At 39.8% G+C, this 63151-nt stretch overlaps 5 protein-coding genes and 2 long non-coding RNA genes across 9 annotated transcripts; 2 read left to right on the top strand and 5 right to left on the bottom strand.

The window, feature by feature from the left end:
* Window positions 1–7052: 7052 nt before the first annotated feature.
* LOC122757223 lies at window positions 7053–7504 on the bottom strand. Its single transcript, XR_006357173.1, has 2 exons — window positions 7356–7504; window positions 7053–7194 (listed from the first exon to the last, which is right to left on the bottom strand). It is a non-coding gene; the product is annotated as an uncharacterized LOC122757223 (long non-coding RNA).
* Window positions 7505–22424: 14920 nt separating this feature from the next.
* On the bottom strand, window positions 22425–23724 carry LOC6577073. Its single transcript, XM_002003009.4, has one exon. The coding sequence runs from the start codon at window positions 23584–23586 to the stop codon at window positions 22579–22581; it is 1008 nt and encodes a 335-aa protein (XP_002003045.1). The 5' UTR covers window positions 23587–23724; the 3' UTR covers window positions 22425–22578.
* A 1685-nt stretch (window positions 23725–25409) lies between these two features.
* On the top strand, window positions 25410–26788 carry LOC6577072. Of its 3 annotated transcripts, XM_044008932.1 has the most exons (5): window positions 25411–25538; window positions 25614–25808; window positions 25873–26034; window positions 26090–26189; window positions 26703–26788. In XM_044008932.1, the coding sequence occupies exons 1-5, from the start codon at window positions 25485–25487 to the stop codon at window positions 26771–26773; spliced, it is 582 nt and encodes a 193-aa protein (XP_043864867.1). In that variant the 5' UTR covers window positions 25411–25484; the 3' UTR covers window positions 26774–26788. The 3 variants fall into 3 exon arrangements, with proteins under 3 accessions (XP_015020974.1, XP_043864867.1, XP_002003044.2); XM_015165488.3 differs by lacking the exon at window positions 26703–26788 and having other exon boundaries at window positions 25410–25538; window positions 25589–25808; window positions 26090–26420; XM_002003008.4 differs by lacking the exon at window positions 26703–26788 and having other exon boundaries at window positions 26090–26420.
* A 4975-nt stretch (window positions 26789–31763) lies between these two features.
* LOC6577071 lies at window positions 31764–33806 on the bottom strand. Its single transcript, XM_002003007.3, has one exon. The coding sequence runs from the start codon at window positions 33751–33753 to the stop codon at window positions 31819–31821; it is 1935 nt and encodes a 644-aa protein (XP_002003043.1). The 5' UTR covers window positions 33754–33806; the 3' UTR covers window positions 31764–31818.
* Window positions 33806–36282, bottom strand: LOC6577070 (mitochondrial sodium/calcium exchanger protein). Its single transcript, XM_002003006.4, has 7 exons — window positions 35930–36282; window positions 35647–35864; window positions 35177–35583; window positions 34788–35120; window positions 34358–34720; window positions 34227–34297; window positions 33806–34127 (listed from the first exon to the last, which is right to left on the bottom strand). The coding sequence occupies exons 1-7, from the start codon at window positions 36020–36022 to the stop codon at window positions 33888–33890; spliced, it is 1725 nt and encodes a 574-aa protein (XP_002003042.1). The 5' UTR covers window positions 36023–36282; the 3' UTR covers window positions 33806–33887.
* Window positions 36283–39643: 3361 nt separating this feature from the next.
* Window positions 39644–40483, bottom strand: LOC6577069. The gene has a single exon (XM_002003005.4). The coding sequence runs from the start codon at window positions 40380–40382 to the stop codon at window positions 39759–39761; it is 624 nt and encodes a 207-aa protein (XP_002003041.1). The 5' UTR covers window positions 40383–40483; the 3' UTR covers window positions 39644–39758.
* Window positions 40484–41545: 1062 nt separating this feature from the next.
* LOC116803911 lies at window positions 41546–42105 on the top strand. Its single transcript, XR_004363930.2, has 2 exons — window positions 41546–41748; window positions 41826–42105. It is a non-coding gene; the product is annotated as an uncharacterized LOC116803911 (long non-coding RNA).
* Window positions 42106–63151: the final 21046 nt, after the last annotated feature.

Genomic DNA, 63151 nt, shown 5'->3' with positions numbered 1-63151 from the left:
CCGACTCCTTGCGCTAATCCCTGATGTGTCTGTGACATTTGCACTGACAGTGACAACACTTTGATGGGTACAGCCAGAAGCAGCCACAGCCACGGCCACAGCCACAGCCACGGCCACAGCTACGGCCATAGATCTGGAATCTGTGATGACAATGAGACTGACAATGACGCGACATTTCCATGCGACTTGCCCCCGAGCAGCCTTGGGCTTTGTGCCTCAGCCGTCTCTTGGCTCTGCCAATTACATGAGAGCCCTTTCAAGCGGCGGGCCAGCTCAATCATTGGGGGGTTTGATTCGGCAGCGAGCTCAATTAAGAAGGCGTTTTCGAGCTGCCTTTCTCTGCACTTGGCCAAGTCTCCCACGCCGCAGTCTCTGGTGCTTCGTAAATGTTGGCTAATCGCATTGAGAGATCTTCGGAATGGTTTTATTTTCTTGCCAGCTGCCGTGTGACGGCTTCTGCCATAGCCTGTTGCAAGTCTTCTGTTGCAACAACAGCAACAACAACAACATCAGCTGCAGCAGAAACTTTTGTCACCCGCATTTTGCTGCCGTCGCTTAACAACTGGCAACTGGCGCAACAAATTGCTAAGATCTGCACAGAGCCAGGCACAGGACGTAGGCGTTGCAACAATAACAATAGCAACAACAACAACAACAACTTGCCACAGTCAACACTCGACAGCAGCAAATTCGTCGCTTGTTTTGAAAAATTGTTAACAAATTTGGGAAGCTGTCGCTGTTGGTAGAAAGACAAAACAGGCAACACAACGCGATAGATATCTCTATTTGGAGAGAAATGGCCGAGAACTTGAGTGCTAGGGGAGAACGGCATTCATTTCATATGAATAATATTTACTTGAGCAGGCAAAGAGCAAAGGTTTCTTAACGTGCCTTTGGCATGTGTGAGAGTAAAGTTTAGTTTGTGAAACGAAATGGGAAAGGTTTGCAGGCAAATATGTATTTTGGGACGGCATTATTCTAAAGTTTTATTATTATATTAAAATATTTATACGATTTCTTAGCAAGAAAGCAAAGGTATATAATATAATTTTAAAATATATAATTATACGGTATATAGTATATGGATCCCACAATCTGTACTGGGAGTTAGTTAAATAGAAGAACTCTGATTTTGATATTGATCAATATAGAAAGCTTGTTTTTTAAAGAATAAAAACTAAAAGTCATTAATATGTGTACATATGAAATTATATTAAATTTGTACTATTTTTAGTTTTTTTATATTTATTTTTATTTTAATAAACGAAACTCAATATTATATATTTTTTTTATGTTATTTGCTATAATTAAAATTAATAATAATTTGATGGATATTGATGCAGATATTCACATACACACATTGAAGCAAAAATCTAATTGAGCGATAAATATGAGCTGGACGGACTATCGGAGATCGCATAAATTGGTTTGTAAATGGTCACGAAAATACATAAATTTTCTTTTAACTGGCTGAAATAGCTGTAAATTCCGATTGGAAGTTTTTGCCAAAAAGAAAACTAATCGAGCAGCAATGAGAAAAAAGAGAAGAAAAACATAAATGTTCTGCATGAGCTTTGCCTTTGCATCTTCGCATGGAAGTGTCTTTAGTTTTTTGTGGATCTGCTTTGTTATTTGATGTGTATGTATGCGTGTGTGTGTGTGGGTGTGTGTGTGTCGAAATGGAACATTGACAGGCTAGCCAATAAAATTCAAATGTGTGGCGATTGTCGCAACGCGCGGACTGTCGCTTCATCTTACGAATGTCAAGCGAGGCGAGAGCACAGAAAAAAGAAGCCAAATGCAGAGGGGGGGAGTCTACCAAATGGGAGGGGATATCAAGCGAATGAACTAGAAACGCCAAACAATAAGACAATGCGAGGAGCTGGAGGAGGATATGGAGCGGGTGGAGGAGCAGCAGCGGCTGCGCTGTCACAGCGAGGACATCAGAAGCGAGGATGAAACGAAACTAACACGACAACATGCAAAATATCGCTCGGACAGCTGGGCAGAAAGGGTTGAGTGCGGGCGAATGGATGGGTCGAGCACAGCATTAGGGAACATGAGCCCCACATATCGCAGCGACCCAACGACTGAGCTCCCGCTTCACTCTGCCTCTGCTCCCCCTCCACCAACTCCTCCGTCCCCTCCGTCTCCTTCTCCTTCTACGACTGACATCTTGGCCACATATTTTGCTTGTCGAGCGACGGCGAATGAGGACACAATACTGTCAGCCGAAGGAATGCCCGCACATTCATTTCAATGGAGCCGCTCCCTGCCCCTCGACACATCACATCAGCGGCAGTAGCAGCAGCAGCAGCATCAGTGTCGATTGACCGAAATAGAGAAATTCTATAGTTGACTTCGCGCCACGGACCCAACATCATTTATCAGTCGCCAGTTATTGCCAACTCGTCCAGATTTCTGCATACCACGAACCCTCTGAGCAAAACATCCAAATGTGTCAAAGCTAGCTTCGAGACTTGTCCTGCTCCCCGCCCACCTCACTCCTGCATCAGCGCCCGTGGCGGCTTCCCAATTTTGGCTTTGCCCTTGGCTGATGGCTTGTGATTTTTACTCAGCTGCAATTTGTTATCCATCAGATGGTTTTTCTTTCTTTTAGCCTTGTGTACCAGCAAAAAGAAAATTTATTTATAGCTCAGTTTTGAAGACTATTTATTGAGAAGTATAGTATAGTTCGGGATTTGTGAATTTGAGTATTGCATATTTGTTGTTAGTATATTTGTTAATATATGTGTATTGTTCCAATCTTGAAGACTTTCCTCCATAAATATGAATAGAAACAATAATTAAAGGTGAGCCTGCGTTTACAACATAGATAATGCCAAATGTGTTCCATAATTTCGGACATTTTATCACCGATCGTGATATAGATGTTTTCTTACCGCGATCAGGAATAATTCTGCATTTGGCAACAAATTGGGTGAGTAAACACTTTGTTTGCGTTTATTGTTTCAATGAATGTGTGTAGCTCTGCTGGGCTGCCGTGACTGCAGTTATTGCATATCATCAGCCCACTCATTATCATCATCATCATCATTATTATCGTAATCATAATCATAATAGGCCACCCACCACCAGCCAGGCGCAACCTTGGAGCATTTAGAATCGTAGTGCAAGGCACTTAAACCTTTCAACTCTGGGCCATAATTTGCCATATAGAGGCATATTTATGACATGCGATCCGCACATGGAATAATACTTGACTCATCATTTTATCAACCAGTTCAAAGAGCAGAGAGGAATATATATGGGAGGACTATATATATATATATTTATATTTGTATATATCATGGATATTATTTGGGGGCAGTTGCAGTCACAGCTCGTAACGGGGCACGTAATCAGTCGAAATAAACACTTGCGCCTCTAAAATAGATAAAAATATCTACACTTCAATAAACATGAAAATCAGCGACGCCCAGAGGCAGAAGCAGAGGCAGAGGCAGAGGTGAAGGCAGAGGCAGAGGCAGAGACAGAGGCGAGTGTAAAATGTGTTGAAAATTGCGCAGCAATGCGATCATAAAGCATTCGCCATTAATGACACTACCCGACAGATACATCCCATTGTCAATAAGTTTTACGCGCCGCAGATTGCCGAGCAGGCAGCGCGCGGCCCGTTCCAAAATCAAATTCAAATTTCCCAAACGAGCTGGGCTGGCTGCATATGCATTCAGTTGAATGTGGAGAATGGCGAATGACGTTACAATTCACTGTGCTGAGAGACGCGCCGGACGGACGACGGCATTTGGGAGCTGCTGCTGCGCGAATGATGGCATCCGCCAAGCGAACTGCGAATAGCGAGATGCGCGTCGAGCGACTCGCACAAGATACTCGCACATCCGCGAAATTTATCGACAAACATTTGGACAGGCGACTGGCGACTGGCGGCGGTGGTGGCGGAGGCGTCGACTAGACAAACTGTGCGAGAGGCGCAACAAGCGGAGGCGACACCAAACAGACGAGACGAGCAGCGGCGACGGCCTGGAAGCAGCGATGCGAACTGGCGGATCGTTGCTTCCTTTTCAATTATTAAGTGTTGCCAACTATGCGCGAATGGGCGATAAACGAGTCGACTGTGTGTGTGTGTGTGAATGTGTGGGGCACTCATAATTCGCGACACGTTGCCGCACCTCGACTGTATCTGTGTCTGTGTGTATGTCTGTGTGTGTGTGTGTCTTCAATCTTGTGCAATGGATCTGTAACTGCATCCATGTAGCCATTTATTTCGCATTGCCTGGCAGATAACTGCCAATGGGTTTGTGGCTCTTGTGGCGCCTCCTTGTTGTGCCGCCAACAACAATAACAACAACAACAACAACAGCTGCAGCAACTATATTGCCCCAAGCATTCGCCTCGCCATTTGATAGTTAATTTACGGCACTTATAGGCCTTTAGATGGCCTCTTTCTCTGCTGTTGACGCCAATACACAATTAATATTAACATTCGACTAATATTTGACAATCGAATGTTGTGCTTTAGATAAGCATTCACAGAGCATTTGTTGCTCATATTCCAAGTAAGAGATATATACACTAAATAAATTTAGATGTGTACAAATTAATAAGCTCATAACATAATTAAATAGATAAAAATTTTTTTTTTTACTTTTTACTGAAAACTTTGAGAGCAATTAGTCTGAAGACAAAGAAGCCCTACTTAATTATTATAAAAGTCTTTAGATTTCTTGATTGTTCTTATTGAAATAAGAATCATGTATTCTTATCTATTTATGGCCAAAAATCCATTTCATGCCCCAAATTTGTTTCATTTTGACTTTTCGTGCGTATTCAGAAGTTAGTTGGGCCAGGGCAGGAGCCGAGTGGAGTGGGCTTTCTGTTGGCTTTGATTGGGTAATGTGTACTAATGTAATGGTTTCAAGTTATGAGTTATGCATTGCACAAAGGCTCAAGGACTTCAACAGCAAAGTCCACTCATAAAAGTGCACAAAGACGGCGCACAAATATTGAAATAAAGAAGGATTTGCTAGCCCAAAAAGGATGCAAAACCAAAGGATTAACCTAAATAAATACAAAACAGATGTAAAAATTGTGCCAGCAGCCGAATAAAAAATAAAACGTAGAGAAAAAGAAGCAAAGAGCACAAAAAAGAAAGCTAAAAGAGAAACAGCTTGAAAAGCCCGAGAGCAAATGCCATTTTGAATGAGCTGCTGCTGCTGCTGCTTTAGTTTCGACTTCAGCTGTTTGCTGCCAGGGTTAGGACTCTGACTCTTCATTACTAAGGACAAATGGAGCACGACGTAACCCGGCCAGTGGAGGCGGCTGCTCGGCCGACCGCAATGATCCATCGCCTCTGACGGCCGCCAACGCGGTGAACGGATGACGGAGGAATAAAAATACGGCGGCAAATAAAAAGCAAACGCCAAGTGAAATAATAAAAGACGACAAAGAAACAGAAGAGCAAATGATGAGAAAAACAAATGCGCGCGTAAAGGGATATTCCGGCTAAATGCTGGCTACAAGTGGAGGCGGGGAGAGGGGCATGGCGGCCACTTCATTTTGTCGGCAATGCATGAAGTGTTGAAAAATGATTCCCACAGCATCAGCATCAGCATCAGCGGCAGTGGGAGCAGGAGTCGTGCAGTGCATTTGACTTTTATGCTTACTGAACGCCCACGGGGACTGGCGAGGGCGTTGAAACGAATCCGCTTTTGCACAAAGCGCCGCAGGATTTCAAATAGTTTCCAATGCAACAGACAAAAGCGTTGACCGACCGAGCATGGAAAGTGTTTGCCAGTTGCCAGCGTTAAGTGCAGCGGACACTGCAAAGCTCAGCTGCGTCTTGGCACGGGCTGCTGCTGCTGCTACTTCTCCTGCTGCTCCTGCTGCTGCCCCGTACTTTGGCATCATCATCAGCGCCCAGTCGACGTCATCATCAGCGTTGTCGTAAATTGTTTACTTGATGCCAGCAAAAGTTACTTCAAACAAAGTCATGTGGACACTGAGCAGCACCAGCAGCAGCAACAGCATCCTGGACATCCTGGCATGAGGCGCGTACCAAAGGGAGCTGTGTGCCAGCAGACATCAGACATCCAGGCAGCGAGGCAGCCATCAAGTGCAAAATGTTTTGGTATCGGGCACATAATGTGAGTTCTTTAAAAGTTTTATATGCACATGGCCACACTCACAGACGCCTCCTGCTCGCTTCTAGCCGAGCTTTGGCTCAGCCCCAGCTGCATATATTGCATATTAAAGTAATAATGAGATGAGCCAAAGTGCCAGCTGAGTTCACATTTCTGCCACATCTGGACATCTGGCCAGTTGAGGTAAATGCAAAATTTATGCAATCAGCTGCAGGGGATCAGTAAGTCTATTGAGCCAGGCATATGAACACTTCCCAGTGCCATATCATAGGCCAAACTAGGCCACTTATCATAGAGAAGCATTAAAAAAAATATTAAGTAAAAAACTAGTTTTTCATGTAGAACTTTAAGGCCTATTCTTTTCCTTAAATACTTTTCAATAAAATACTACAGTTTTACAGACAGAGGGGCTCGAGATCATTTTTTATAAGAGATTCTTATTAGCATTAGTATTGAAATCTGTCTAAATAATTAATAATAAATATGTATGTATGTACTATATGTTTTATGCACACAAAAAAAATATAGAGCAAAATAGGTAATAGAAAAAAAATTACAAAATAAATCAAATTCGATGTATATATGTATATATTTTGGAATTCATTTAAATTAGATGTGTATACTATAAATGTATATACATATTTATTTTATACAACTTTTGATATTATCTATTTAACTTGTTGTTTGAGAACAACATTAGATGAAGAGGCTGCCATTAGCATTACTCTTTTACTCTATATCTCCCCCTCTCTCTCTCTCTCTCTCTCTCTCTGTCTCTCTCTCTTTCTCTATGATTTGCATGCGTGTTCGTCTTTACAACCATTCGGCTTGAGCATGCTGAGCCGACGGCCAAAAAATTAACTTAAAATATTTTATTCATATTTACATTTTAACTACCAATGCCAACTTATATAAATAACCTCAGATTCCTTTTCCTGATGTTTAATTTAATTGTGAAAGAGTTAATTTAATACAAATTTATTTATAACACGAGCTCTGTTCAAGCGCAACCAAGGCTAGAAAAAAATAAATGTAATATACGGGGAATTATTTCATGTCAAGTTCTCGTAAGCTGAAATGGAAAAAAAAGTGAAAAAAAAAGATTGGATAAAGGGTTGTCCGTGAGAATGAGGCAGCTCTCTCTGACAGTGACACGGACGTCACTTACAAAAGTGGAAGTCCAACGACCATCTACCTCCAGCCCACGCCCACCGCCCACCGCCCACCGCTCACCTCTCACTTCCCAATGACCAGCAGCTGCATTGCTCTCAAAGTGTCCCTCAGACGTGGCCGTCCCCCCTTCACGTATGTCTCACTCTCTCTCTCTCTCTCGCTCTCTATGTGTGTGTGTGTGCTGGACACTCTATTTGTATTTCCTCTGAAAATTTATTGTAAAACTTAAAAGTTTTGATGGAAAAATGAAATAAATAGTGACATCACTAAAAGTAAAGAAATTATAAAGTGTCACCGGGGATGATAAGTGGGCTACAGCAGCAGCAACAACAACAGCACCAACAACTACAACAACAACGAGTACGTCGGCAACAGCATCAACAGCAGGAGTGACATTGCCAGCAACAACAACCACAACAAGAAGCACGACGACGAGCACAAGTTGAGGCAGGACCGTCAGGACTTTAATAAGGACATTGGACAAGCAACAGAAGCAGCAGCAGCAGCAGCGGCGCTGCCATCAGGACAGCCGGACAGACGCCCGCAGGACAATGCAGTGGCACGTGCAGAGGCCAACGAGCGGGTTGATTTAAACCAAAACACGCAAGCCCCCAGCATATAGAAAATAGCAGAGCAGAACAGAGCTGCCCACCAATTGACGTGATCGTAAGAGCCAAAAAAAAAAAAAATTTTTTTTTTAAATTGCATTTCTGATATTAGCGTGACTTAATGGGGTTATGAGTAAGTGTAATGAATGATTCCGTATTCAATTTAATTTAAAATGTAAGTGATATTTGATATTGAAACATATATGTTATACATACATATATACATTTTCAAATTTTTTATATTTAATAAAGAGAAGTGATTCGAAAAAATACATTGTAAATATACTGAGAATATGAAATACATATATTATTGGAATATATTTAAAAATTACAGAAAATTTTTCAAAATTTATAAGGTTCTCCTAATCATACGGAAGTATATACTATATTATGATTCAATTAACGGGATATATTAATATTATAATTTAGTTAGTTATAATCAAATATAGATATAAAATATAATTTAGTCTTGCTTAATAATATATCAAATTCTAAATTGCTATAACATTATAATATTAAAATTACCAAACATTTTCACTCATGGTATTTAGTTGAAATGGTTTCTATGGGCATTTGTAGTCAGTCTTGCCCATTTGAGGTTGTCCAGTGTTGCATCACACACACTAATACACACACACACTATTGTCGAGCCACTCACATGGGGCAACTCGTGAAAGGCAGCAAATTGACAGGTTCAACGAACAGAACGTCAAAAAACTTAAGAACTATTTAAGTTATCTATATTTTTTCCGCTTGCTCTCTATGTGTGTGTGTTTCTATATTTAAGTTATTTTTTATTTTGCTTTTTTTTTGTCGATTTAATTCCAGCAACATTTCAACTTTCACATATTCTCCGAGGACAAAAAATAAAATGCAGGACATTCACTTAAAGTTCGCCTGTCAGCTGGACGCTTGCCCTCACTTCACTCGGGCGTTTAAGTTTCCATCATTATTTAGCACAAGAAGAGGAGGCAACTACTGCCCCCAGGAGGGACCACGGCTGCTGACCACGACCCAGGCCCGAGCAGCGCCCCAAGGCCCCAAAACGCCTGAACTCCGACAGCGATGGTGCTGCTGGAATATTTGAATACTTTACCCTTCGACTCTTCACACTTTGATGTTGATGTATGTTTTTTTGTTTCTTTTGAATTATACAATATGAAAAATAATAGAAGAAAAATTAATATAAAAATTTAAATTAAATTAGGTATTTAAAACGAAGACTAGATATTTAAAAACTTTATATCTTCGATCGTGTTAAAAAAAAAAAATAGAAAGCAATTAATAGTAGAAAACTTAAAATGTTTTCCATCAAACTCTTCTAGCTCAGCTCATCCTTTCACTCTGTCTCCCTACCACTTTTTCACCTCTTTCAATCTATCTGTCAATGCTTTTGTGTTGCCTGCATAACAAACTTCATGACTAAATTTAGCCCGCACCAATTTAAGACATGTCCACTCGGTTGGCTAGTTGGGGCTCGGTGTGGGCTTTCAGGCAGGTTGACATATCAAAAGTATAAAATATTTTAAAAGAAATGTTTTCGGTGGAAAAGTTTTCAATTACAACATTATAAAGATCGACAAGCTGTCTACGGCAATATGGCTGGACAGGGCACAAAGCACACGCCAGCATACACCGGCCATGTGCCAGAAATTATTATTTATATGCGCTGCGAACGAAATTCCTGTTCGACACACGTCTCTAAGGATTAACAGGAGTGACCACAAAATCATCATCAGCACAAAAAGGCCAAAAGTGTTACGACCAGAGCAGAGACGTTGATGGCCAGCAAAGAGGGTGATAAACAGAGAATGAGAGAGAGAGAGAGAGAGAGAGAGAGAGAGAGAGAGAGAGAGAGAGAGAGAGAGAGAGAGAGAGAGAGAGAGAGAGAGAGAGAGAGGACGAATGGACAGACTTGTGGGCATCGAGCTGGCTGCAACGAAGTTTTGACGTCTGTCCGAACGGAAGCTGTTCGCAGTGAAGTTTTCTAAACTACAGAAATTTTGTATAAAAATGCCCGATGACTCAATTGACGAGATGAGCAGAGGAAAACATGAAAAAATAAAAACAGAATAGCAAAAAAAGTAACAAATATGTAGAAAAATACTCCCAAGACAGGAGCTGGCCGCTGGGTCCTCGACCAGTTGCTAGATCTGTGGAATATGCGCATGTAGCAAAAAATGTGCATCAATTCTGAGAGGAGGTGGGGTGGGCAGCACACTGAACTTTCAGTACGGCGAGGAGTGTCCGAGCTGTCAAAAGCCACTATAAACTTGTGACGTGTCAACCGTCACAACATTCCCCAAATGACCCAACCTCTAATTCCGCCCCATCAGCCCCCTTCCTTGCCGCAGCGAGGACCCCTCGGCTGCATGTGAAACTTTTGAATTTATTTCTCTTCCGCTTTTCATTTTTGTTCCTTTCTTTTGCCGTAAGTATGTAATTTTTTAATAACGGTAAACGGCATGCCATGCATGACAGTTGAGCGAGCGACCCCACTTAGGTGCGGGGGGCCACTAGGTGTTTGCTGTACATAACTGTCAGCTTAAGTGAAAAATGTCATACGCGCGTCCGTTCGAAAGCTTCGTTCTGTCTGGCCTCAAGAGCTCGCCGTGCAGCACCGTACAACAGCGCCCCCTGGCGGCCTCTCAGGCACCGCGAAACTTTGCACATCAAAATCAGACGGCATGTCAACGTCATTTGCCAACTGACCAAAAGAATACGTTAACGTGGATGAGGACGACAGCGTGACGGCAAAGTGGACGAGAAAGACTGACGACTGACTGACGAAAGAGAGAAGAACGAAAGAAGAGAGCCAGACAGAGAGTGAGTGGGAGAGACTTAAAGTTCCATTTTGGTGGCTGGCCAACTGTCATCTGCTGACACTGGGTGTCACAAATCTCTCAGTCAGCTTAATGAGTGCTCACATAATAATTATGATATTATTTTATTCATTATGCCAGCGTATAATATATGTAAGTTTACTGCAGTCTAAGAAGCCTAAGCTAACACTTAAGAGTAAAGAAAATAAAATGGGTGCAAACGACCTAACATGCATATTAACAAACTATGAAATCCAAGTAGGGAGTATATTATTATAAAGAGTTTCTATGTTGGAGAATTTTGAGTATACCTATTTCTTTTATCTCTCTCTTTTTCTCTCTCTCTCTCCCTTTATATTTCTGAAAAGCTTATAAAGATATTCCTGTCTATATTGTATATTTCTCTGTTTCAATTTACATATTCCTGCTTTCAAAACTGTTTCTATGGCTCTATCTCTCTCTCTCGTTCTCTGTTTCTCACTCCCTCTCTCTCTCTCTCTCTCTCTCTCTGTCGATCCTTAATTTTTCATCACTGACCGTGCCTGTTGATCTATCTCTCTCTCTCTCTCTCTGTTTCTTTCTCTCCCTCTTTATCTATACGTTGATCTATCTACATATATATTACTCTCTCTTACTCTCTATCGACCGCTCTCTCAAACATATCTCTCTATTTCTGTGGTAGTCAATCCCTCTCTGTTTCTTACTCTCCCGCTCTCCCTCTTTCTCTTTCTTTCTCTTCTTCACTCTCTCTTACTCTATCATATCGACTCGTTTTTACTTGCTTTTAAAGTGGCATTGTATTGACCGTCGTGAAGTGATTTTGTTGTTGAGCTTTATCAGAAATAAAAACAATTCATTTAATGGATGTGCTTCCCTTTTACTATTTTATAATATATATATATGTATTAGTCGAAATCCATATATGTGAATGTGTGTGTTTTTGTTAGAAAAAGGCCACTGACATTTTACAATCGGACTTATGACTGAGCCTGAGAGACACTTGCACAAATGAACATTTGCAGAAAGACTTCGACTTCGACTGAGTGACAGTCGGCAAGACAGCCGACAATGTTCAGTTTTCACAAATACTCACAACACTAAGATGGCAATACTTGCTACAGACACATGCACTCACACACACACACACGCACACGCACACAGACTCAGTGCTAACTAAACAAACACGTACATACTTGTATGTCAAAAGTATTTCGAGATTTTTAGCTACAAAAACTGCCAATAACAAAACTGGAAGCATCCTCGACGTACATGTGGAACCAAAAACAGCCTCAGCCCGCTCGCATGCCATCAACCCGTTGGCGGATGCAGTTTGGACAAATGACAGCAGACATAGCCTCATCTCGCCTCAGTCCTCGTCCTTCATCCTTCGTCCTTCGTCCTTCGTCGTTCTTCCTCACGCACCACCCACACGGCGACAGGGTAAGACAAGCAAATGATGAACCGGCATAGAGAAGACTTTAGATTTTCATTTCGCCTTTGAGCCTGGAGAGGCGAGGAGGAGCAGGACTAGCTGCTGATGTACAGGAAGTTCATTTTGCGTTAGGACATGGCAGGCTCATCGATGGGAGGCAAGTGAAATGAGCAAAAAACGTCTGGCGGTTGACAACTAACAAACTTTTTTGTCATGTACATAAAATATTTTATTGCATTTGTGATTCTCAAGTGAACAGAACTCGTCGGTCGCACTCGATGCTAGCATAGGTACTCCTTGCAGTCCCTCCAAAATATCTAGCAATCTCTTTGCCCCACTGAATAGTTGACATTTTGAGTATTATTTTAGATTTTTAGTACGCCGTAGATGACACCGAAAGGTATCCAAATGCATCTAATTGGATTGGTTTTTAGGGCCTGGTCTACTGGTCTCGCCAACTACTCAGCCTGTCTGAAATACTTGTAGTGCATTTCACTTATGGCCATTGACTCCTGTTTGGCTGACAATTAAATAATACATAAAAAAAGAAAGAAACTGAGTGGGATTCGAGCTGCGCTGCTCAGATTTGAGATCGTAAAGCGATTTCGGCTTTGTTTTGTAATCTCGCATTGACTCGCCGTCAATCAGACAGCAACTTACGTATGTCTCTGGCAAATCAAACTGTTTTCCTACATTGCAATTACTTGTCTAGCTATCAACCCATCCATCCGACCAGTCAGCCATCCATCCAAACGCTCAACTGTCCAAACTGTCTATTCAACTGGCCATCTAATTGCAGCAGTAGCAGCAGCAGCCAGCTCAACCGGATGGCCAACTCCTACTCTGTGAATGTCCTTTGCTGCTACATCCTTTCAGTTTATGTGTGTGTGTGTCTGTGTTTTGGCTCTTCTCTATCGTCTCTGTCTTTAGTTGTAAATTTTAGTGTTTAGTCCTTTATTATTTTCACATTTTGCAGTCATTTACACTGCTCAGCGGGGATAATGCAGCTGCACTTGCTGAGCTGAACTGAGTGCTCATCGGTCAGAAGTCCGGTTGATGTTGTCCTTCAGCTTTCGTTTACACCAACGGAATTTATTTCGTATATGCTTCAGTTTAACTTGCTGTAAATATATTTCAAATGAAAGCCAGCAGCGCAGACGATGCCAACTCGTGTTAGTATATTAAAAGTGAAATGAGTTGAAAATACGTTAGATATATATTTCTATATAGAATGAATAAGTTAATCAACATAACCATGCCATGTCAGAGCCATTCATTAGTTAGTTTAGTGTAGAATGCCCCAATGTGCGGTCTTTGTCTTCAAATCGCCGGCTATATAGACAGAGCTATCAGTGGCAAAATATTTAAAATTGTAGCTAAACTTATTTGTATGGAATATGTATATGTAGGTATACGTCGAGTAAAGTGGAAACAGATCAGAAAAATTTTCCGTAATCTCGTAATAATTCTAATCGAAAATCATAAATCATAAATATAATCATATATTTATACATATAAAAAATATACACTCTATATATTATTAATACCATCTATTAATATCTTAAGCTAAACTAAATATCGTAATCAAACTAAGCCTTTGAGCAGACCGCGATTAATCTACGGCCTGGGGATTGGCTCGAGGACTAAAGTCCCTTTGTATATTATTAATCTATGACCTGGGCCCATTAAATGAGTGACAAGTTGGACGGCATCATTAGACTGGCATTAATATATCACAGGGCCAAAAGTCAGCCGCGGCCAAACAGGGAATTTTACTGGTATGTCGTAATTGCGGTTATATCTGTGTGTATGTGTGTGTATGTGTGTGGATCAAGCTTGTTGTTTTTTTTTTGTCGCGACGCCCAGCCCATTATTGGCAAAAATTAATTAAATATTTTCCAAATGAATGATTCAACGTAACAATTGGATGGCCAACGCGTCGGCAGGTCAATCCGGAATCGCAGCCAGCACCCAGGTGCAGGGTGGAGTGGAGTGAAGTGGAAGGGGCACAGCACTTATGCACTTCTGCATTTGAATTATGTCAAATCCATTTTGTTTTAATGAAACGTTGATTGTTTCGCAATTAATTTTCTATTGTTTGACAGTAATTATTATTATATTATAATTTATGTATGCAATGTTTTGAAGCACACACACACAAACACGCGCACCTACACACACACGTAGAAGTCCCGCAAATTATTGGTTCGATATGCAAAAACACTTTCTGTCGTTGTTGCCTGTCTCTGCATTGACAATGCGAACGATTTCTGGTCCAATTGCAGGCCGATTTTGATAATGCTTGACATAGCGATAACAGCTATCCATTAAAGGATGACACAAAACGGGGAAAAAAACAGTAAATATCATTTTTTATTTGACGATAGAAAAAATAGAAAAATCTATTTTTACTTGGAAATGTATCAAGATATATACATATATAAATATGTATATTTTAATCATCAGAATAAAAATATTTTATAATACAAATATGTTTCTTTTCTAGGCGAGCTCCCTGGGGTAGCATTCGAATAACTTTTATACTTTAAGTCAAATTAACAACTCGACTTGATGAACACTTTAAGAGCTCGCACGACGACAATTTACTATATCAATTGTTGGCCATTTTCATGGTCTGACTTGATGCATGGACTACGCTCAGCTGGATTTTGGCCACATGAAAGGCTGGCGCTGTGGTTTGGAGAGACGCCATCTTGAGTATGGGCCATAAATCGCTTAGGTTGGCTCGTCTTCGTCAGTTAATTTAAAACATGTCAGACAACTCCGACAACTTTGGACAATTGATTGACGTTTTAAAAGTTTAGCAGAGGAGGCGTCGCCTGCAACAGCAATCACATGTAGACAACAACAAGGCCACAAGAAAAGCAACTGCAACTGGCCATTGGTCTGGCCTCAACTCAACTCGCCTTGCCTCGCCTCGTCTCGTCTCGACTCGACTTGACTGGACTTGACTGGACTGGACTGACTGCTTGACCAGAATATGCAGTGACGTTTTGGAATTGCAAAAAGGCCGAAAGTAATTTATTTATTCTCCATTTGTCTTGACGATGAGCAAACGAGCCAAGTGATGGCCAGCCACGCTTCGATGAATGGCGTTGGCGTTGCCATTACCATTGCCGTTCCCATTCCCATTCCCACTCCCATTCCCACTCCCATTTCCACTCCCATTCCCATTCCCGTTGACCGTCCTACCATATGTATTTTTGGCCAGCTCACACAGAGGATGCACTCGGTTGGGTTTCCAGTTTTGAGTCAGCTTTGACGAGCTGACGGCGACTTGCCGAACCTACTTACAAAATGAATATATTTATTGTAGCTTAAATTAAGCCTATTTTTGGGACTTGCTTTCCCTGCCCTTATCTATCTTTCAGATAGGACAATTATATTCTAAAATGAGATATAAGTATATAATATATATTAAGCCTAAAATATTTTCTAACTGAAATCGAAATAGAGGCCAATTGATTAAAGATTTTTCTATTTTTCTATTTCTAGTTAGAATTGTAGATATTGTGCTTGCTGTATTTTGAAAAAAGAGTTTATCATCCCACTAGTACTAGCTCTTTTATGCCATTCTCTAATAACGCAGACTCCGATAAATGGAATGCCAATTATATTATAATGGAGAAAATACCTATGAATTCTTTTTACCTATGTATATGTATATAGTATATGTTTGCATGTGTGCATGCATGTTTTCTGTAATTTTATATTCATCTCAAATATTTACTCCTACATTCGATTTTCAGCACATTTTCAGTTAGGCTCGTTAGAATCTTCTGTTTTTGGCAATTTAAAATTGCGCCAAAGGCAAACAATAAGCAACTATCTATCCAACTGTCTGTGAATGCAGGCTCCTTTGCCGCTTTCAGCATGCTTCTTAACTAACCATCAAAAGAAATGGTCAGCAACTTTTTATAGAATGAAAAAGGAAAACAAACAAGAAAGCCATCAGCCATCAGCCATCAGCTGTGCATACGTCTGTGACCATGTGTGTGTGTGTGCGTGTATGTGTATGCGTGTGTGTGTGTGTGTGGGCCAAGAGAGCATTTCCAATGCAAGATGACAGCTCATTCGTCAAATCACACAAAGAAAAATTTGAACTCTTCATCAGCTTTTTTGGGTCGTCGTCGCCCTTGTCCTTGTCCTCGCCCCTCTGCCCACCCTCCCTGCCGTTGCTTGCCTTTGTCTATGCACTGAGCGCCATTTCGCCGCTGGCGAGTTGATGTTGACGTTTCAATATTGATGCAATGTGCTCCAACTGCTCGTCCTGGCTGATGCTAGACTCTCTCAGTCTCCCCCTCTCCCACTCCCTCTTTTCCTTTCTATATATAAAACATATTTCATCGGCCATGTCCTGTTTTGCTCGTTGCTTGCCAATTCTTGACTGACATGAAAAATAACAAAACAACAAAAGCGGTCAGTGCCAAAAGGATAACGCAAGTAAACAGCTCGCACAGACAACGTCAGTTTGATGACGCTGACGCTGATGCTGATGCTGATGTTGTATAGGCCCCAAGCCCCAAGTTCCCAAGTTCCAAACTTCAAACGCGCTCCGCCCCACTCAGTGCTCGGTCAACAGAAGCAGCGTAATCCATCGTCGAGCGTCTTGCTCCATGTCCTTGGCGCTGGCAACAGCCAAGTCGCCGCATATGCCGCGCATTGCATTCCCATTCATTGGGTTTCCTCCCCAGTCGCCCCGCCCTTTGGTCCGCTGGCCAATTTTGTGCAGCTGTCTCTTGGCTATCGATGGCTGGATAGACGGGCAGCTCTGCTTCACAAATCTTCCGCAACTTCCAGCTTGCATGTCAGAATTGATGGAGCAGCACATTCTGCGCACTTGCTATCGCTGTTGGACAATCAACTCAATATAGTGAAAAGAGCTTGAATTTTTTAACATATAAGTTCTCGTCGAATTTTTTATATATTTATTTAATATTATTTAGTTGGAGTATATCCAGTAATATCAAGTAATATCTTCAATATCTGAAATTTGTTTAATCTTGGAACTGAATTCGATAATCCATCACTCAGTCTACGAACTCTGACCCCGATGAGTGGCGAGCTTTCAATCAATCCAGAACCAAGAGCTGCAGTAAAACTTCAGATGACAATGGAGCAAGGGAGCTGAATCGAGATAAATTCGCCTCTGGCTAGGGGTATTGTCAAAGGACATCTGAGAGTCTTGGCGTAGGTTATGTGAAAAATGCCGAGGACATTAAAGCAGCTGCTTTCTTCTTCTTCTGCCAAGCGCTCAGGCGTGATATATGAACGGGTTGCGCAGCAACTGGCGCCAGCTGCTCCTCTCACCGCCCCGCTGCTGTCCTGCTGTCCAGCTGTCCCGCTGTCCTATCCAGGCGTCAACAGCTTCTTCTCGTCATCTTGCAGCGGTCAGACGCTGGCCTGACTGACGGTCCGGGCACTGTTAATGGCTTCGGTCCATTATCTCGTCATGTTTGTTACGAAATTTAATTACTCTTATTTATTTTTCAGTTGCCTCGGCTACTGCCCCGGCCTCCGTCTCATCTCGTCTCATCCGCCCTGAAGAGCTGGAGCCCGGCGTCTGCTGTGTTGTGTGTTTTATGATTTTCAACTTCATTCAAAAAATTGTGAACGCAAAAAATTAAATGTGAAAAAAAATTAAATTAAAAACACTTTTTACTGGATGAAGTCCTTGTGCTGATGCTGCTGCCCCTGCTCCTGCTGCTGCCCCTGCTCCTGCTGCTGCTCCTGCTCCTGCTCCTGCTGCTTCGTCGTGTCTCATATTCGCCTGTCCGCCTAATGTTTCGTCAAAAGGACAAATCAGCGCCAGGACAACACAGCGCGCTTGACCTCCCCGTTCAACGTTCCGCTTTGCTAGGGAAGCGCGGTAATGAGTGTCCTTTATTTGTTTTTACCCTAGATAAAACAGAAAAAAAAAATGGAAAAAAAACCTTTAAAAAATAAAAGCGACTCACAATTTGCGCTTGCGATTAATTTTTTAATGTTTTTACTTTGGTTGATTTTTCTCACTCCGCGCAAAGCTTTACAATTTTTTGTTGGTAATAATTAAAGTTAACAGACATATTAATGTCAGTCTCGATTTAAATGAAATCGTGTTGAAAGACTGTGAGAAGACTTTTTGAGATCGACAAGAAATTTTATATGTCTACAAATATATTTGATTTTCTTTCTTTTACTGTATTTTATTTACACAGTGAATAAAGAAATTTTGTATTTTTTCGCATTATTAAAATGAAAATAATAACTCAATATAAGTATAATACTAAGTATAATACAGATTCAAAAATATTCAGAGAGTGCTCAGTAATTTATTAATAATTTATGAAAAAAAAAAAACAAACAATTATTAAATTAAATCGATTTAAAGCTTAAAATAAGTAAAAGTATATCAAATGTGACTTAAATTTGGTTTATATTTAAATCATTTTTACCAAAATAAATTAAACAATTATACTTATATTATATCAATAATAATATATTTTATATATTATACTTATATTATTTTTTGGAATCGGTAAAAGTCTTAAGCAGAACTTTGTGAGCTACTACAATAGTTTTCCATTCCCATTCATTGCAATATCTTGTTAATATAATTCTCTCTATATACACATATACATATATTGCTTTAAGTCTTTGAAGTTAATCGACTTCAAGTGTGTTTAGCAGTGAGAGTCTGCGATGGCTTGATGGCTTTGTCCTGCTTTGGCTGCAGTTCCACAATCGCCAGTTGTTCCACACTCCTTGACGCCTTCAATATGCATCTAAGTGCATGAAGCTCTCCCTTCCTCTAGTTCCTACTCATTCGCCTTTCTTGGCTACACTCTGGGCTTGTCAGTTCCTCAGTATTGCCAACAAAACGTTCGTCATTTGCTTTTGTCTTTCGGTTTGTTTGCACACGCCGTTTCTTGCAGCAATCCTTTGCACTTGCCAGTTGCCACGCCCCCGCCCTATGGCCCCTAGTCCGGCCCAGCCACACCCTCACCTTCGCCGCAGCTCGCCTCAGCCCGTCCCAGCTCAGCTCAGCTCGGCTCAGCTCTGCTCGGCCCCTGCAGCTGTCAGTCAATGTGTCGTGTCACAGTGTCTCTCCATCTGTCTGTCAGTTGCATGTCTCTGTCTATCTACGTGACATCAGCCCAGCGAGTTTTGCTCCTTGCGCAACTGCTTGCAAGCTCAAGCTCGAAGGATGTCGCCTGGCCATGGCGAAGGATGCTGCCAGAAGATGCTGCCGCTCCTGCTCCTGCTGCTGCTGCTGCTGCTGCAGCCGATGGATGGATTTTTGGATTCGCAACTTGCACTTGGATTACAAGTCTGATTTTGATGCGTACATGCTGTACTCGGTCTCTGTGTGTGCGAGTGTGCGAGTGTGCGTGTGTTTGTGTGTGGTTGGGCGGTTGAGCGTGTGGCCCACAAAATATTGCACTGGCTCAGCGAGCTTACTCAAACTACTAAATGGGTCAATATCCACGTTCCCAGCCACACACGCCCACAGACACTCACACCCACACACTTATACAGATATATCTGCTCATTCTACCACCCACAGCCAGCCATATACACACACACACACACACACATTGCTCAAGTTTTCTTATGCTTTTGTCTTTTGTCCTTTTATTATTTTATTCCTGGCCTTGTTTTAATTCACAGCGTCGTCTGCTGGCGTGTCATCCTCTGGCATTCTTGGTAGACTTTGTCGTCCTTTGGCAGCGTCTCCAGCAACATTGTCTCAGACGCATCCTTGGCTAGAATGTTTACACACAGCTACGGATACACACACACATGTGTGTGTGTGTGTGTGTGTGAGTTGTAAGTGACATTTGCAATTTTCAAACTATTGAATGAGTGACAAGTTCTGCAGACACGATTGAAACTGACAGCTACGTACTGCCATGCACAGCTACAGCTTTAGATTTAGCTATAGCTGAGGGGCAGTCCTAGGTCCTTTCTGCACTTTGTACTCCTTACCTAAGCCCCCAGCCCCTCAACTAGACCCGTTCTGCAAACTTTTAAACACTCAGCTTTAACGTTTCGATCGAGTCTAATTGACTTTCACGCATGCAGACGCCTTAATTATTTATTCGACTGCCCAAAACATTAGAGCATTGAATAAGTGTGGGATCTGTTAGGACAGCAGACAGCAAAATAAATTATTAAAATCTCAAATAGCCATTTCTTCATATAAAACCAGCTCTAGTACTTGTTCAATTTTACTGCTATAAATTTTACTAGTTAAACTTCTCTCAGTAGTTGCTTAAGCGTCTCTTAAAGTGCATATTAGATCGTTAAGATAGCAATTAAATGCAACCGACTTACGCTGCAGCTATGTCTTTTATAAGTTGTGCTTGCATTTTATGTGTGGCAGCCAATGCAAAGAGATCACTGTAGTACAGTGTGCCGGCATTGTGGATGCTGCAATGCAGCAATTACTCAGGCTAATGCGTCATTTGCATAATATCAATGCGAATATAACAATGAAATGCCATATTAAATAAAGGCTAAAATGCACTGACTTGTCGCATGTCTAGTTGATGGCATGACTGACAGACGAACAGACTGACTGACTGACTGACTGACTGACTGCCTGCATGACTCACTGCCCATTAACAATTTAATTTGTATTGTCGCAATCGGAGCGGGCTGGCGGGATGCAGAGGTGGAGCTCGCCTTGCCTGGCCGTACGTCAATGTCAACATCAATGTCACATCCATTGAGGGCCAACAGGCAGACGGACATTTTGACAAATAATTGAAACCGCATTTTGTAATGAATTCAGCGCATGGCCCACAGTTAGAGGCCCAGACTAGACTCCAACTCCAACTCCATCTGCAGCTGCAGCTGCAGCTACAGCTACACCTGCGCCTTGTGGAGTCTGTGCAGAGAGACGAGCACACATGCATGCATAAACACTAACACATACATATATCTGCGCTCATGTCCATTTGATCCGGGGTCTGCGTCGCTCTGTCACTTGCCAAGAGATTTATGCTGTATAAATTCAATACTGATAATCGCCAAGATGAGCCAGGCTTATTTTTGGCGCTCTTAAGTGCTGGGAGGTACGTCCATGCCGACGACAACGACAGCGGCAGCGACAACAACGACAACGACAACGACGACGACGACTCAACGATGACTCCGTCACTCACGCATCATCCGCGCCTAAGTCGTTAACTGATGATTTTATTGGCCAGCTGAATTCATCGCACAATGTGTCCGGCTTGGCGCTCTTAAATGTCAATCGTAAATTTGAGTTGAAGCATCGCGAATGCAGCGCAAAGCAAGTGGGCTTGATTTGATCAACTTAAGCAGACTATCGAATGCACTCTTGAATATGTCGATTTTGTCAAAAGATTTTCATAATACTAGTTTTAGATAAATATATCCAGAAATATATTCTAAATAAACAATTAATATATATAAATTTTGTACACAATTTACATTCAATATTTTTGTAATTTTTATAAATATATATTTTGTATACCATTTATTTACAAATGTTTGTTAATTTGTATACATACATACTTATGCATATATACCTATACATATCTATGCTAACAATTTGTTTTATATTCAACTTTATTACGAAATATTTTCATTATATATTTTATATTTTATTTTATAAAAATTTTATAAATTTTTCTTAGAATAAAAATGTTTGTAATTTGTTCTATTTTTGTAATGTGTATGTATCAAATAATTTCAATAAATTTGTTTATTGTACAAATGATATAATTTTATTTAAAAATGCATAAAAAATAAAATAAACAATTTAATTAAAAACAAATTAAATTAAAGCTATAATAGTTCACCTGCCTGAAGCGTATTTGAAAATAGTTTTCCCAAGGTTTATAGAGCCCTTGAAGTAGAAGACCACACACACTCACTCTTGAGCCTAGCGAAATGTGATTTATTAGTATTAACACCATTCAGAGCTTTGATATGGGCCATGTCCCAGCCCATGGCTAAGTGCTAAATGGGAGGAGGACAGATGCACTTGATTGAGGAAGCTGAATTAGTCATGTGGCTAACCCGTTTTGGTAAGTGCTCATATTTACATAAGACGAACTCATTAAGCGAACCCTAACCAAATAAAAAGAGAGAAAGAGAGAGAGAGAGAGAGGGAAAACAAAAGATATCCATATATTAAGCGTATTACGGCCGCTGACAGCTGCCATCATATTCGAAAGCCCCATCATCAACATCATCATCATCATCAGCATCAAAAAAGTCAATAAGCATAAAATGCGTTATCATTGATCCAAAAATAACTGCAAAGTATTGATGGAAGTTTATATTTTTGGCGAAAATAATAATTGAACGACTTTATTTTTTATCGAAAACTCCCAACGGCAGCTGCTGTTGATAAAGATGAGGAAGAGACTTGACGATTCGGCAGATCAGCTGTTTAGGAATGAAATGGGCGACGGTGGAGGCTCGCTGGGCTCCTCATCTTTTTGCCAGATATGTGAGCCAATTGGAAATATGACGACTTTTATTTGCTCTCCGATCAGCAGTGTTTCATAGTGAAAGCCATCGGCAATGCACACAGTAGTCTTCTCCTCGGCCACAAATGGAGTGATCGGCTCCAGGCTGACATTGCAGCTGTTAAAGTAGAAGGTGTTGCAGTTCAGAGTGGCGACCAGCTGATAGAGACTCTCCACGCATTCGTTCCAGACGCTGATGCTCTCGAATTGCAAACTCTCCTTGCTGCACCACTCAACGATCTCGAGGTTGTCGTGGAATGATCGCAAACAGACGACGCCAGTGGGCGGGGTGCCCAGTATTTTGGTCTCGCAGTCGCAGACCACAATGGGCGAGGAGAATGGCGGCGGCACTCTGTTCTCCGCGGCGCTAACAATCTGCACATCCAAGCTGGTGAGCACCTTCTTAGTCTTGCGGTAATTGGGATGCAAGGCGGTTTTAAAACTCAGCGGCCTCATTTGATCATGGATGCGCGCAATGATCTCTTCTCGAATGCTCTGCTCAACGAACACCGTGCCCACAGCACGCGGTGCGAAGGGATTGTGAAGCGAGTCAAGTAGAAAGTGCAGAGCGCTATGGATATCGCCCTGCTCATAGAGAATCATGAGCTGGGAATTGAACGCTTCTGCCACGTGCAGATCGGAAGCATCGTAGTTACAGGTCTCATTCGAGAAGGCGTCCAGCTCACAAAACAAAAGGTCCTCAGCTAACGAGACGGGCGGTGTTGGTGCATTCGATTTTATATCGCGGATCTTCGAGCAACGCCTCAGTCTCTCCTCATCACTTAGCAAGTTTTGCACCATCTGACTGGTTACTGCCACATCATTCGGCAATTTCTCCGAGATCTCCGATTGCTCCGTCAGTGACTCATACGATGGTATGGAAACTACATCATAGCTATTGCGGCGCCCTTCGTTCATCATCTTTGCAACTGGTTAGGGAAGGATTTGGTATACTTAAGTAATATGAATATATATTGTGTGTGCTATATTGTGTTTGTTTGTGTGAATATTTTATTGAATTTTGGGTGAAAACTAATTGTTTGACATATTTTACTAACTAGATTCTAAACCTTATCTATTCATAATTCAGCATTTACAGCTTTAGCTCCATCACCACATAACGAAAAAGCCCACAGTCCTGCAGCAGGCTTACACAAATTCCTGTTGGGGGGATAATAGTCGGTTTTTAGGCATGTTTAGGGCCAACAAATTTGCAAAACAAAAATCGCACGACGAATTATTTATTAATCGGCAAATTTATGATCAAATGTGACAGTAAAATTAAAATATCACCAGCAGATACAAAAGTGCATGCATAAATTGTGTTTAGGGCGCGAGCCACAAATACTTTTGGATTTGTTGAAATTAGCATTAAAATATTATAAATATAAAGTATATCCAAAAAGTATAATACATGTTTGTGCAAAATATTAAACCCTCTCTTTTTTTCTCGCTTCTTTTATTGGCAATGCGGATTGTCCTCGTTTCATGGGCGCTTACTACAAAGAGCATAGAATGTTAATTTTTTGCATAAACGACAACAACAACAACAACAACGGCAACAGCAACGGCAACGGCAATAGCAATTACTAATAATACAATTAAAAACATTCAAAACCGCAGAATATTTTTGGTATTTTATAGAGGAGTGGGTGTGGGCGCAGCGCGGTATTTGTGGCGGTATTTTCGGCCCACAAACCAAAAATACCATAGAAGATAGAAACTCAAATTCTCTAACGAGATAGGTATAGTAAAAATTATGGGATAGTAAAAATACATATGTCAAATTGAGATAAATCACTTATGATATCCTAAGTTCCCAATAATAAAGGAAATATTTGCATACTTTGCATTATAGCTACAAAATTAAATAAATTCTCTTTACCATTTGAAATACCAAAAAATCTCTCCAAAACATATATATTGATAGCCAGAAAACAATGCTTATATAGATGGAGAGCAACTCAGTTGACCGTGCAAAGCCGGTTAATATCTGCACTGGCAACAACAACAAAATAACAAATAATAACAATGCTGTTGCTAACGATGACTATTTACATTTATCAAGAGTAATTATAATAAAATGCCAAAAATAAAATTTAAATTAATATAGAAAGCCGATTATAGAATAGGGACCCACAAAACACGCGACACAGACACACACAATGCGACTCTAATAAAATGCCATTGACACAACAACAACAACAACAATAGCAACTGTCAAATATAACAAATCCCATAAATCAACAATGCAAATTTGTTCACACAAAAAAATGAAAATAAAATAAAATAAAGTGCAAAAAATGGAAATAAATAAAATTGAAATTCAGCTCTACATTCATAATATATAATCGTATGGGAATAAAAATCTTTTTACATGCACTTGATATTAATATGTGCAGATTTTACTTAGCTATGTCAAGCATGTTGAACAACCAAAACAGTTATATTCACATTATTGATTGATGTTTGGTATCAAGTGATATATGTGATGATGTATATAAGACCTGACAATAATACCCAGTTTGTAGACTGTATGGTATATATAAATATGCAAAGTCTGCATGGAAAGTATTGCAAATTTTTGTGTTTCATTATTTTTTCCTTATATATCATATCATACGCTTTTATCCACAACGAGAGAATGTCTCAGAAGACCTGTTTTCGATTCATTACTTTATTTTCGGGATAAGCAAAATCTTGAGCGACAGCTCCGGCTCTGAATTGAGTCCAACCAGCAAATTGTATGCATAATAAACTTAGCAACATGCGTCAAAATTTAGGTGAACTTTTCGTTATCTTAAATACAAAATTTGTGTATGAAAAACATGATCACAACAGCTATAAACTATTCCCTCGTCGTTCTACTCGGAGTAAGCATATATTACAACAAATAATATTTACGACTTTACAAATCCCAAAGCTCTAATCGCTGACTCCTCTTAAAGTGTATCGTTGTGGTAACAGTCCGCATAACCCTGCCTAGCATATTGGACTATGATGAACCGAGTTTGTTCCAGCAGATGAAATTCAATGTGATCAAAGTGTACATATCGTTGACGGCCATAATAGTGCTTGAAGTGCTACTGATATACTTGAGTGTTAGTGCGATGTATATGGTGTCAGAGTGGCTGTCTGTGTTGGTAAGTAAGCACACATATATGGGAGTATATCTGCTTGAATGGTTATTCTATTCACCTACCTTAGTATGTGCCTCTGCTGATATATGCCTTGCACCGCACATATGCGCTATGTGTGGTGCACCTGCAGCCACTCATCAGTGGCGACGACGCAAACCTCTTGCTTCTGCAATACTACCAGGATTACTTTGAGAACGATGATCCCAAGTGGTTGGACATGCAGGCGAAGGTATGTGGGCTTCCTTTTTCGAAAATATACATCTGGTATACGCTGCTTTTCTCAGATGGGCTGTTGCGGCTTGAGCGGTCCTCAAACTTACCTGGACTACCTGCGCAAGGTGCCTGCCGTGTGCTATCGCCAAGGTGTTCTAGTTACTCGCGGATGTGAGTATGTTGTCTACGATGCATTCCAAGGGGTCCATCAGTTATCCAAGCTACTCATCTGGCTAGCACTGGGCATAGAGCTCGTAACTTTACTGCTTTACATGAGGCTAATAATTAGGAAGTATAGATATCTAATATGTAGAATAATTGTTGCGTACAATGATTTTAAGAGGTATTGAACGAATAGAGTATGATTGAAAGAGAAATAAAGTTTGTTATAATAATAATATATATGTATGTGTGTATATAGAGTTTGTATATGTAAGCTGCTGGGTCAGTTATCTTCCCCACTAAAGCCACCTACTCAGTCATTCACTCATCATTGGGAATCTCTAAACCTACTCGCAATTTATAAATAAAACTTAATTTTTAGCTAAATGTTTCTGATAAAGAACCGTTATTCTGTTAATACGTGTGATTTATACTGCGACAGATAAAAGCAATTCAGATATTTATGTATTTATAAATCAATTTTTAGAAATGCCAATTTTATCAATGCTCTTTTTCTGGCAGTTCGAAAGTGGGAGTCCAAACGGCGGCGGGGGCGTCTGACAAACCTGAGAGAGACAAATAAAATAAATTGAAATTAGCTTCCTTTGTTGCCGTTGACAATTTGAATAAAATTAATATAAATTTCGCGCCCATTTTTAATTAATAAATGTCAAATATTTCGCGTATGGGTATTTATTTGCAAATTTATTTGTCTGATTTGTAAGTTCTTTTTTTCACTATATATACAAGCATGTATATATGTATAAATGTATTTTTTCTGCAGCAATATTTTACGGAAATTTTAATTTTACTTTTGTGTTTGTTTGCAAATGCAGCGATAACAAATTTCACAGCTATTTGTGATGGAAAATGAGTGAGAAAGTGAGAGAGTGGGAGAGAGCGCGCATAAAAAGAGCAAGCGGAAACATACTTTGAACTTTCAAGCGGAAGCGGAAGTCAACATTAGTAGGCAAAGCTGAATTTTCGCCATTGGCCAGCAGCAACAATGCGCTACAATTATTAATGCTGGCTTCCAAAATTCCTATTCGGCTTTTTTTTCATCTAATAAATTCTATAATATCAGGAAATCATTTACACAATTTATTACCCAATGGCTTAGGTCAACCAGGATATTTAGATGTTGAATGCTTTGATGCTGACAATCGAGCAAACCAATTTATTTATATAAATCGATGTGTGCATAATTTTTTAATGAAATTCCCTTGTGTGAACTTTAATTATAAATATCATGATTTAAGTAGCTTAGGCTTGATTCTAAAAATTCTAACTAAACTCGTACACTAAGTGAAAGGTGACAAGTTAAGATATAACTTCCAGCTTTATACTTATTAAACTGTACTCCACAAAAGATTAGAAATTATATAAGTGTCTACACATATTTAAAAAAAAATCTATTTATTATATTGAACCCTATTTTGTATATTGAACCCGAAGAATTTTTTATATTTACTATCAGCCATTGTGAGGCAGGGGGATCCCACTGTGCCATTTAAAGTGACTAATGTTTAATGAGGTCATTAAATACTATGTCTGGGTCTGCCCATCATGATAGATAGCTGTGGCAATACTGGAAGATAGGGCTGTAGTCTGTCAGCGTTAAATTTAAAACAGCAAAAAATAACGTATACGTAGATAATCAAGCCATTTGAAGTCATAAATTTCAAATGCACACAATAAACGCTAACAGACAATATTTAAAAAAAAACGAAAAACTGTCTACAACTCGTGTGGCTAAGAGAGGTTGTGGTGGTGGTAGAATGCGAATTGTGAATTGCGAGTGGGGCTGGCAAGTGTCAAACATTGGCCATCAGACGAGCACCCAGCTGAGCGAGTGGGTCTTATCATTTGCTCATAAAAATGTCAAAACTATCTCAATGACATTGACTGATGACGATGGCGACGTTGGAGATGATGATGTTGATGATGATGAGAATGAGGATGAGGAGGAGCCCAATGTACTCGACACTCGCATGAGGATCTCGTGTGGCATGTGACATGTGGCATGAGGCTGGCTACAGGATGCCAATGCTAAATGCTTTTTGCCAGTGCTGCTCAAACGACAAGTGCCTGGCACTTGGTGGGCGAGGGGGACAGCGGGTGCAGGGGGCAACAACATTCAACACGCATTCACTGTTTGAGCGATTTCAATTTTTTCGAACTGCAGCCAGAGAGGCAGGCGAGGCAACGAGGCAGCCAGGCAGCCATCCATCTATCCATCAGTGGTGAATGAGAGTCGCTCTTGAAGCCATCATCAGCATAACCATCCTCTGGCTGTCATGATTCATGGCTTCGATTGAATTTTGATTGACAATATCGCAAGCATTTAAAGTGTCTGTTTCCCGCATCCGATATCTGTGGAATGTGTGTGTTTCTCTCTCTCTCTCTCTCCCTCTCTCTCTCTCTTTCTCTCTGTTTTCATTCAGTGTCCAATGTCAGTACTTGTAGTAGCAGTAGCTTGACTCCTGTCCAGCTGACAGATGAATCTTTGATTGACTTCACTGGGCAATGAATACATCGCCTGTAAGAACATCAAGTATAAGTACTCATATAAAGGCAATGAATACAGTCGCTTTTCAGCAGAGAGAATGCTCAACAAATGCTTATCACTGGTACAATTAGATGCGCCCATGAAATATATACGAGAAATTAGTTTAGTCCTAATTTATGGGCCACGAATAGTCGCAGTATGAGCGCGCGATGGGCTGATGGCTGATGGCTGATGGCTGATGACTGCAACCCCATCACAGCTCGACCCACCCGCCCGACATACACATCGATTAGCGATAAGATCGACACGGCTGGCAATTTACGACCGCACTCAGATGTGAAATAACAATTTCTTTCTGACATTGATTGAATTAATTTATGAGCCATTCGCACACACCGGCCGTCCACCCATTGACAACTATTTATGGCACTAACAATCTGAGCCAAATCAGGGCGATTTGAGTGATTACCTGTTTGCCCAATTTGAGATTTATACTTGGACATTGACGTTGTGGTTCCAGACAGCCGAATTTACAATCGAAAGCACTGATGTCGACTAGACGACTAGATAAGACCTAAAAGACATCAGCTGTGATGGATATATTTAGTAATTTGAAGTACATTGGCACTATTTTTATAATCAATTTATAGTTGTAGTATAGAATTGACAAATATTAAAATAGTTGCTGACTTTTGCTAAATGCAAAGTTTTTTATGGAAGAGTTTTCTGTATGCTATGTGAGACTCTCGATGCTGGCTTAATTTATTAAAATCTCACGTGACAATTTGAACAAACTTGAAAGAGCTGACTGGCAACTGGCAGTTGGCTGTTAGCCGTTGCCCGTTGGCAGTTGTCAGTTGGCAGTTGGCAGTTGGCAGCTGGAACAGTCCATTGCTTAATTTCATATACTTTTATCCCATTATTTAACGAAACAAAAAGAATAAACACAGCTATACACTGTGGGCTCTCGACTGGCAATCGGAATTGGCACCGTGCGGCTCACCCGGGGATCACGTTTCGCGGACGCATTCCAATTTGTACGCAGCAAGCCGCTTGACAATCGTCAACAATCAGTGAAAAATGCGTTCATTTTAGGACATTTTGCATTAATTGAAAGCGAGTTGTGTGCCGTGGACAAACTGAATAAACCGAATCCCGGCATTTGGCATTGGCATCCGCGGTGCACCGGCCAAATGGTTTTTAATTATTTTTTTAAATTTATAATTTTTGTTGCAACACTGAATGCCCACCCACACACACACACCCACCCACACACACATGCAACTCGTAAATAAATTGAAAATTATAACGAATGCAATTTTTATTTGTATTTTCATTTTTTGTTTCGCGTCAGCCTTTGCGCTATATATTTTAATTTTAATTCAATTGCACGTCTCTCATCGCTCGCGACTTGGGCCACTCGCTCTTCAAATAAACTGACATTTTGACGCAAATTATCCGCTGCGGGCAATCCCAATGCCAGCAGCTATTGTTGATTCATGTAAAGGATTTTTACACATTTTATTTATTTATTCTTTTATTTTGTACATCATTTGCTTTTTATTGAAACAACAATTAAATGTAGAGCCTGTTAAACATATGAAATGAAATTGAGTCAAATCGTCAAATAAGATAACTTTCCAGTACTCAAAGACTTTTATATAAATTTATTTTCCTTATATATATTTATTTAACCTGAATTATATGCTTCCCCCTTATTGATAAAGTAAGAGTTTCTTGGAAATACCATATATGAAAGATTATACTTACATCTTTTATTCAACAACAGGTAATTAAAGACTTTCATTTTCATTCGTATTTAGCAAATTCAACAAAAAGCTTTTTGTTGCTTGGTCTTAAGTCGATTCCACTAACAACCGCAGACGTCTGTAACACTTTTAGTGTGCTGCGATCCGGTATTGAACCATTCCACAGCGAACAACAATAATATTTATGGTTCACAATCGGAAATTATAACCTATATAAAAATCAAAAAGAGACGAAAGCCCAAAATCATAAATTCAAATCCAAACAAAAAGCATCAACAAAACATATTCAGAGACAATAAATATAAAAATGCTCATAAACTGAGCCAGCATAAGCACCACGCAAAATCTATGACACAGCTTACAAAACAAATGTCGAATGTTTTTCGTAGCAAGATACGATACTCTATCTGATATCATCGGGCAGTGGAAGAGCGCACTACTCTAGTTTGTCATAAAATCAACTCGATTTTGGCACTGTGCATAATATTATCAGCTGTGTGAAACTCAGATCTCAAGTTGATAATAATTTATTAATATAGAGAGAGGGAGAAAGTAAGAACATATGTAATTGATTTAATCGGAGATCAGAGTGTACTTCTCGGCATCTTAAATATCATTACAGAAAGAACTGAGCATAGTTCGACTTGGGCGAATCGTCTATTTATCCTATTCTAGTGTCACTACATTGAAATAATGCTTATATAATACAATTATCCCCATTAAAGTAGATGAGCTTGAAGATCGATCCATACATATGTGACTACTATTGCTTTCAGCTCATTGCTGGAGTATAAAATAATACAAATATAAAAAAATATAAGTATAAAATATTATTACGTGCCCTTTAACGAAACCAATATACCCTTTATATATTTACCCAAATGCAAGTTTAGGGTATACAAAAAAAAAAAAAAAAAAAAAAAAAAAAAAAACTCGATGAAATCAGAATTGAAAGCCGAGTGTCATAAACCGTTTGACATTTATCAGTTCGTCAAATTGAGCTAACGCAGAGCTTGTTTCGCTGAGGGACCGCCACGAGAATGGGAAAATGGGAATGGAAATGGAAATGGAAATATGTGTAGCTCGTTTATAGAGCGGGGCTCGACTGTTAGGCACAAACTCGACCGAGTTATATCTAACAAATGCTTTGTTGTAATTGCCTTTATCAGCAGTACTTATGAACTCCACTCGGTTTCAATGTGGATCAATCTGAGAAGGGGCGTATTAGCATAGTGGAATGCGTTATGCATCTGTTTTCTCAAGGCAAAAATGTTTAAAAAAAAAATAAAAAGAACAACACTACGGTGAGTTTTATGTGGAACTTCTTAGATAGATTAAAATGAAAGCTAATTTGATTTCTCTAAAAAGATTTTGTGCAAAAGCAAAATAATTCATGGTGTTTGTTATGCACACAGTAGGATTCATTGCCGTGTTTGTTGGCCCGCAGAATGGGACCATTCAGGTCTATTGAGTTTCCAAAGATTCGGGTAGTTGCCTCAAAGACTCCCTTGCCTGGCAACGTCTGCAGTCGAACCTGAACATCGAACCCGTAGTCATCGAATTCCCGGCTTAGCACATGTGCCGCCTTCACTACCTCCAATATCAGTTGGCTGCAATGTGCTTCATTTCCTATAATGAGGTTGATTTGCTTCACGACAAATGCACCTGCTATCAGGGCTCTTTCGTCGTCGGGAGCTAACGGCATCGAGGTATGGCAGAGGCAATAAGATGGGGGAATGCCTGCCATTGGACAACTACGTGTTTCTGGTATCGGCAGGAATAGGCTGATACCTCGGGCCATATTGCGACCCAGTGCTGCAAGCTTTATCATCTGGCTCTCAATGTTTGTATCGCGAAGCAGCTCCAAGTTACTCAGGTCCTTGAGAGTCACGTGCAGGTCGAAGCTTGTGACGAGACTACGATCATTACTGTGTAGATTCGAAATAGCTAGCGGGTAAGCCTCCTCTAGCCATTTGGGATATATAGCTATTAGCAGCGGCTGCGACCCTTCGAGCGTGCCCTGATAGGAGGTGCTATACGAACTGGAGAGCATTCCATGATCCGACATCAGAAGCACCAGAGTCATGTTAAGTATCCCATTCTCAGTCAAGTGATGAAATAACCGAAGATAATTCACGTCCAGCAACTGGGCGTAGTTCAGGTAGTCGTGCACGCCCTGGGACTGCCAAAAGAACGAGAAGCTGGGAGCGCGCTTGATATGGGGTGTCAGCTTGTAGAAGAACTCGTGCAGAATATCGGAATACTTGCGACTTCCAGTACAAGAGATGGCATCTAGCTCATCCATGACGTAGCCTGTATGATTATGCACCTCTCGCAGCACGGGTCGAAGATAAAAGTCCGTGGGCTGTTGGCGAAAGCGAAACTGATCCTGGCTAAAGCTGGATCCAATCATGTCTTCGGCATAGCTCGTATTGTAGCCAGCCGCCTTGAAGTGATTCCAAAGCAAGCCGCAATCATCGTAGCTATTTGAGTGATAGCAGCGGCTTGCCTTCAGCTCTTTGGCATTCAATCCGCTCAGGAGCGGCATCAAGTTGGCATACCAATCGGCCCCCACGCTGTTATAGCCCCAGAACTCCACATGAGGCAGAGATTTGATGTAGGCGGACAGCTGATCCATGGAGCGTTGATAGTGCATATGTGAGATCGAATCGATGCCAATTATCATCACCGATAGACGATTTGCGGACGAGGACTTGAGTCGAGCTTTTTGATTTGCAGCAGGCAGAAAGAAATGCACATCACGATAAATCGTCTGATTGTTTCTATCGTTGCACCAAATTCTCAATGTTGTCGGACCATCGTCCACTTTGACTTGAATCTTCCGACTGGCTAGCCGAAAAGTTGTCTCCTTACCATAATTATTGGTGAGATCGTCAACACGCTGAACTGTTTTGTATGTGCAGACAACATCCGAAACTCTATTGACCTGAAAGAGTCTAAGCACCTTATCATCCGACAAAGTTCGCAGTAAATAGTTCTTTTCCCGCATCGTTTTGGCTACAAAAATGGCTGGCTTACTGCATTCGTAAGTGCGCAGTCGATGGAAATACGAGGTTAGTGCCGCTGGCCAAGGGTTGAGGGCGAACATGCGACAGCTCGAGGTATTCACAAAATACCCCGCCTCGATCGGTTCATCGAATGATTGCTGGGCATCTTCGCTACTTGGCACTCGATTGCTGATGGCATAGTAGACCAAAGCGCACGACAGTAAGGCGACTAAGTAGATGCGGCGGTTTTGCTTGATTCCCCATCCCTTGCGCCTCAATTGTTTCATTCTAAGCCAGACAATAAAAACCAAAACAAAATAATAATAAAAATTAACAAAATAAAAAAACAAATTTACTATTTTATTCTGATTTAATTTCAACTGATTGCAAATTCACAGTGAACTCATCTCAGAGCTCAGGCTCATGTGCTATAGCTCTCATCGTAATGGTCGTGATCCAGGGTGTGATCGGTACCATACGCGTGGATTATCTCAAACTCGGTGAAGACGCAAAATATCAGGAATAACACATACATGGTTATGCCCACCAATGCGCCCGTGCGACGCAGCATAAAATTCGTTGAAACCGCATAGAGAATTGTCAATACGAGACTTATGAGAAGAAAAGTAGAGGCCGTAGCGCCCAGAGTGCCCTTGGTAACCTAGATTCGCGAATGGAAGGCAGAATATCGATCATACTATATTCGCATGGATTTGAAAAGATCGATACTCAATCTTGATATGAAGAATATCTTACTTACATAGTTGGTTCCTGTTGAGCTTGGCGCTATGGCGGTAAAAAGGTATGGTATGCAAACGGACGAAAAGATGGCTGAAAAGAGACAGTTGTAGACATTGATCGATAGTGCAATAGTTGCGATAGTTGGCTTACAGAATATAATGTAGCCATAGCAAGCCGAGTAGGCCATCCGTGGCAGACCTCTACGAGCCAGGCTCAAATTAAGCAAAAGATCCGACCATCCAGAACCCCAGGTGTAGAGGGTGCAGCCAATGAAGGTGTGACTGCGTTTCACGATAATGCCCACGGCCTCCAGCAAGGAGTTCAGCTCCTTGGTCATCACAAAGAGAACCAACAGACAGCCCATGAGATTCAATGCCTCCATGGACTTGTACCACTTGGGCACCGTATCCGTGCGCGAATAGAATAACGCTGTTATCGATAAGGGCAATAGGACCACAACACAGACCATGAGCACAAGGACCTTCTTGTCGGACAATTTGTCAAATTTCTCAGCTAAGCCAGGCGAAGGTGGTACGTGAAGGGATCTCAGCCCAATGCAGAAAATACACCAAATACGAACCAATGAATGCCATGGTGAGAGTGGGCGTTAGGGTTATCTGAATGCACATGAGCAGCTTTGAGTACGAGTGAGCTGATTGATCCGTATAAATTTCGGGTATAAAGAGACGCAAGACAATCATCGGCACCACCTTAACAAGGGCCCACAGCTTGCAGAAGGCCCACGGGCTAGAGAACCGATATCTGTCCAAGGTGTCCAGGACTCTAAAGAACTGTTTGAATATTTTATCATTGGGCGACCGTCGAGCCGTGTTGGTTACCGAGCTTGTTCTCACAGCTTGGGTCGTGCGATCGGGCTCGGGCTCCGTAGTATTTGGTATAGACAGACTCAATGCTGGACACGAAGAAGATTAGACGATAATGCGGACACTCATTTAGTCGAAAGCCTACCCCTATCCTTGCGATTTTGCAAACACTGATCGATAAGTATAATGGCAATGTAAATGGGGCATATGAGTGATAGAGCCACGGCCCAGCCAATCGATAAATAGCCTCTGGTGTAATAAATCGAAAAGTCCACAAAGGTCACGTAGAGCAAGACGAAGCCTATGTCTCGCAGAAAGTAATCGCTATCGATGGCCAAGGGCCTCACCCACATGATAAGCGATGTGGCAAAGACGCCCATAAATAGATTAATCGACATCGCATCGGAGTAGCCGTGACGCGACTCATTTTTCATGCCAAGCACGCTGCCGAAAATCGATGGAGCGTTGTTGCCCAAGGTCAGTATGGTCTCGCCGGCCACATATTCGTTCATATTTAGCATGCGCGCTATGACCGTGAGAGCTGGCACAAAACTGAAACGATATTCAGCTATCGCTTACGCACTGCTATCCTCTACTATCGGCTGGAATACTCACTATTGAATGGTCGTAAAGTAGATGACCCAGAAGATGAGCACGCACTCGAGGAGCAGCCAGACGGTGCACGCCAAGCCCAGCAGATCATCCGTATCGCATTGGCAGTAGAACAACGCATTGTAGTTGAACAGGAACACCTGGTTTATGCACGATGGATTCGTATTTGCATACTTGCAGCGCTCTTCTCTGTCCAGAAAGACGATTCGCTCACAGCTATCCTGCAAATTTGAAGCGACGTGTCTGATAAGAGCAGCATTTAAACATCATTTGGCCAAAGACTTACCGGCACTAGCGGATGTGCGAAGGCTAGATGCCTTCGGGGGCGAAGCGCCGTTTGATTTGTCGCATTGAACCACTCAAAATGGTCACCGCCCATTCTCTATACTTATATTAGTTCAAATTTTTCCCTTCAATCATCCAACTGCAGATCAAGTTGCCTATTTACAATATCGCACTGTAGAAGGTTGTTTGGGACTGGGAGATGTGCTCTGACGACTCTCCCTGGAGTCCCTCTTCTTATTTACTATAAGCTTTCCTTAAGTGTATTCCCATAAATATTCAATGTTAAATGTGTACCTATTGCAGTGCCTAGTTATTGAGTTGTGTTTCAAGTATTTATAAAATATGAGATTATATTATATATGACTAACTTTTCTAGGGTATGGCCCATTGGGGCCAGCAACTTTAAATTATATTTTCAGGGGTACCAGGCGAAAAGAAATGAGCAGCTAGTGCTAGTTATATAGGAGTTGAGCACATAGTCAACACAATTCACACATACAACCAATACATAATCATACAAACACAACCAAATGTTCGGCGAGAACCACAGCGAAATAAAATCGATCGCGAAAGAGCTCGTTATAAAACCGACGCTATCGTTGGCCCGCTCAGTTATTTGGCAGGGTGTGAGTAAATTGCATTTATTTGCAGACGAAAAGACCTCCATGATTAGCTCAATGTAAAATAATATTAAGTCGAAAGTACAGTGTGCACTGTTAACTAACATTTTCCCTCTATACACATTTCTGTGCACCGGGTACTTCAGCATCATTTATGTGAATTGTGGATGTACATACTATGTATAATATATACATAATAATAATAATATAATGCACTGTTACTGTACTGTTAAATAAAACTTTGCACCCTACCAGTTCTGTTCGCCTGTAACTTTATCAAAATTTCCGTTACAATTTTAATCCCAGGCGAAATGAAATTAAATGAATACAAAAATTATAATACATAAATATATATATATGTATTTATTTACTTTATTTTACATATTTTATACTTGTTCTTTTTACTTATTCGCAAATTGTAGGCAAACAAAAATCTTATAAAATTAATTTTCTTTCTCTCTCTGTCAAACAATTATTTAAATATTTTTTGCTGCATATAAACATCAAGCAAATTAAAATTTTGCTAAAACAAAATTTGTGCATTACATTTTTTAAAAACAATTTCAATTCCAAAAATTAAATTAAAAGTTCAGAATGAAAAATTTTTATTATAAATATTTTTTAATATATATCAGAAAAGAGGAAAGGCAATTAAAAAAAAAAAAAATTGGGAACTGACTTAATTGATAATTAATAAAATATTTTATGCTGGTATTGAATAATTAAACAATTATCAAAAAACAAACCCTAACACAGGGTCATTTAAATAATTTCGGCTCGATAAAATGTCAGAAATAATGCTGCCATATACAGGTGAAATATACATATACTATGTATCGGGAGGCAGGTGGAAATTAATTAAACCCGACAAATAAAAAGCATGAAAATAGAATTTTTGTAAAAATAAATGAATTGTTGTAACAACCAACAACAAACAACCAACAGCCAACAACAAAGGAGCAAATTGTTGATCCCACGTTACGATATGACAAACAAAATGCAACCGACTAATAAATAAAGGAACAACTGAAAGCTAAATACAATGCCAAATACTAAATACTAAATACGAAATACTAAATACTTTTATTGCAATTGTTCTAAATAAATAATGAGCACAACTGTACGCCGAGTGCAATTGGCAAAAATAGGTGTGCGAGAGGTGTGAGAGAATTATAAAATCTAATCACCTTTGTTTAAAATTTAATGAATGCAATAATTTTCAGAGGATTTCCCAGCTGCACAATCATTAGCAGGCGAGCTATTTTTTGGAGGGGGAGGGGGAGCGTTCGGTAATTGGTGACAGCCGGATAATTGTGGAAGCGCGAAACCCAAATATGCTGGCCATAATAAAAATAAAAAATATCTATAAAAAAAAAAAACCGAAAACTAAATACGAAAAACAAATAAAACGGATTTGTATCTGTTAACGCAAATGCTCCGTCAGCCCCCGCCCCTTCTATAGGCATTAAAAAAACAAAAACAAAACGATGAAATGACAAACAAAAGAATTTTAATTTTATGTTATTTACCCATTGCAAATATCCCAGCAGCAGCATCCCAGCAACTGCAGCCTGACATCACAGCACAAATGGCCTCAAATGCTGCCAAACAACAAATATTTAATGCTTTCATAAAAATCGCACAATTTATTTAACAAATTGACCATTTCAACATTTTTACCGACAATGAGGTTAATTTGTATGTGTGTGTGTCTGCGTGTATGTGTTTGTGTGTGTGCGGGTGATACAATGAAACCAAAACCAATTCAAACACTGTGTAAAACATACAAACGTACATAGAAATAGATAAGTACATACATACATACATATATGCCCAATATATATTTTCCAATATATTACATTATATTTGCCAAATCTAGAAAACCTTTTTCTGAAACAGTTTGCATTAGTGTTGCTCAATGCATGTTATTGCAGTGTTGGCTAGCAGATTCTTAGTCTTATTCTTCTAGGGAAGAATATGGAAAATATATGGAAAAATATATGGAAAAATAAAAAGTCTATATTTTTTCAAAGAAGAAAACAAAAAAAGAGAAATAAAAATGATTATTCATTAATTTTTAATTAAAAATCAAGATAAAAATGTTAATATTTTTGAATCAATATGGAGGTTTTACTATAAATTTAAAAATAAATCTTTTTATTTCTTTTTTTAAATTGTAATGCAATATAAAACATATTATTTTTCTAAGACTTTTTACTAAGTCAACCAAATATTTTATCTGTTTTTTTTTTATTTTTTATTATTATTAACAGCTAAATTCGCAGGGCAATAAGCATTAATCAATCAATCATAACAAACTAAATTGATAGATATATTGGCAGCAAAGAAAAAGTCATAGACGAATAGAAATATTGGTTTGTTGGACCTATTCCAGTGTTGCCTAACGCATCAGTCAATCAATCAATCAGAGCAAACTGAAAATTTAGAACCATTATCCATTCAAAAAATAATCATGTAACAAATGAAGCGTAATATGCACCTGGTTAGTCGTACAGCGTGTATCCATTGCCAGTGTTGGGCAATACGCAAATAATTGCTATGCATGCGGCCGACAGAGAGAGAGTGAGAGAGAGGAAGAGAGATGGAGCATGATGACGTTGTCATCAAAATAAAAATTAATTATGCATTCTATGCGCTGCATTTGAATTGCTTTTGTTGTTTGTTACTGTCATTTCAATTTTGTCCTTTTTTGCAGTCGCTGCTGCTGCTGCTGCTCTGCTCCTGTGCTGCTGCTGTTGATGCTGCTCTTGATGCTGATGCAGTTTTGTGCGGGATTAATGTGGGATTAAAGCGGCAATGCGTAGTTTTTAGCATTTGGATCTGATTAAGCGCTGGCGCAAATAAATTACAAATATAATAATTAAGCAGCGCATTATTTCTGACAAAACAAATGCACGCCCATGCCCACGCCCACACACACACACACACCTCCGCCTACGCCCACGCCCCCCACCGTGTCCTGCATAATCGCATCGGCAATCGGGGCAGAAGTGGGCGCAATGCGCGAGCAAAATGCATTTGTGCATAGGAATTAATTACGCATAATGACAATTTGATAAAATTGAAAAATTACATATTATTTAAATTGATTTATTGTAATTAAAAATTCTGTAATCGTGAATATGGAAATTTCTAAACTAAACTGGACATCCTGAATTGCTATTATTCAATAATTAAACTGAACCGAACCTAAGTTTCATTCAGATAGAATATATACGAGATTTTATGCTTTAGCCATTGCAGCAAACTGAACTTTCCGCGCTTGCCTGGGCTGATGGGCTTCTTCTTTGACTGAGGCTGCGCCTGCTTATCGATAGCTTCGATATCGATGACACAGGCTGTCGATTGGCCAACTGCGCGGTCTTCAATAACGGCAGCATTTGTGGACTCGATGCGTATCTGGAACACGGGATTCTCTGGCTTCACGCTAACGAGTATATCGGCACCGTAGCCGATCTTCTGGCCATCGTAGCTGAGCGCCATCTCGCAGTCCATCAGGCAGTAGTACTTCAGATACATCAGATCCGAGTTCGTGAAGCTCTTGTCCACAATGTATCCGATATCCAGAAAGAAGCGATAGACCAAAGCGGCGCACTCCAGCCGATAGCCACTGACGGCTACCCAAAAGCCACTCCCCACCTCCCCGCTGGCACGGCTTGTGCTCTGCCCACCCTTGATGATGGCCATGGATGTCAGCTTCTGCCTGTTGGTCGTGGCCTCGATATCCGTATGCTCCGCGAAGACAGTGACGAATGGCGGCAAATAGTTCTTAGCGGGACTGCCCTCAATGTCCTTTGCAGCTGATCTAGACATGATTGTTTAGAGAGAGGGAGAGAGGAATATGGGGAAAGATCTATTAATATATTGGAAATGTTTAGGTGAAATGTTTAGGAAAGAGTACATACAGAACACAAATCTTGACATATAATGCTAGAAGAGAGAAGCTTGAAATGTGAAACTGACAAAAGCTGAAGTTGACTTGAAGCCTAGAGATGAGATGAGATGACTAAGGCAGATGGATGGAGCGATACAAGGGAATTGAGAATGGAGAGGAGACAAGACAGTAAATGTAAAGGTGAGAGAATGAATAGGAGAGAAACATGCGTGAAAATGTGAAGAACGGACACAAGAGATGAAATGACAGTAGATCGAGGAAAAGGGAAAGAAACAGAATAGACTAGGGCGAAGTAAAGAGACAAGCGTGTCAAGAGAAGACTGCAAAAGGAACACAGGAGACTTAACTTCTATTTTCAGAAGTATCAGTCGAACTGAAATGAGTAGCAGAGCCGGGCATAACAGACATTTGACTTCATTTAACACAACCAAACGGTCGGGGAACACTCAGAGCGAAACATTGCAAGTCGATCGCGAACGAACTCGCCGAAGAACCAATCGGTTGTTCTCTGAGTTTTTTCTCAGAGTGTGAGTAACGCTAGCAAACCAAGAACTTATAAGTCGCTCTAAGTTAACATGTCTGTCTAATAAAAGTACGTTTACAGAGCCCGGTTACTATCCTGTTAATTATAATTTCAGCAATATGTCTATAAATTCCGGATGTACCAGGCGAATGTTAATGAGCAGCAGACTGAAAAATGCTAGTTAACAGTATGTTAACAAGCAGACCGACAAAAACAACTCAACTCAACTGAGTCGTCTGCCACGCCTCCGTCTGTCTGTTAATTACCATTTCAGTAAAATATTATACCCGGATTCCATCATCATCAATATCAGTCGAACCTAATTTAAATTTGAATAATACAAATATATAAGAAAGAATATTAACTATATTTTAGTTCAGTTAAGTTAAAGGTCCTATTTTATAGTTTAAATACAAATATTATTTAAGTGGTATATTTTTAAAATATGCAGTATATATTATTTCATTTAAACAGCAAATATTTCGAGGTGAATCACGCAATGTATCCCGATTCCTGCTTGCGTCAACTCTGATTAACATTTGAGCTATATTTAGCCTCAGTTCCCTCTCGACAGCTACTGCTTAAAAAGTGATTAAACAATGTTTTTTTTTTTTCCTTTGTGAATTGAATCAAAATCAAATGGAAATCAAATCGAGCTGGCGGCAAGATCAAAAGATCCCTTTCCGTTCCACAAATCGTGCTCTATTTACAATATCGAAATTTGGCTGTCTATAAATTTGATCAAATGGAATAAGTTCAAAGTGAGATCGAAGCAATAAAATATTAAAAATTACAGTTATAAATATATGCTTTGCCTTTCTGTGTGGACTGGGCCCAGAGGTGCTCAGGTGTGCCACAGGGGAGGCGCCACAAAGTGGTTGCCACCCACAAAGCCAAACAAAGCTGCCGACTGCGGAAGTATCCATCAAGGCAGCCAATTGAGGGAGGCCATCAAGAGGCACCCAAAAGATTAAAGATTAAAGGCGATGGCGAAGATGAGGAAGAAGGGGAAGGCGAGTGCAACGTATCCGTGACTTCAAACGGGGGAGTCTGCGCTGTTGTTGTTGTTGACGAACCTGTTGATGCCCTCTAATTATAATGGGTATTAACTAATTGAATTATGTATGTAGTTTCATGTATTTGTTTATTTGGCGGCAGCGGCGGCGGCGGCCTTTGAACTTGCCACTCGATTGAACTCGAGTGCGAACTGATGGATCAGTTATTGCGATATATATGTATATATAGACAGAACATACATATATGCATAGATATGTGTGTGTGGATACTCCATTCTGATTCTTAGCTGCTAATCATGCGTGAATCATAATTTTTGGCCCAGTTTTCGACTCAGATCAAACACGATTTCCTTTGCTTAGCTGATAAAATCCAATGAGCGATTCGATAATTAGCTGTGATCTATCGATTCATGTGCTAAACGATTATCGATTGAGGCAATTAGGCAATCGAATTGTGTTCGCATATTTGGGTGAGCAAATGTTGAGCAATGATCGAGCAAAAGATACCCTATCCTATGAACTGGAATAGTTTACGTGAGAGTGCAACAAAAATATTATATATGTATATTACAATTCATTTTTAGGAATCTAAAATTTTATATATATATATATATATATATATATATATATATATATATATATTTATATATATATATATATATATATATATATAAGAAAACTGCATATCCATAATGATTGGCTATTGAATTTTATAGATTGAATATATATTTATTTTAAATTTTAAATTTGCCGCAGTAATTGTTGTTGATACAAAATCAATATTATTATGGAGCATATAAATTTAAAAAATTTTCTGTTTCATATTTTTGATGATAAAAAGAAAATTAAATAGTATTAATAATGAAATATTTATCAAATTAATATACCCATCCAACCCATTAAAAACAATTAAGGAAAATTTTTTATTTAATTTTTGTTTAAATTTTTCCACAAATAAGAAAATGACCATAAAATAAATAATGGAAAAAAAAATAGTAAGAAAATGTTTTCTCTTTTATTGCGTCACATTTGCTGAAATCGCACACTCTAACGGTTGCAAGTCAAAGGGATTCGATTTAAACAGTGATTAGGGCAATGGGGAGGTCTCAGTCGCTGCTGCTGTCGCTGCAGCAGCTGGCGTCGCTGCTTTGCTGTTTACCGGCAAAAGCTTGCACATGCACCCATACACGTGCTAGTCCGTGTGTGAGTTTCCGTTTGTTTGTATAGGAGCGTTCAACAGAGCGACAACAATAACAAACTCTCTCGTTTTCGTCGTGAGCACAGTTTCATCGTTACGCTGAGCACGAGAGCGTTACGAATTGCCAATTGGATTTTGCTCTCTCGTGCTCTTTATTTCCCCTTTTGCAGACGCTGCGCTGTTCCATTGCCAGCTCGTTTCACATTTCCCCAGCGCATTACCCCTGCTAGCAGATATTTGCGCTCTCTCTGTGCGTTCTCTTCGTTGCTGTTATCTCTTTTGGTCTTGTTTTGATTTCCCCTGTTTAGCTGTTGATACGCTGCTCACACTTGCCTGAGCAGCGCCTCGTGCCATCTCGCTTGTGCGCCCAATGAGCTGGGCTAGCTGTGCGGCATGTTACGTTTCTTGTGTTTGTTGTACTGTTTTTTTTTGTTTTTTTTTTTTCTTTTGCTGACTTCCCTGCTTTGTCGTGCTGTGTGCGTTAATTGTTGTTGTTGTAGCTACTGTAAACACGCACACCCATACGCAAGGAAATACACACACACATTCACAGATACAAAACACACGAAAGGTTGACATGTTTTATTTAGTTTTTTTTTGTTTTTGCATTCTTGTCTTTGACATTTTTCAGTTGTCATTCGAGATGTGCCCCTACTCTAATTGAGAATTTTCTATTGATATGGATGGAGCAATCGATATCGACTTAGTTTAAAATATGTATATTTCTACATTTACTGTCGGATATGCAAAATTACTAAACAAAATAAAAATATTTAAAGATCAAATTGAAATTTCGTTCTAAATAACATTAATTCCGTTAAAATCTTATGAGACACATAAATATGTATTGATACCGATAAACTATTAGCTTAAATTTAAATGCGATATATTATGAAATAGTACCATGGATCTAATAGGGAATATCCATATTACAACTTTGAAATAACTGTAAATGTATCGACTTGTCGAATACAATCTAACTTATTTATAAAATTCCAAAATATGATTATCGTTAAGTTCTATCGATACCTATTGGATATACTGTAATAAATAGCATCACTATTTTGCCTGGGAACAGCCCTACTATTTGTACTTAGAGCAACTCATAAAACCTTTCCCCTTCTAATATAGTATAATGATCGATTAATCGATAGAAAAAAAACTGTTCGAGCTCCCAACGAAATGACCTGCTTAAAGGGCGTTTGTGGATGCTACGCGAGAAATCCGTGCGGCTCGGACCTGGGCAAGCGATTCCAGAGATTCTCCGCAGCGTGTCGCGACTGCGCGTGCCGCTCTGGCAACGCCGGGACGGGCGGGACGCGGGCCTGCGTGTGCAACCGGGAGAGGAAGCCGGTGCCGGAGCGGATTCAATGGCTCAGGAGGTACCGAGTGCACCTGGCCGACGAAAAGGCCTGCGACTGTCGAAACGCTTCGCCCGAGGAGTACTGGTACAGCACGAACCGGGAGAACATCGTAGCCCTCAGCCAGGCACTCGAGCTGCCCGTCCACCTGGTCGCCGACTTCCTCTACACGCTGACCATGCAGAACTTCACGCGGATGCTGAGGCCGCGCTCCACCTGCTTCGACTGCCGCGTGCCGCTCAGCAAGAGCGACCCCTGCACCCTGTACGCCAGCGTCTTCGATGATGAGGGCAATGTCCGGAATCCCTTCGCTCCGGGCACGCTGGTCGAAGTGCTGAGAGTCCTGCAAATGGTGCTGAGGGAAGGCGTCGACGAATCTCCGAAGGCCAACAAACCCACGAGCACTCGGAGTACCAGAGGCAAACAAATGCAATTGGAAGAGATGCATCAGATCTACGTTCAGAAACTGCAGTTGGACGAGCAGCTCCGGATCTACGCCCCGAGCCCCTGGGCCTATAGGCACGCGCCCTTTACGGGCGCTCCGTTTGAGGCGCAGCCATCAAGCGTTCGCCTGAGGCAACTGATGAGCCAAATCAACCGCGTGAGGGGCACCCAAGTGAAACTGGCACAGTTCCTGGAGAAGAGCGACCTGGACATCGCCCTCCCCGTGCAAAAGCGATACCATAATATAAGCAAATACGACGTGTCCCAGGGCCACAAGAAGCTCTCCAAGCATCGGCAACGTGCTCCCTCTGCATTGCATAAGCAAAAATGGACCTATCGCATTTTTTTTGGCGCACCGATTCCAGTGCTGATGCACAAACCCTTCGATCCCAACGAGCGGCAGACGTACTTGCGTCGCCATCCCGCCTCGCTGCGCATGAATCAAGATGGCTGCGTGGTCACCAGCAAGAACCTGCAGCGCTATAGGCGGCGTACCGTCGAGGGGCTCCTGCGAGAGGCGCGTAAGAGACAATCGATACATTCCATAGTCACCTCGTCCACAGACAGCTTTAATCTAAAGCGTAAGCGCAAAAAGAAGTCAAAGGCCAAGTAGGGAGCTGTCCAGTTTTTCAATCCTATCGCTCAACTCGAATTCATCGAAGTCTGTGCAAAGACGTAGCTCTGATACATGAATTGGATTGTATTCAAGGAGAGACCTAAAGCATAGGTCCCTCTTTGACCTACAATATAGATCTCTCCTTAAATGTAATCCAATTCAAGCAGCAGAGTTACGATCTATCTCTTCATTAAACTGTCTGCACTCTTCCTTGCATTCCATATATTCTTCCATTTCCTCAATGTAAATATCTCGTGTTTTCCTTAATAATAAATATATCATCTTCTGTTTAATCCAGATCTCCACAAATAAATCTAAGTGAAAATTTTCTCATTATTTCTCAATTTAAGAAGATAATTTAATATTTATAATATATGAACATTTATAGAATTGTTATGCTAATTTACAAATAGAATAAGTATATCTTATATCGTTTCCACTTCAATTTTATTATCATGTATTTCTATATCGTATATTATACACAACCGCATATCGTAAGACCGTCCATTGAGTTATGTAATACGCACTGCAATTTCAATCATATACGCATTATGGAACGCTTTTATCGTATCGTATATCGTAAATTTGAATCTAAATGACAAGCATACATACATCGAATATTGTACATCGTAAATGCTTCATAGTACATACTACATCATTCAAGCGCCATTCATCATCGTATATCGTACATCGTTTTTCGCATATCGTATTTTCGTATATTTAAATATCTCGAATACCGTAAAGAGTTTATCGTACATATATATCATTCATTCGTCATTCATAACTGTATATCGTATATTGTTTTTCGTCTATTCTCTATCGTTTTAGTCGTATATCGTATATCGTATATCGCATATCGTATTTCTAAATGAATAATGTTGACAATCTTTGAAACTATTTCAGTTCTCTGTTTAACCAACCGCATCGCTTGAATTCGAGTCTTGACGGCAGGCATAAATTGGCATGGAAAATCCAGGTAAAGCTGCCAGCGCAGCTGCCCCCCTAAATCATATCGCCGATGGAGCCACAGCGCAAGGCATTCATCCATCGAGTTCCATTCCGAATCACATCTATTTTTAGTCATCGGTCGCCAGCGAGGCCCCAGCGCTGCGCCTCTTAAAACATATTTTTGTGATTTGCTTTATGACGTGTGGTAATTTGTTGGCTCGTTAAGTTGCTTTAATAGATCCGCAGCAAGGCTTCTCGCCACAGCACAGCACCACAGCACCGCCATATCACTGCACCACCGCTGCTGGAAATCAAGTCAACAATCCGTTTAGGGCTGCATTTCTCTTCTGTTGATGTAACGCTAAGTTCTCGACTGCACTGCTCAATGAAATGAGTAATAAGTGAAAGGGCTCACTGATCGACTAGAAGATACCCTTCTTAAAGGATGAAATATGAAATAAAACTGAGTATTACTTCAGAAAATATGTACAAAATATTTTAAAGTTAAGATTTCAAATCATTTGTCATAAGAAAAATTCATAGAAATATTTTCAACCAACTTTTCACTCGATGTTAGTAAGACCATCAATCATCAATAATTACTTCAGCTTAGTAATTTTAAGTTTCTTCTCAAGCTCTATTTTAGTCTTGTTGCTGTTTCATACCGCCTCATCTAATTGAATGTATTCCTAAGTGAATATGCCCCATTTTAAACATTCTATTTTTACAGGGTATTTCCTTTATGGCCCACCAAAGAGAAATGTTTTTTATTGCATCAGAAACACTCAATAAAAGCGAATTATTAGTGTTGAGCTCTTATTGTTGTGCTCTCTCTCTCTATATATATATATATATATATATATATATGTAGGTCGGACTCTCTCTCCCTCTCTATCTATATAGCGCTATTTTTTATTTATATTCAGAAAGCTCTCTAAACTGTGTAATTTGCGTGTAGTCCATTTAGTTTTATTAGCCCATTGCATTCGTAATACACATTTTAAAAACCAAAAGCATTTCTATCCACTCTATACACTGCATATGTTTGTGGATACTCTTTTATTGCGGAGTGTATCATAATATTTTTAAGCGATATGCAACCCACAAAACGTATATATGTATATACTTAAAAAAAAGTATAGAAATCGGCTCGATATAATATAATTGATAGATTAAAAATCTCTCACTAGATCTGTTTATAATTTTATCTACATTGTATATAATATATTTATTTTATAACACATATATCAAAACATTGTCTTTGATCTACTTATAATTCTATCATAAATACGCAGTACATATACATTTCTGGCAGTGTATTTAGTCTGAGCGAGTTTTTCAGCAAGATTTTTGTTAGTTAAATATTTTTATTGAAATTTGTCATAAAATATATACATATTTTATATTGTGTATTTTTATGTTTTGTTTTTAAATAATATATTTTATCCACATTTTTTGCAATGCTTTTCGCTTTTTTGAAATTTTGCGTTTGTGCTGTGATTAATTGGCACTTACATGAAATGCTATTTGTTGTTGTTCGTTACAGTGAAGATTCGTGGAGAGAACAATGTATGTACATATATGTGAATGTAGTATATATGTACAATTTTATTGCTCTAGTCAAAAAGGAAATGTTTGTAGAACATTCATAAAATGCATAATAAATTATATTTATTTTATGAATATCTAAATGTAGTTTTTATATGGCTGATCTATCTACTTTAAATATGTATGTATGTTTAAGTAAATATATGCATCATCTATATTTTTCGAGTTGTATTTTATTCCATCAAAAAAATTATATTTTTCGTAATATATGCGATGAAAATTAAATATAAATATATATATTTATTATTATTATTTTTTTTTAATCTTGCTAGTTTTATTTAAGGTATAATTTTTAAAATTTTGTACTTATTTATTTGAATTTTTTTTTCATTTAATGTATAATGTGTATAAAATATTATTTCAATAATATTCAAGACTCCTTTCCGAATACATAGCCAAACTCTAAGATTATTCAAAAATTAAAAATCTATTGCATGGACTTGCTTCAACAATCCGTCAATATTTGAATTTTCATCCACAACTCTTTCGTCTGCATTCGCGCTTTGGCTCATTCATCAAGTCGGGCCAAAAGGCAACGAGCGACTGCATCATTGGGAATGCCAGCCAGAAGCTGTGGAAACGGACTATGTCGTCTGTCAGTGTCTGACATCATAATAGTGTCATTGTCATCAAGAGAGAAATAGAGACAGAGACAGAGAGAGAGAAAGAGCTGAAGGACAAAGCATTTGCAGTCATAAATCAAAAAGCTAAACAAAAACAATTAGAAATAAGCGGCAAAAACTAAACGCATGACCAAAAAAGAGGATGCCACTGGCACTGTGCTCCATATGCTCCATGTGGCATAAATAAGCAATGCAACAAGGGCCAAGGCACACACCAAAGAGAGACAGATAGAGCGAGTGAGAGAGAGAGAGAGAGAGAGAGGGGTAGACAATAGGACAACAACGACAACGACAACATTTCATCAACGCAAACGAGCGAAACGTTTATCAACTGCTCAAATGGCCATTAAATGTGTGTGCGTGTGTGTGTGTGTGTGTGTGTGATGGCATCAACACCCCGTAGGCAGCCAGCTGCTGCTGCTGCTGCTGCTGATGCTGTTGTTGGCCAATGCATGAGCACGGCTATCTGCCAGAACATTCATCAAACGATAAATTGAGTGAATGACTTCATGAGCGCTGCAGAGGTCGCACATCCACTTGCACCACTTGCACCACCGCCAGGCCAATTGGCCAGTGTCGTTTGGAGGCGTTTGGCACGCCCCGCAGGCAAAACTGTTTATCCAGCAGCAGCAGCAGCAGCGCATGTGAGTGACTGTCTGACTTAAATTGCCGGCACATCCTGCTGCCAGAGCTCGCTCCACTTGCAATTGTTTCTCTGATTGGTATTCAGACCCATCCACAGCACGTTACACATACGCCGCGTTGCACAACTCAGTTATCGCAGGACACACAGCAGCAGCAGCAGCAGCAGGAGCAGGAGCCGGAGCGACAGGAGTAGCATCAGGTCCATCAGTCAGCTCCACTTTGTCTCCTCTTTTTGGTTGATTTGCGCCTGCAGTTGGCGCTGAATTTTCAGCACTTCGCCTTAGGCACATTCATCATTCGGTCCTTGACGCGACGTTAGTGTTTTAATGGACTTCACTTGTCCGCTTTGATCACTCGCCAGCAGCGCAGAGGCGCAGCAGAGCTCGACTCGGCTCTGCACTTTTGTTTGTCTACGTGTTGGCAGTTGCTGCTGGACTCCAGCTCCCCTCCCACACCTTCTCTCTGACCTTCTACAGAAGTTTCTCTTGCTTTCCTTTTTTCTTGTTATTCATGGTCATCCACACTTGCACTTACATTGAGTCATTTGCATGTCCATTCGCCCAGCTAACGATTTATCTTCCACGAGCGCAATTTAGCTGAAATTATTTTGTTGCCAATTCAGCAAAGTTCTTTGATATTGCAATTTGAATTGAGGTTTAATTGAATTGTTTATTTATTTTAGTCTTACGTTTAATAAAATTAATAAAAATCAAATAATCATATTATAACTGATCGCTAATAAAACATAAATTAAAAAATATATTTATCATGTTTCATATAAGCTTTGTTTATTAACAGAGTTTAATGAATAGTGGAATATCATTAGAGTTATTGAAATCAAAACACATTCATATCACAATAAATAAAAATATATAAGTCTGAGAGATCCAACACAATGCCATGACGAATATCGATTCATATTAAATTGCATATAAATTATAAAATACTTCAACTTCCTCTCTTACCCTTATCGCAGTTGCCAACATATTCACATTCATCAGATATATGTATGTAGTCAGTCAAAGAGTAAGCAATCTCAACTCAACTCAATCTCCTGCTAGCCCATCGCAATGCCAAACTGCATAGTGATTCACGATAATGCGGATATGTTATTATATTGCTCTCTATCTCATTATTTTTGTCATGTACGTGTCAGCTGGCTAATGAGCTTACAATGAGATCTTCATTTGAGTTGTCGTGAGGTGGGAAGCGGAGAGCGGGGAGCAGAGAGCGGAGAGCACACATTAGACGTGGACTTCCTGACATTAAGCGCTCGACGAGTTGCTGGCTGAGTCGAAATGTGGCGCTAATATAAACTAATTGGCATACTTAGCCGTGGTAAGCAGTCGTCGCAGTGCTCACTGCGGTTGTGCGCCTCACAGAGCGACCGCTCAAATGATCTAATGAATTTTCGCTTAATCCAAATCAAGCGACGATCAGGCGGCAATCAACGTGTCGCCACTCTTTACTCTCTACTCTCTAGTCCCCCTCTTCACTCACCACTCACCACTCCCCACTCCCCACTCTCCGCTCTTTGACTATTTGCATCTGTTGGCGTCGTCAACATTGTCTGCAAATGCACTGAGATCGGGAAGAGCTGTCGCTGCTTGTCATAATCCGATCAGCGAGAGCTGGCAACTGCTTCGGGGCGCATACGAGCTGATCTGTGATTCTCTGAGCATCGGGCTGGGGCTGAGGGACGGTGGCTTTCGTGGCATTTCATGGCGTTTCATGTTGATTTGCATTTCATTTCATTTCATTTGCGCTAATAATTCGCATGACAGATGTTCAGCCATAATTAGAGATTAATTGTTCTATTCATAATTGGTGCAGAGCCCAGATATTTTTGGACACTCGCAGGAAGGCGCAATTGCCCTCAAGGTGGGGTGCATTACACTCGACTATACGTAAGTACTTATATATGTATATGTCTGTATATATGTATGCCTGTCAGCCAGTCTGCCTCCAAACCGTGACAGACAGCAACAGTTGCCAATGCGGAACTGCTGAATCGACTCGTGAATAACTGAAGACTACAAGTAATCCCTAGCAAACATAGAACTTGCAATAATTTGTACAAATATCGATTGACTAGATATTTTTAAAGTTGTTTAAAGTCTCATTCAATTGCTGAGGGGTATCAGACAGTCTCTAATACAATATATAGTTTTCGGTGCAGAATATTTCACATAACCTTGCATATATTTCATATACTTAAAGCACATAAAAATAATTTCTGCGAAACAAACATCATTGAATATGATAATATGATGTGATTTGAGGACATACGCTTAGCTCAGACGCCTAAGAGAAATCTAATGATAATATTGTGTATTCCAAGCACTCTAATGTATATGTCTGTAGTACATATGTACATACATACATACATACAAATATGTATTTGTACAGATACCCGCAGTACTATATATAGTTGTGTACATATGCACTGCGCATAAACCATACACTCATCTGGTCGTATACATAAATATTTATGAATTTCCGATAGTCGCTTTTGTCGAACAAATCGTCGCAAATCGACGCAAAGTGCTCTAATTTACGTCAATTTCCAAAGAGACGAACGAAAATGTCGCACAATTAGGAAAGAAATATGAAACTGTTCGGAGAAAATTGGTGGACGAACCCAATATCCAATACCCCGGGACCGAGAGTGCGAGCGAGAGCTAGACTAAGAACTTGAGCTGGAGCTCCAGCCAGAGCCAGAACGCATAGCGGTCCTGATGGCTCCACAAACGAAATAAAATTAATTTATGAAAACTATTTGCACAGGACGTCGGACGGCGATAAGGACAACGGCAGGCGACGGGTCCAACCCTACGATGCGTATCCTGTCCATTGTCCTGCTCGATGGATAGACACGCGCTCGTCATAATTCTGTATAATCTATGTACGATTTGAGTAAAAACAAAGGAAAGCCAAACATAAATTTGACATTTTATGTGCGCTTTTCCACTTTGGCTTCCACTTCTGTTGCCTTTTCCTCCTCCCCCTCCCTCGGCCATCCTCTGCTTTTGGCTATTCCTTCGCTTTGGCCCTTGGAGACATTTTGTGCGCTATCATTAGGAAAAATAAAATATGCCACAGCCGCTGCTGCTGCCTCTGCTGCTGCTCCACTGCTTCTACTTCTTCTATATCATCGTCTTCTGCTTCGTCTGCGTCCTTGTATATCCAGTCCATTTGGGCTCGAGCCATGTCCTGCGGAATGTCAAACAAACGAGCCAGCCATCAACTTTATGGCCAAATAACACAAATTACAGAAAAGCCAAAAATGAAAACACAAACAAAATTGACTGCAGCCAATACAACAACAACAACAACAACTACTACTACAACTGTAACAAAAACAACTACAAGAAAACATAAAAAACAAGGACATTTCGTCAATTTCGCCGGCATTACATAAATAAGAAGGCAAACATGTTGGGATCTATTCAGGGCTTGTTAGATTTGACCCATGCGGAAAGTAATCCAAGATTCCAGTCTAGTCGAACACACTGAAATCGGTTTATGGCTAAAGCAAAGCCAAAAGGAAGGCTTTAATGGCGGCAAAGGCTTTCAGCTAGTTAAATTTGTTCTGAAATGACCTTGACTCTGAGATTGAATCAAATTTTTACTGGACTAGACTTTTATTGGAAGTTCGTTTTAATAAATGTAATCGAATGCAATGGAGTATTGTACACTATTTCAATAAATATTAAAAACAAACAAAAAACAAAATATAATAATATATAAAATTTAATCTAACAATGTTTTTTATGTATCATATGTAAGTGCTGAATCACACCTGAATTTAACGATTTCTTAAGAATAGATTAGAATAAGTGAATCTATTTACCAACCATACAGTGAGGACGATTTTATTTTATTATTATTAACTACTAAATATGAAATCAATTCTACAAGCAATATTTTTATTGTATGTAATAAGATTTTTCTTAGATTCAGACAAGGTATAAAAATATAATTTGCCTAAAATATTTATTTTTTATTATCAAAACATGCGAGAATATCAGAAAGTCCGAATTCTACTCTTAGGCCATCAAGCATGAATCTTTTGCAAAATATATTGAGTATTATTAAATATATATTTTTAGATATTTAAAGATATATCTGTATTTCATTTAAATTTCATTTATTTAATTTTTAATATAGAGACAATTTTATATTGAATTTGTTTGTGGTTATTAATTGAGTTTTTTTTTAGCCAAAAGTTTGATATTTTTATAGAACAACAATTTTTAGATATGTGTATATATTTTTTAATGTTGTAAATTTTTTATTTTTCGTGGAATAATTTCTCATACATAGATACTATATAGTCTAAGCTAAACTATATACTTAATATGTCAGTCAAATTTGTATTAAAATTTGATCAATTTGTTTTTAGAATCAACTTTTGTGACATTTCCATAAGAGACGCTCAGCCTCCTCTTTATATAATGCAAGATTTCGCTTGGTCACACCCCTTTAGTTTAGTTTTTTTTTTTTTTTTTTTTTTTTTTTTGAATACAAAATTTGCTCACCACACATTCAGAGCTTGGGACAGCCAACCAGAATATCATTTGCCTGGGTAGCTGCGCTCCGCTCCTCTCGTCCACTCTGGTCTCCTCTCCAAAATTCTCCTCTCCTTTCCTCTCGTCCCTTCGTTTCGTATGTCAAGTGTTGGTTGCGTTGTTTGTTTTGATGGAAATCAACTGTTCCGTCTCTCTTTCTCCCTCTCTCCCTCTGTCTCTCGCTCTAGCTAGTAGCTAGCTGTGTTAAAGTTTGTGTCGACGACACCCACAAAAGTATGGAGCTCGCCCTGTGTCCTGTGTTCGTCCACTTGTCCAATATCCTTGTGGCGCATGTTTGTCTTTCATCATTCGCTTTTTATTTTTTTAGTCAGCTTTCCTCCGGCTGTTGTTGTTAGTCTTTTTTTTTTTTTTTTGCTCCAATTTATGTTTTTTATGCTCTGCTTTTCATCTATTTTTCCAAACAATTTTGCTGACCACGAAGCAGAGGCAAAGCAGAAGCCACAAAATACTCATCCTTGTTGCTGCTGTTGTTGCTGTCGTTGTTGTGGAACACATGACTCCGCTTTGACTGCGACTCTGACTGCTTCCAGTCGCAATGTCCACGTCCTTAGCTCGCCAATGTCCTGTGCGCTGTGCCTTATCCTTGCCACCATTTGTTGTCCCGTCTATCTCTCACTCTCACTCATACGCTCCCTCTCCCTCTCTCCCTTTCTCTCTCTGTGTGTCTTCTGGGTTGACTGTGTCCGTCCTGGGTGGCGGACATTTTTCTTATTTGCAATAAATTTGGTTATGAATGTTCGGCTGTGCCCTCGTTGCTGCTGTTGCTGGGAATTGTACATAATTTTCACAATTTTGATGTTAACTTGAAAATTTACGATACGATATTTTGAAATGATGTTTGGTCCATCCAACCAGCTCCAGCTCCATCTCCGTGTCGACCTGGCTGCCCACACGATTCCATCTATCTATCGTGGCTACTATCTCTGTCTCTCTCTCTCTCTCTCTTTCTGTGTGTGTTGTCCCGTCAGGGCATTAAGAATTCATTTTTATGACTTTTGCTTACGAATCGCATCCGAAATGCAACTTTGGGGCATTGGCACTTTGATTCGCGTGGAGCTAGCGTTAAATAAACGCAACTAGTCACATCAAATCAGTTGTAGATGGGAATCCATTTAACAGTAAATAAACTAAAGTAATTATATACTAAATTTCAAGTTATTGAAATCCAAAATAAAGAAATCTCTCTCTGCAGACTCGGCATAAAAATTTAAGCACATATGCTTAATAATATACACAAACAACTTGGACACCCGCTTCACATTTATTTACATTTTAATAAATCGTGGGACACTTTTTTGGAGCGAAGCGTACACATTTTTGAATACAGATGAAATGTCAGAGCTGTCAACACTCCCCGGCTGCCAGCAAACTGAGTGAGTGTGGGAGAATCCTGCAAGCTCATGTGCTCTAAATGGTCTTTTGTTTGTTTGTTTTTCTTTTCTTTTTTTTTGCCATGTCAGCGGGCAGGCGAACCCTCATATGAATGGCATAAGTAGCCTTGGATGGGCTGAATGAAGTGCCAGCTATAATTATGTACAACTGCCACGCCCACTCGCACACACATGCACACAGAGATTTGCCCGTAGACAAACAGTTGACAAACCCGAATTGCAGCTATTTTCAAAACAAAGGACAGCAACAACAACCAGAGTAAAAAGAAAAAAAAAATGAGAAAAGAGACGAAATTTGTGCAAATTTTTCAGCTGTGTCAAAAAATTGTCAGCACGATGTGCTTTGCGGCAAATTTGAATCTAAATTGTTAAACACAGACCCACAGCCCACACACACACACATACAGCACACACAGCCCACACACTTACACACACACACACACATGTCGTGGAAATATGAGTTACGTTAGCTGTAAAAATTTGACAGTTGATATTTTGAAAATTGTTGAGCGAAAAATGGAAAAAGCCAAAATCGAAAACGAAAACGAAATTCGCTTGGATATGGAAAAGGAAAAGCTCTTTCTGAATTGTGACCATTGACATAAACGGACTGCAAAATATTTTCGATTTATTTCTAATTAGAGCCAACTTTTGTCACTGTTGTTAGTGTTGTTATTGCTGGTGCTGTTGTTGTTGTTGTTGTTTAGTCGTTTTGGCCGTTTTTGTTTAATGAGTTTCAACATTTGCTCGCAGCTGAAAATATTTGACAGTTGTCATTTTGACAGTTTTGCGCAAAATTGCTAAAAACAAGCTATGACTACAGAGTGAAAGAGACAGCAGCAGAATCACGCAGAGAGAGAGACAGAGAGAGAGGGAGACAGACAACTACCCTTGCCATTTTGAATAAGCCCACACGCATATGACAGTTTTTGTTGTGGACATATGTTTTATGGCTAGACTTGAGATTCAAGCAGTGTGAGAGACTTTTGACAATCTACATTATCAGACTTCAAATTATATCATATCTATATAAAGGACAGTCGATTAAATGTCGAGAGTTGATGTCGGCTAGTTCTGCATTTAGAAATTCTGAAGATATTCATATATTTGATATATATAATATACTTGTATACAAATAATTTAATATTTATTAAAGCAAAGAAATGATATATAATGATTTTATACAACAAATTCTTAATTTGGAAGATTAAAAATAATTTAATTGAAATAATGAACGTTATTTAAGAGAAAGAAAAAAATTCATATGTATATGCATAATTATTTAAGATATTTATATTTTCTCTTTTAAAATGAAGAATTCACAGAGGAAACTATCCCAATGCTTGACAGGCGCAGCCAACTTAACAAACTGCAAATTGATTATCGCAGCCATCTTAATGGGCCTCTTGAACTGCTTTACACCTTAAGCAAGCAGAATCTGCATTCGGAAAGAAAATGTATTCCATTTAATAAAATAAATACATTCTATATGAGTTATATGGCCCACTCTTGGTGAGGGTCTCTTCCCCTCTGCCGCTCTCTCTTAACAAAAGCCTACGTTCTGTTAGTCATTTATCGAGGCTGTGTGTGTGTGAGTGTGTGTGTGTGTTTGTTCAATGAGAGCTGTTCGTCTTTGACAAAAGCGCCGAAAATCCCATTTAACATGTTGTAGCCATTAAGAGAAATCATTTAGCCAAATTAATTAACTTGTTGTTCTTAGCGACAACAATTACCAAGAGTGAAAAGAACGCTTCCATCATCATAAAATATTTGCCGATGATACGTGAAAATTAATAAAAATTAAATATGTATATCACGAAAAGAATTATACGTACATATATATATATATAAATTTATATGTATGCATAAATTAATATATATCTATATATGAGTGGCTGGCATTTCGCATCATTTTTGGGACTCTTTCATATTCGAGTTTCGGGTTTTGTTCTTTTCATTTTTTTTCGCTCACATTAAATCATAATAAAAAATGATAATTGCGATTTTCACCCGGCGAATCGTAAATAATCGCCGCATGCGAGTGCCGGCCAGACAAGTGTAAGTCGTGATTCAAATTGACGTGCCAACAATTAACATAACTCTCAACGCATCTGCGCAGCTGCCCGCGTCCCTTGGCCAATCTTTTTGCCCAATTCCCAGATCCGTCCGTCGTCGTCGTCGTTGCTGCTGCTGCTGTCGGCCCACGCATTTGAATTTCCGCATTTTGGTCAGGCGACAAGAAATGCACTTAGCTCGTTCCCCTTACCCTCGCTCCCCCCTCTGTGCTCATCAATAACGCTGTCTTCACACTCGTAAATTGGACAAATGTGCAGCAGCAGCAGCAGTCAGTGGCTCCACGACCCCATCGAACAGTTCGGGGACATTTCTCTGTTGACACAGCGGATTTGCTGAGTCGCGTGGGTGGTTCACTGAGAATCATCTTGATCTTGATCATCATCATCGTCACCATCATCATCATCATCTTCATCGCTCTGATCGCGATCGCGTTGTGAAAGATCTTCTTTGGCTTGCTAAGCAAATAGAAAATATTTGACAAAATAAATAAACCAATAAATCATTATGTTAAATTGGCACAATACGAGTATTTACTGTACGTGTATATGTAGAGCCTCGCATTTGCCTCTATATGAAAATAGAATGCGAACATGTGTATGTGGAAAATGCTCGGCATGTTCTCTGTCATTCAGCCTCATAGTTTACATGTGCTTCACTGGCGATAGACACATGCCATTGTGGCGCACACTCGAGATCTCGAGTCTTTGGCGGATCTCTTGCGAAAATAAAAGCACTGATCCGCGCAGGATTAACACTCGAGCACTGTGTTTAAGCAACTTAATAATAGATCACAAGTTCAATTTTAAACTGTTTAACTTTTGTTTTGTTAATAAATAAACTTTTGACTGCATGAGATACTCAAATATTTATTGTTTCATATTTTTAGATGACATTCGATAAATGATTCAGATTAACTTTTAACACTAGCAAAAAAATTTGATTTTTTTTATGTTTGCCTTTTGCTAATATGAATGCATTATATTCGATAAATATTTAAGTCAATAATATATTATTAAAAAATTAATTTAAAATTATATATGTATACAAAATTAATTAAAATTAGGATTTGTATATTAAATCAATTAAAATATTTACTGAAACAATATTTGATTTCTTCCTTAAAGTAAGATATAAGAAAATAAAATTAGCTATAGTTTAAAATAACTAAAGCTCACATATCAATTTCTATATAATAATACTTAGTAAACAGTAAAATCTTAAGTTTCCCTTCTAACAGCAAACCTAAAAGGAAAAACTTAATTTTTTATAGCTTCAATTACTTAAAATAATTCCTAGTTTACTATTGTCGCAGTTTTTATTGAAATGGTATATTTTCTTAACCAAATAAAAGAGACTTTTATGGGCGTCTGTCAAAAATTACGCCTGGGCTGTCTTCATGTTTGTTTTGCTCGTGTAATTGACTCTGATTTGTTCAGTCAGAGGCAGCAGACAGAAGTGAGCAGACGACGCCGGGCAAGGAATAAAATTGAGAGGAGCCGCAACTACTACGCTCAAACGAGTAGGGAAATAAAATATGAATATTTTATGTGTGAAGCGGGGGGGGCGCAAGGCGCAAGTGGAGATGCCAAATTTAATGTTATACTTCAATAAAAACTGTTGGCCCTGCCAGAGAGGGGCAACATGCTGCCCCTGTGTGCTGCACGTCCGCATTCTTGCATCGAGCATTAATTTACGAAATATTAACAACATGAGAGGAGGATGCAACAGCAGCAGTAGTCGAGCGAAGAGGGAGCGGCAGGGGGAGGGGGAGTGGTAGCAGCGCTAACTTTTTATTAATTGCATTCAAGCGACAAATTTTTGCGTAAAATTTGCATTCACAGCAAATAAAGTTGCAGGCAGAGCCATCAGCAACATCATTATCAACAACATCATCATCGCCAGCAACATCATCATTGCCAGCCGCAGCCGCAACTGCAACACATGCAAATTGCCGCAGTCAATGACAAGTGGATGTCAGCTAGAGGCAGCAGCCGAAGGAACTGTCGCCGTCGCCCAGTTGACACTTTGCCTGAGCCAGAGGCAGAGACAGTGACAGCAGCAGAGGCAGAGGCAGCGGCAGGGACTGAGGCAAAGCCAACCAATAAATAACAAGTGAAAAACAAATGGAAAATATTAAAAGCTGACGGATGGCTGCATTTGCATGTATCTCTGCCCCAAATACATGCCACTGCTCCACGCCCCATCGATCCCCCCAAACTCGCTGTCGCCCTCCCTCTCACTCTCTCTCTCTCTCTCTCTCTCTCTCTCTCTCTCGGTGGAGGCCCAAAACAATGCTCGCAGCAGCCAAGATAAATGAGAACAAGCTGCTGCCTTGTTGAACTGTGCTAAAAGTCGCAGCTACGTCACATCCATCCAAGTTCAATGCTTGCTGAGCGATAGATCACAGTGGAATGAGTGATATTGAAAAGTGAGTTAAGACATATATAGAAACTTATACGTAAGTAATATTACTATTTGTCTCTTATCTTTTTTTTTTTTTGGTATTTTTGCAGTATGTTCATGGTTTACATCCGTTCCTCATTTATATATACAACAATATTCATTTGTATTTAGTATATTTATATATTTATATAAATGGATTATAAAAAATAAAATTTAATAAATACAACAAATTTAAAATTTACCTATAATAAATTTGGTTGTCATTCAATAACCATGAATTTCATACCACTGTGCATGAATTTCATACCAAATGCAATTATTGCAGCTTGCAATAGTCAAGAAAAGAATAAATACAAATAAAATTATACGAAATGTCTTTATTAGCGCGAGAGGCGAAACAGAGAGAGACAGAGAGAGAGAGAGAAGCAAACTCTGCAGGAGATGAACTCTGATTGAGTTAGATCTATCAGTAGTCACTGCAGATAAGAGAGAGAGAGAGAACTGCTTGAATTTGGGTGCTCGTCTCGTCGCCTCGTCGCTTTCTTCTGCTCTTCGTGACGGTGTTTGATTGCTGCATAATTTAATGCTGATGAGTTGGGCTGATGGGCCGTGAAAGGCATTTTACATAATAAAACGAATATAAACACATCTGCCCCCAAAATGTTGAGCACTTTGGGACAGCATATCAAGAGCGTGTGTTCGTGTGTGTGTGTGTGTGTGTGTGTGTGTGTGTGTGTGTGTGTTTATATAAACACATATCTATAAAGAAATTTGAATAAATATAAAAATTGCTGTAAATCACAATCAAGCCAATCGAAGAAATAGAAACACCCACTATTTATACACATATCTCTATATCTATATTTTATTTGGTCTTTTCTTTTTTTTCTTTTTTTTTTGTGGCTGCCAGTCGGTCGCGACGTTTTGTCGCCCGGCGACAATTTCATCATTGAATCAGCTCTTTGGGCCGAGCAAATGGAATACTGAAACTAAGCATATTTATGGCCAGTGCCTGTCATATATTTGTTTTATAGCGAACAACATTTTCAAATTGAGCGAAAAACATTTCATTATGCGACGCTTTACAAAATTAGAACAAAAGGCCAGGCCAGGGCAGGCTAGGCCATAGCAGGCCATGCTAGACCAGGCTAGTTCCTGGCAAACGAAATGCCCAAGACAATTAGCTAGACCAACAGCGACTGCACCTCGCACTCGGCCATAGGCATACAAATGTCTCTGATAGCAGCCATGCCTCTCTCAGATATTGCCGTCATCGTTGAGCATCGTTAAATGGATCCGATTGCCGCCGTGGGACAGCCGACAGACTGGACCGCTCACTCATAAATAATCGCCAAAAATAAATGCGACGACACAATTTGTGTTCGTATTAAAACAACTCATAAATCGAGACGAAATTGTTATAAAATAGAATCGGCAAAAGAATTCATCAAATATACAAAAAAGAACGTCTATATGTACATACATATATGTAGATAATATTCTATTCATGTTTCGGCCTGTCTATATGCTGAAATATATGAGGACTTTGGAGCAAGAGCACATACGTGCATTCTATATAGTAGTAGGGCGAAGAATTATAGTTAACAGAAAAATAAATGTTAATGTACTGTTATTTTACAATGCACCTACATTATTATGTTAGCTAACAGTGAGCTTAAAGTATATTAACTCAGTGTTAAGTGTGATTTTTCACTCGGCTGCTCATTTCCGTTCGCCTGGTACTTCTGAAAAGAGCGAAGCTCGATAATAACTAATGATCGTTGCTCAAGTCTGCAAATTGAAACTCTGGGAAAAAACTCAGAGAGCAGCCAATTGCGTTGGTTCGTCAATGAGTTCGTTTGCGATCGGTTTGCAGTGTTTCGCTCTGGTCGTTCCCCAAACATGCTTTGCATGTATTGGTATATACATAAGCGTGAATTGTGCTAACTCACTGTTAACTGGCATTTTTCACTCGGCTGCTCATTTCTGTTTGCCTGAGAAAATAATATTAATTACAAGAGTATATAATAAGGCTTTTTTTATATCCTGTAAGACTTTAATATCTTTAGGTTTCCTAAATGTCATTCTCTATAGAAGTTATCTTCCCTATCATATTACTATTTTGTTATTCCTATCATAGAAATCGTCTTCTGCTGCAGATCATGTTCTTTGCATGTATGTGTTTGTGTTCGTGTGTGTGTGTGTGTGTGATGTTGCTCCAACATGCGTTGCCCACATAGTCGATGCAAACGCTTGACCCTAACAAGGAGCACAATCAATTCGATGGGTGATCGGATAGGCGCGCTGCTTCGATATTTATTTAAAGTTTTATTGAGTGCAAAAGCCCGAAATGTGGTGCAAATCTATGCATAGAAATAAACGCCAGCGTTTTGCAATAATTTACTTTATTGCCGCGCAACGAGTGGCAACAGGCGAGTGGCAACTGGCGTGTGGGTAACAAACATGCGGCATGTGATTTGAAATTCAAGCAGCAGCCACGTTGACCAATGGCTGCCAGTGCCATAAACAAAGCGATCGCTGGTGCTGCAGGCCAAAGCAGCAAACGCCAACGACAACCACGGCAGCAACATCGCAACAACAACAGCAAACAACAACAGCAACAAAATGTGGCAGACGCAACAAGGCAGCAAACATTCTCAACATGAGCAGCTGATATTTCACATAAACGACATAAACACTACGTCCAGCCACAGCCAAAGCCCAAGGATTGGCATCGCCAGCAGCAGCAGCAGCGGCGGCTGGCTGCGAAGGTGTAGCAACTGCAGCAACAGCAACAGCAACAACAACAGCAACGGCAACGGCAACGGCAATTGCAACTGCAGCAGCTACCAACAACAGCAGCGAACGACGGCGGATGGACAACAAAGCAACTGGAGAAAAAGTGCATGCTGAGGCCTGAGCCTCAGACGACGCCATCGCCATCGCCACCAGAGCCACATCCACAGCCACAGACAGAGCTCGAGGAGCAAATATATCAAATGCGATCGATCGCCAATGTCGGGAGCTGTTGTTGTGTTTTCATTTTTATTCAACAGCAGCAGCAGCGCGAAATTGAAACGTGAAATTGACTTGAAGCAGACGCCGAAATACCCTTTAAAATATGAGAAGATCAATAGCTGAAAGTCAAGATTACTGTAGAGCAACTCAAAACTGAAATGTAGAACGAAATTTAAGGAAATATGAGAACAGAAATGAGCTGATGTTCTATTCCCTTAAACCAAA

Source organism: Drosophila mojavensis, unplaced genomic scaffold (genome assembly GCF_018153725.1).
Source record: "Drosophila mojavensis isolate 15081-1352.22 unplaced genomic scaffold, ASM1815372v1 contig_36, whole genome shotgun sequence".
Taxonomy (NCBI): domain Eukaryota; kingdom Metazoa; phylum Arthropoda; class Insecta; order Diptera; family Drosophilidae; genus Drosophila; species Drosophila mojavensis.
This window is presented reverse-complemented; position numbering and strand designations above follow the sequence as displayed.

Excerpts from the sequence above, each read along its gene's own strand:
- LOC6577069 (XM_002003005.4), bottom strand. The coding sequence starts at position 40,382 with ATGTCTAGATCAGCTGCAAAGGACATTGAGGGCAGTCCCGCTAAGAAC.
- LOC6577072 (XM_002003008.4), top strand. The coding sequence starts at position 25,485 with ATGAAAAACATGATCACAACAGCTATAAACTATTCCCTCGTCGTTCTA. Across the intron at positions 25,809-25,872 it reads CAGAGTGGCTGTCTGTGTTG|TATGTGCCTCTGCTGATATA; the intron begins GTAAGTAAGCAC and ends CACCTACCTTAG. Across the intron at positions 26,035-26,089 it reads GGTTGGACATGCAGGCGAAG|ATGGGCTGTTGCGGCTTGAG; the intron begins GTATGTGGGCTT and ends TGCTTTTCTCAG.
- LOC6577070 (XM_002003006.4), bottom strand. The coding sequence starts at position 36,022 with ATGGGCGGTGACCATTTTGAGTGGTTCAATGCGACAAATCAAACGGCG. Across the intron at positions 35,584-35,646 it reads TACTTTACGACCATTCAATA|TTTTGTGCCAGCTCTCACGG; the intron begins GTGAGTATTCCA and ends ATATCGTTTCAG. Across the intron at positions 35,121-35,176 it reads GCAAAATCGCAAGGATAGGG|CATTGAGTCTGTCTATACCA; the intron begins GTAGGCTTTCGA and ends CTTCGTGTCCAG.
- LOC6577071 (XM_002003007.3), bottom strand. The coding sequence starts at position 33,753 with ATGAAACAATTGAGGCGCAAGGGATGGGGAATCAAGCAAAACCGCCGC.
- LOC6577073 (XM_002003009.4), bottom strand. The coding sequence starts at position 23,586 with ATGATGAACGAAGGGCGCCGCAATAGCTATGATGTAGTTTCCATACCA.